This window comes from Entelurus aequoreus, linkage group LG06 (genome assembly GCF_033978785.1).
Source record: "Entelurus aequoreus isolate RoL-2023_Sb linkage group LG06, RoL_Eaeq_v1.1, whole genome shotgun sequence".
NCBI classification, from domain to species: Eukaryota; Metazoa; Chordata; class Actinopteri; order Syngnathiformes; family Syngnathidae; genus Entelurus; species Entelurus aequoreus.
In genome coordinates this window covers 80,054,997-80,127,085 of record NC_084736.1, presented here as the reverse complement: position 1 = coordinate 80,127,085, position 72,089 = coordinate 80,054,997, and positions in this window count along the sequence as shown.

Below are 72,089 nucleotides of genomic sequence, written 5' to 3'. Positions count from 1 at the left end.
TTGAATATTTCATAGTTTTTTGTTCTAATTTGGGACGTGTTTAGTTTGTCTATAGAATGTAGAATGTTCTTTACAAGTGTATGTAAACTTTTGACCACGACTGTAATTACTTGCTCAATGCTATCCAATCACTTTTGCTTAATGTCCATTCAGAATGAGATGATGTCATCCTCTAATTGCAGGGGCATATTTACATGGTTTCTGGGGATTGTTAGGATTTGCTTTGATGTATTTTTGGTTTGATTTATTTGGTATTATTGCTCTCTCAAGACATGTGCTATTGTTGCTAGTCAGACTCTTATTTAATGGACAGCGAAATTAAAAATACATACTGTCAATGAAACAAACCTAAACCAAGCTTGTGTATTAATTCGCATCAAGGTGAAATGGTGTTCCTGGGATTAAAGGCCTCACCTTTTCTCCTCCAAACATATAGCTGGGTATTACGGCCAAACAGCTCAATTTTTGTTTCATCTGACATCACATGGACAAAGATTAGATTAGATTTAGATTTAGATTAATTGGTCCCCGTTGGGGAAATTCATTTTCACTGCTGTACATTTAAACAATAGACATTACACATCACGAACAAAAATAACAAAAAGACATCATACATGACCAACACATTTACAGGCTTGTCAGACAGGTCGGCCGGGCCTGCTGTTAAGGGCGGCTATAACTGCAGGGATAAGGCTTTTCCCGAGGCGGGCCCTCCGGAATTTGATAGTTCTGTACCTGCGCCCGGATGGTAGTGGGATGATGTATTGGTGTAGTGGGTGAGTGATATCCTGGACTATCGTGTTTGCCAGTCCAATGATGGACCTGTGATTTAAATCTGAAATGTTAGGTGTGGGTAGGCCGATGATTTTAGCTGCTATGTTTGTAATGCGTGTGAGTTTGGTCCGGTCGGTTTGAGAAAGCATAGTGAAAAACCATGTAGAACAGTACATAAGGATGGGTTGAACAATGATTTGGTAAAGTAATAACAGGAAGTGAGGTGCAACATATAGTCCAGTGGTTCTTAACCTTGTTGGAGGTACCAAACCCCACCAGTTTCAAATGCGCATTCACCAAACCCTCCTTTTTTTCAAATTCAAGACACAGTTATATGTTTTTGGTAACACTTTATTATGGGGAACATATCTAAGTAACAAACACTTAATTTAGAGTTATTTGGTTAGGGTTAGGGTTAGGGTTAGAGGGTTAGGGTCAGGGTTAGAGGGTTAGGGTTATAATAAGGTCATGTCGAATAAGGCATTAATAAGTACTTAATAATGACTAGTTAAGAGCCAATATGTTACTAATTTGCATGTTAATAAGCAACTAATTAATGGTGAATATGTTCCCCATAATAAAGTGTTACCATGTTTTTTTACTGGTGCATGAACATCACCTTATTCAAAGAACAAGACCAAGACAGTGCATACAATCACAACAAATTACACACCTGCAAATCAGTGTGACTTCTGCTGTTGCCGTATCCGTAATACGCCGATAGGGAGAAGTTTTTATTTACACGATGAGTCGGGTGTGTCTTGTCCTCCGCCGAACCCCTGAGCCCGACTAACCGAACCCCTATGGTTCGATCGAACCCAGGTTAAGAACCACTGATATAGTCCTTTAAGTTTACGGATAGCTGACAGTCTTTGTTGACTTCTTTTTTGAATGTCCGTGGTGTGCTGATCAAAGGTGAGTTTATTGTCTAAGGTTACGCCCAGGTATTTAAAAGTGTCAACTGATAAGACCTTCTGGAGGAAAGTTCTGTGGTGAGATGAAACAAAACTCAAGCTGTTAAGCCACAATACCCAGCAATATGTTTGGAGGAGAAAGGTTAGGCCTAGGAAAGTCCGATAATGGCTTTTTGCCGATATCCGATATGCCGATATTGTCCAACTCTTTAATTACCGATACCGATATCAACCGATACCGATATCAACCGATATATACAGTCGTGGAATTAACACATTATTATGCCTAATTTGGACAACCAGGTATGGTGAAGATAATAAGATAATAAAATAAAATAAGATAAATGAATTAAAAACATTTTCTTGAATAAAAAGGAAAGTAAAACAATATAAAAACAGTTACATAGAAACTAGTAATTAATGAAAATTTGTAAAATTAACTGTTAAAGGTTAGTATTGTTAGTGGACCAGCAGCACGCACAATCATGTGTGCTTACGGACTGTATCCCTTGCAGACTGTATTGATATATATTGATATATAATGTAGGAAGCAGAATATTAATAACAGAAAGAAACAACCCTTTTGTGTGAATGAGTGTAAATGGGGGAGGGAGGTTTTTTGGGTTGGTGCACTAATTGTAAGTGTATCTTGTGTTTTTTATGTGGATTTAATAAAAAAACAAAACAAAAAAAACAAACAAAAAAAAACGATACTGATAATAAAAAAAACGATACCGATAATTTCCGATATTACATTTTAACGCATTTATCGGCCGATAATATCGGCAGACCGATATTATCGGACATCTCTAGTTAGGCCTTTAATCCCAGGGACACTATTCCTACCGTTAAGCATGGTGGTGGTAGTATTACGCTCTGGGCCTGTTTTGCTGCCAATGGAACTGGTGCTTTACAGAGAGTAAATGGGACAATGAAAAAGGAGGATTACCTCCAAATTCTTCAGGACCACGGGGAGGGGGCCAAACAACTCAATTTTTGTTTCATCTGACATCACATGGACAAAGAGTAGATTAGATTTAGATTTAGATTTATTGGTCCCTGTTGGGGAAATTCATTTTCACTGCTGTACATTTAAACAATAGATATCACACATCACGAACAAAAATAACAAAAAGACATCATACTTGACCAACACATTTACAGGCCGGGACTGCTGTTTCGGGCGGCTATAACTGCTGGGATAAGGCTTTTCCCGAAGTCCTGACTTAAACGTGTGGACAATGCTGAAGAATGTCAGAAAAAGCAACAAATTTAGCTGAACGGCACCAATTTTGTTAAGAGGAGTGGTCAATAATTCAATCAGAAGCTTGTGGATGGCTACCAAAAGCGCCTTATTGCAGTGAAACTTGCCAAGGGACATGTAAGCAAATATTAACATTGCTGTATGTGTATACTTTTGACCCTGCAGATTTGGTCAGTAGACCCATAATAAATTCATAAAAGAACCAAACTTCATGAATGTTTTTTGTAACCAACAAGTATGTGCTCCAATTACTATACATCCAATAAGAGTTGTAGATACTATTGGAAACTCAAGACAGCCATGACATGATGTTCTTTACAAGGGTATGTCCACTTTTAACCAGGACTGTATGAGCAAAGAGCTAAGACCACATTATTTTGTAATACATTTCATGTCCTATCACAGCATCCATAATCGGGCTTGCCATATTAAAAAAAGTCCGGGTTCATTGGGGTCAGTGAGACAAAGGCCTTTATAGGGCCAGTGGAAGCTCTGTGTGCCAGGGATGACAGATGCCGAGACACCATTGGCCTGTTCCTGCACGGATGAGATTCGCTGTCAACAGGTCTCAATTAGTCCAATCACAGTGGAAGGAAACGGCACAGAAAGGAGACTTTGTTAGCGCCGCTGTTTTGTGGAGTCGGGAGGCAAAAACAAAACACAATCGGGAGCTCATTCTTCCTGCACGACTCTCCGCGGGGGGGAATTAACCCGGTCTTGTTGTAGCGTCGCGTTGTTGACACATTGTTTCAGACGTGAATGTCGCCCGCTGATGTAAATACTGCCGTCGGCTTTTGCCTTTGTGCGTCTGAATGGCGGTCGACGAGCAGCGCCGCTTCCTGACACAAATGTGTCATCGTGAGCCTTTCAAAATGCGAAACAAACACGACTACGGTCCAAGCGGTTCACATGAAAGTCCACGTGAGAACGCTAAAGTCAGGGCACACACACAGAGAAGAAAACGGACGTTGTGAGGACTGAGATATTTGTTACTGTACACTGCAGAAACTGAAATCTAAGTAAGATGAAATATCTCAAATAAGGGTGATATTTGATTATTTTCTGTCTCTAATTCTTCTCACTAAGCAGATTTTATGTTAGAGTGTTTTACTTGTTTTAAGGCAGTGGTTCTTAACCTGGGTTCGATCGAACCCTAGGGGTTCGGTGAGTCGGGCTCAGGGTTTCGGCGGAGGTCAAGACACACCCGACTCATCGTGTGAATAAAAACTTCTCCCTATCGGCGTATTACGGATACGGCAACAGCAGAAGTCAGACTGATTTGCAGGTGTGTAATTTGTTGTGAGTTTATACACCGTGTTGGTTTTGTTCTTTGAACAAGGTGATGTTCATGCACGGTTCATTTTGTGCACCAGTAATAAAACATGGTAACACTTTAGTATGGGAAACATATTCACCATTAATTAGTTGCTTATTAACATGCAAATTAGTAACATATTGGCTCTTAACTAGTCATTATTAAGTACTTATTAATGCCTTATTATAACCCTAACCCTCCTGGTCCTAACCCTCAACCCTAACCCTAACCCTAACCAAATAACTCTAAATTAAGTCTTTGTTACTTAGAATATGTTCCCCATACTAAAGTGTTACCAAAAACATATAACTTTGTCTTGAATTTGAAAAAAAACAACATTTTATTTTTCACTAAAGAAGGGTTCGGTGAATGCGCATATGAGACTGGTGGGTTCGGTACCTCCAACAAGGTTAAGAACCACTGTTTTAAGGGTTTTGGTCGTAAATGATCTCAGTAAGATATTACAGCTTGTTGCTGAGATTTGATGACCTATATTGAGTAAAACATGCTTGAAACTATTTTTGTCCAAATGTCCAAAACACACCCAGCAATGGTGCACAGGAAGGTGGGGAAGGCAGCCAAAATGGTCAAAAGTCCCAATTTTGTCCAAAATACCTCCCCGGGTTCCAACCCACGAGTCCCGCCACCGGCCGCACAAGTCCAGGGATGCAAAAAATGTCCAAAACGCACCCAGCAAAGTCCCAGGGGAAGTGGGGGAGAAAAGTGAGAAAAGTCGGCAAAAGTCCCCAAAAATGTTAAAAATACCTACCCAGGTTCGAGTCCCACAAGTCCCGGGATGCCTTAAATGTCCATAACACACCCAGCCGAGTCCCACGGGGAGGGGGGATAAAAGTTGGAAAAGTCAGGAAAAGTCACAAAAATTTTCTAAATACCTACCCAGGTTGGAGTCCCACATGGAGTGCCACAAGTCTTAAGACTTGTGGGACTCGAACCCGGGTGTGATTTTTGAAAATTTTACCGAATTTTCTCACTTTTCTCCCCGCCTTCCCGTGGGACTTTGCTGGGCGCATTTTGGACATTTTGGGAATCCCAGCCGGCGGCGGGACTTGTGGGACTCGAACCTGGGTAGGTATTTTGAACATTTTTGGGACTTTGGCCGATTTTTCCAACTTTCATACCCCGTCCCCGTGGGACTCGGCTGGGTGTGTTATGGACATATTGGGCATGTGTGACAATCATTGGTACTTTAACTTTAACTTTAACTTACTTGCGCGGCCATACATAAGATTTTATGTTAGTGTTTTACTTGTTTTAAGTGTTTTGGTCCTAAATGATCTCAGTAAGATATTACAGCTTGTTGCTGAGATTTGATGACCTATATTGAGTAAAACATGCTTGAAACTATTTTTTTCCAAATGTCCAAAACACACCCAGCAATGGTGCACAGGAAGGCGGGGAAGAAGAGGAGAAAAGGCGGCCGAAATGGTCAAAAGTCCCAATTTTGTCCAAAATACCTCCCCGTGTTCCAGTCTCACGAGTCCCTCCGCCGGGATGCAAAAAATGTCCAAATCACACCCAGCAAAGTCCCACAGGAAGTGGGAGAGAAAAGTGAAAAAAGTCGGCAAAAGTCCCCAAAAATGTTCAAAATACCTACCCAGGTTCGAGTCCCACATGGAGTGCCACAAGTCTTAAGACTTGTGGCACTCGAACACGGGTGTGATTTTTGAACATTTTACCGACTCCCTGCCTTCCCGTGGGACTTTTCCGGAAGCGTTTTGGACATTTTGGGCATCCCGGGAGGCGGCGGGACTTGTGGGACTCGAACCTGGGTAGGTATTTTGAACATTTTTGGGACTTTGGCCGACTTTTCCAACTTTTATCCCCCCTCCCCGTGTGACACGGCTGGGTGTGTTATGGACATTTTGGGCATCCCGGGACTTGCGTGGCCATACATAAGATTTTATGTTAGAGTGTTTTACTTGTTTTAATTGTTTTGGTCCTAAATGATCTCAGTAAGATATTACAGCTTGTTGCTGAGATTTGATAACCTGTATTGAGTAAAACATGCTTGAAACTATTTTTGTCCAAATGTCCAAAACACACCCAGCAATGGTGCACAGGAAGGCGGGGAAGAAGAGGGGAAAAGGTGGCCAAAATGGTCAAAAGACCCAATTTTGTCCAAAATACCTCCCGCCGCCGGGATGCAAAAAATGTCCAAAACGCACCCTGCAAAGTCCCAAGGGAAGTGGGGGAGAAAAGTGAGAAAAGTCGGCAAAAGTCCCCAAAAATGTTCAAAATACCTACCCAGGTTTGAGTCCCACAAGTCCCGGCCGGGATGCCCAAAATGTCCATAACACACCCAGCCGAGTCCCACTGGAAGGGGGGATAAAAGTTGGAAAAGTCAGCAAAATTCCCCAAAATTTTCTAAATACCTACCCAGGTTGGAGTCCCACCGACTTTTCTCACTTTTCTCCCCGCCTTCCCGTGGGACTTTGCTGGGTGCGTTTTGGACATTTTGGGCATCCCGGGAGGCGGCGGGACTTGTGGGACTCAAACCTGGGTAGGTATTTTTAACATTTTTGGGACTTTTGCCGAATTTTCCAACTTTTATTCCCCCTCCCTGTGGGACTCGGCTTGGTGTGTTATGGACATTTTGGGCATCCCTGGACTTTCGCGGCCATACATAAGATTTTATGTTACCGTCTTTTACTTGTTTTAAGTGTTTTGGTCCTAAATGATCTCAGTAAGATATTACAGCTTGTTGCTGAGATTTGATTACCTATATTGAGTAAAACATGCTTGAAACTAGAATATCAACTGTTGCAAAGCTGTGTCATCAACACTCACAAGTATAAAACTACTTTTTTAAAGTAATCATTTCTTACTTCAAGCATGAAATAAAAAAATCATGATTTTGACACAATTGTGTCTCATAATTAAAACAGATGACAATAGAAAATACGTACTCATATAGTAGTACAGTTGGCACAGTACAGTAAACTGACAGTTAATATTTAAACATTTAACATTTCAAACAATTTTGAACAGAAATAGTTCATGCACATTCAGATGAATTCTTCAAAATTACAATTAAACATTTTTTGGCCGGGGGCCGGGCTGTATATATGCGGACTAATTGACTGAAAGAGCACGCAATTGACTCGATGATGTCATGTTATCGATGGAAAAATGCATTTTTAGACAATATGATTTGCCTGAGCGGCTAGGAGACCCCGAGAGTAACAAGCGGTTGCCTTGTTGCCTTTCCATTAAGAACAATAAACTAGTTTTTAGTATAAGTTTGCTGGTTTCAAGAAATGATTTTTGTTACTGTAGAAGAATTAGATAAGGCATCTAAATACCCTTTTTTTAAACATTCTTGTCATTTAAATCAACAGGAAATCTTTTATCACATCCGGCAGAGGACTATTGAGTGACCTTGACCGGCCTAAGTCATCAAGCAGGACTCGGTGATTGACGGGACATTGATCTGTGACCCCCGAGGAAATCACATAGGTGGGGGTAGAACTGAAGGCTCGATTCATGCTGAGAATATCAGCAAGAGTCACCATGGCAAAGGTGAGGATGGACAGGTAATTGGCAAGGTGGGGCAGAGATGTCCTTTGTTTCCTCCATTTTCAGTGCATGTTGTCTTTTTGTCGGAATATTTCTACAAATGTTTCCAAAATGAATTACCATTATGTAAAATACTTAGTTCAAGTGGTAGTGTTTACACTGTGTAAACCTTTACGAGCACCTCGATTTAACAACAGAGGCAGTCAAAAACATAATTAATGGCCGTGAACCATAAGAGCAGTAATTTTTAGTTCAGATAAAAATCAATGCATCTGTGGTTGGTATGTAAAGTATAAATAATATTATCAGAATCAGAATCAGAATCAGAATCAGAATAGTTTTATTGCCATTGTTTGAGAACGGGTTCACAAACTAGGAATTTTTCTTGGTGCAATTGTGCAACATAAAACACATATAACACATATTTGGTAATAAAATGAGCTGTAACTGAGCTATCAGATAGACTTAGAAGGAATTCAAGGAATTCAAGGAATTCAAGGAGCTACTGTTAGGAGTTATTGTTCATTTGCCTGATGGCCGAGGGGAAAAAACTGTTCAGGTGGCGGGAGGTGTGGTGAGGTGTTATAAATATTGTATTGTAATTTAAGTTGTACAGTGTATTAGTGTTGTCCCGATACAAGTATTTTGGTACCAGTACCAAAATAATTTCCATACTTTTCGGTACTTTTCTAAAAAAAAGGGGACCACAAAAAAATGGCATTGTTGGCTTTATTTTATCAAAAAATCTGAGGGTACATTAAACATATGTTTATTATTGGAAGTTTGTCCTTAAATAAATTAGTAAACATACAAGACAACTTGTTTTTTAGTAGTAAGTAAGCAATCAAAGGCTCCTAAATTAGCTGCTGACATATGCAGTAACATATTGTGTCATTTATCTGGCTCCTCTCCATGTGGAGAAGCAGTGGCTTTACTTTGAGCTCCTCCCGGATGACAGAGCTTCTCACCCTATCTCTAAGGGAGAGCCCCGCCAGGAAACTCATTTCGGCCGCTTGTACCCGTGATCTTGTCCTTTCGGTCATAACCCAAAGCTCATGACCATAGGTGAGGATGGGAACGTAGATCGACCGGTAAAATGAGAGTTTTGCCTTCCGGCTCAGCTCCTTCTTCACCACAACGGATCGATACAGCGTCCGCATTACTGAAGACGCCGCACCGATCCGCCTGTCGACCTCACGATCCACTCTTCCCTCACTCGTGAACAAGACTCCGAGGTACTTGAACTCCTCGACTTGGGGCAAGATCTCCTCCCCAACCCGGAGATGGCACTCCACCCTTTTCAGAGCGAGAACCATGGACTCGGACTTGGTGGTGCTGATTTCCATCCCAGTTTCTTCACACTCGGCTGCGAACCGATCCAGTGAGAGCTGAAGATCCTGGCCAGATGAAGCCATCAGGACCACATCATCTGCAAAAAGCAGAGACCTAATCTTGCAGCCACCAAACCAGATCCCCTCAACGCCTTGACTGCGCCTAGAAATTCTGTCCATAAAAGTTATGAACAGAATGGGTGACAAAGGGCAGCCTTGGCGGAGTCCAACCCTCCACTGGAAACGGGTCCGACTTACTGCCGGCAGTGCGGACCAAGCTCTGACACTGATCATACAGGGAGCGGACCGCCACAATCAGACAGTCCAATACCCCATACTCTCTGAGCACTCCCCACAGGACTTCCCGCTCCCTGTATGATCAGTGTCAGAGCTTGATCCGCAGTGCCGGCAGTAAGTCGGACCCGTTTCCAGTGAGGGTTGGACTCCGCCAAGGCTGCCCTTTGTCACAGATTCTGTTCACAACTTTTATGGACAGAATTTCTAGGCGCAGTCAAGGCGTTGAGGGGATCTGGTTTGGTGGCTGCAGGATTAGGTCTCTGCTTTTTTGCAGATGATGTGGTCCTGATGGCTTCATCAGGCCAAGATCTTCAGCTCTCACTGGATCGGTTTGCAGCCGAGTGTGAAGCAACTGGGATGAGAATCAGCACCTCCAAGTCCGGTCGAATGCCTTCTCCAAGTACACAAAGCACTCTAGACTTTATTGTCCCTGTGTGTGAGTTTAATCGCCGCCTTCTTGTGTTTGTAGCCGTTGTGTCATGTTAAGTTTTCTGCATTATGGTTATTGTGTTTTTTAAGATTTTTTTGTCACTGTGAATTAAATGGGTTTGTTGAGTAATGACCACCTACCATTTCTAAAAAAAACTGTATATTTGAGTTGCAAATACAATTCTGCAAATGGCCCCAATTGGGTCAGGGTGGCCCTGCTTGCTCCTATGTGGCTTTAGAAATTGTTCTACTAGTGTTACAGGAATCCTAATCGTGCATGTTTTTAATAAGCACCAAGCAAACAAATGCTCCATAGTCTGATTGTGGATCCCTCTGGTGTACTTTTTGGTGCAGTGTCACATGCTAAAAGTAAGGCACAATCTGCTTTGGGAAAGTTACCAGGAAGGCTCTCTACCATGAATTCTATCTCCTGGAAAGGCCTTCAGAAATCAGAGGACAAATTCAGGAAGCTATAATGATGAAGTATAAATAGTGAATTTCCACTCAGGGAGTTGTTGTTGGTGGTAGATGAGTGATAAGCACACAACTCAAACCCAGGAGACCGGGGCGGTAAAGCCTCATGTTACGTTGTTTAATTGTTATTTTTAGATCGCTTGGTCCTCCTAAAAAATAAACATGCCCACCGCACAGAGAACCAAACCAGTCCCATGCAGGAATGCAGACAAGGGGAGATGAGAGAAGTGGTGCATACAAATTATTGCTGGGTTGCAGGATTCAATGCTTTGCTTAAGGCAAAATCTTGACATAAGTCTGCAACTATCACTCCAACAATACATTTGCCATGTTTGGAACCATGACAAAACCCTTACAGACTGAATAAAAGCCATTTTATTCACATGAGGACTATTGACTATGACAGTTTGCATTAAAAGCTATAGTTTCAGTACCTCCACTATGTTGAACATGTTGAAAAGAGAAACTGGAAATTGTGATGTATCATGTCTGAGCGCTATCTGTCCTTTCAACACGGCTCTTCCCCTCGCGCTCTCACAATGTATGAATATGCAATGAGGTTTAATTGATTGATTGATTGAGACTTTTATTAGTAGGTTGCACAGTGAAGTACATATTCCGTACAATTGACCACTAAATGGTAACACCCGAATAAGTTTTTCAACTTGTTTAAGTCGGGGTCCACTTAAATTGATTCATGATACAGATATATACGATCAATATATACTATCATCATAATACAGTCATCACACAAGATAATCACATTGAATTATTTACATTATTTACAATCCGGGGTGTGGAGGGAGGGAGATGGGGGGGGGGGGGTAGGCTTGGTTGTTATCATCAGTCATCACCAATTGAGAACAGAGAAATGAATATTGGAACAGTGTAGGTCATTATTATTATCATTAACAATCCGGGGAGGGTGTTAGTTTAGGGTTGTAGCTGCCTGGAGGTGAACTTTTATTGTGGTTTTGAAGGAGGATAGAGATGCCCTTTCTTTTATACCTGTTGGGAGCGCATTCCACATTGATGTGGCATAGAAAGAGAATGAGTAAAGACCTTTATTAGATTGGAATCTGGGTTTAACGTGGTTAGTGGAGCTCCCCCTGGTGTTGTGGTTATGGCGGTCATTTATGTTAAGGAAGTAGTTTGACATGTACTTCGGTATCAGGGAGGTGTAGCGGATTTTATAGACTAGGCTCAGTGCAAGTTGTTTTACTCTGTCCTCCACCCTGAGCCAGCCCACTTTGGAGAAGTGGGTAGGAGTGAGGTTGGATCTGGGGTGGAGGTCCAGAAGCAACCTGACCAGCTTGTTCTGGGATGTTTGTTTGGAGTTTAGATTTGAGGGTTTTGGAGGTGCTAGGGTACCAGGAGGTGCATGCGTAATCGAAAAAGGGTTGAATGAGAGTTCCCGCCAGAATCCTCATGGTGCTTTTGTTGACCAGAGAGGAGATTCTGTAGAGAAATCTCGTTCGTTGGTTGGCCTTTTTGATTACCTTGGTTGCCATTTTATCACAGGAAAGATTAGGTGTCTGCTTCCAGGCGTGGAATCTTCCTCTGCCTTTTATTTCCTGGACTCCGACTTCATATCTGGTGTTGTCCTTCAGACCTGGGCAAAGAAGCCACGCCAACAGTGGCAAGAATGTTCTTAATCACTTCATCCTTCATTATCTTAATTATATCCCAACAGGAGCAAAGTCACGTGGCTCTCAATCATAGTTTGTCCGGCTACCAGGTCTACAGTAAGAAAACAACAACTAAGAAACAGCTGGGTGTTGTGCTGTTTGCAAACAGACACTTTACTTTGAGACTGGACCCCAAAGTGGCCTATCAGGTGTCTTTGGGCTGGGAGCAGGAGGTCAGGACTACTACGAGTCAAAGATCCGCACAAAAGCATTGAATATTAGGTTATTTCATCATTTAGGGTAAAATAATTTAAAATTAATAAAATGTTACTTAATTAAACACATTTGACTAATTACACACATTTTAAATGACCTAAGGCATTCTTTATTATGGTCCAAGCCCACAGTCTTACATAAGCAGGACAAAAAAGTATTTAAAGGCCCGCTGAGATTTCTCTGCGAGGTGGTATTCTGAGAAGACGTGGTGCTATGTCGTATATCATGTATATGGAGGGTGAGATCGACCTGTTTATTATGCTAGTGGAACACATCTTGGAGAAACCAATGAGCAGCTCACTAATGAATAAGAATTCAGGGTTTGAAATCATGTGCTGCCCAGATTGAATCTTAACCCTTGTGTAACGCTCATATTGTTGTTACTCAGCCAGCGTCTGTGGGTCTGATGGACCCGTCGCATTTTGTGGCTTTTAATGCCTCACAATCAAACAGTTTTATTGGAATAAGGTAAACATCTGTTCAGTATTTTAACATAAAAGTGTTTGATTGTGAGGCATTAAAAGCCACAAAATGCAACGGGTCCATCAGACCCACAAACGCTGGCTGAGTAACAACAATATGAACGTTGCACGGAAAATTTCTCTGTCAGTTTCTGCATCCAACAGGGATTCTTCTTTTGTGTTTCTGCACCTGCGGTTCCCACACAAGGTTGCAACACTGTTTGTCAACAGTCTGCTCTCATTTTCTCGCACATTTGACCCTCTGATGTTCTGTGTACCTACACTCTGTCCTCCTCCTGTCTAGGCCTGCTGTGTGTGTGTTACCTTCATTGAGTACTTTGCTGTCCTTAAAAATAGCCAACTCACAGAACTTATTACTATGTGTGTGTACGGTCAAATCTACCTAGCAACAGCGGTCGGTCCTCACAACTACAGAAGTAAAATCCTTTTTTTTACTTTGTGTGTCTTGCATTCTGAAGTGAGGTTGCAACTCTCTACTCCCCTCTAGTGCTAAATATATTTTTTTCATCATTCTAGCTATAGTGGAAAGGGGGGTCCTCACAACCTACTAACCAAACGTGGGTCCACACAAAGTAGGCAAGACATGTATGTGTGTGTGTGTGTGTGTGTGTGTGTGTGTTGTGTGTGGGTATGTGGGTGCGTGTGGGACACAGAACATCAATTTCCACACTTCTATTAGCACCGGGTCCAGTGGACCCGGACATCTTATATGTAATAGAAATATGTAGGGGGGGTGTATGGTGTGTGTTCATTTAATATGTATAGTGATATATGTTCTTCACAGAAAATGAGCCAAATTCAGTGAGTCTCAGTTTGAAAAATTAATTGTATTATTTTTCTTTGAATAAAAAATGAAAACGGGTCCCACAGACCCGAACACCACACAAGGGTTAAGACTGTTTACAACAAAGCATACATGGTAGTATTTTATTTACTAAGTTATATCTAGATGATTGCGACACTAAAAATTTGTTTTTTTTTGGTTTTTAAACCTCGATTGTGCATAATATTGACGTACTTGGACACTGAGATGCATAATTGAATGCATTTTGGATTTCCTAAACTCCTTTGTGTCATTTTAAGGATTAGTGCATATTTGTTGTGGTATTTGGCATTTGTTTTATATACACAAAAGTGGTGTTGTGCCAGCTTTGGTCACAATGGCAAGTTGTTGTTGATTAGAGTCTATACCGAGAAACCTCAATTTACCAACCCCTGATTGTACAAACCTTTCGATAAAAATAAAAAATAACAACTTTTTTTGTAAGAACCTTGTCTCAGTGTACAAATGCCTCGTCCAATTATACGAGTCCAAAAAAAAGCAATGGATAAGTGATGCTCGGTTCGAAACATTCTGGAAGTATCCGCAGCGTTGTCGACACTGCCTCCTCTTTCTTCTGCTGCACGCCGAGAAGATTAACCAACAAGGTAAAAGTGGATTTTATTTGTTTATTCCTAATCATTGTAGCGACCTGGCTATTAAAGTTCATGTGTTTGGTGATTTCAGACTGTGAGTGCACCACAGTGTTAGTGACAGTGTGTGTGCATGTTGGCAGGGTGCATCTTTTAAATATCGGCAAATCAGTTCATTGTTGTTGTCTTGGCTTCTGTCAGGTTTGCCACTGACAGTTTAGTTATGTTTTGTTTTTTCCTCCGTTAGTTTTTATTTCCTGTCATCGCTCTTGTTTTGGTTCAGTTTCCTGATGGTCTCCCTGAGCGTTGTTTCCCCTCAGCTGCGGCTGATTGGCACCTGGCCACACCTGGTGTCAATCAGCCGGCTGCTATTTAGACCTGCGTTGCCCTCCAGTCAGTGCTGGAGTATTGTCGTTGTAGCTGTAGCTACTACCTGTGTGCTGAATCCGGATAGCTGTTAGCCGTCTTCTAGTTCCTCGTTTCCTGTTTTCCTGGTATCCTGTTTCCTGTCTCCTAGTTCCTGGTTTGTGTTTTACCTTTATTTTGGACATTAAATGATGTTTTCCTGTATCAAACCTGCCATCTCTGCATCTTGGGGTTCGTCACCACCAATACGTGACAGCTTCGTTATTAAACAGTTAACTGACTGATCCATCACCCCCCTTGTTGTGTTTGTTTGATATACAGTACTGTATAGCATATTATATTGTGTTCATTATGTATTTATACATTGTTTCTTAGGGACAAATAAGCTTCAAAACACAAACCTTGAGTTTGTAAAGCAAGGTTACACCTTCTAAACAACAATTTCAAAGACATTAATTGACTAATTATTTTGTAATGCATTAAAAACTGTATTTTTGGTTGGACAACTTTAAAAAATTCTGGTTTATATTCATACATTTTTGTATTTATTATTTTTGTTTATATTTATTTATTTGAGTCTGCAAAACATCCATCCATCCATCCATCCATTTTCTGCCGCTTGTCCCTTTCGGGGTCGCGGGGGGTGCTGGAGCCTATCTCAGCTGCATTCGGGTGGAAGGCGGGGTACACCCTGGACAAGTCACCACCTCATCACAGGGCCAACACAGATAGACAAACAACATTCACCCTCTAGGGCCAATTTAGTGTTGCCAATCAACCTATCCCCAGGTTGCCAATCAACCTATCACCAGGTGCATGCCAATCAACCTATCCCCAGGTTGCCAATCAACCTATCCCCAGGTGCATGCCAATCAACCTATCCCCAGGTGCATGTCTTTGGAGGTGGGAGGAAGCCGGAACCCACGCAGTCCTGGGGAGAACATGCAAACTCCACACAGAATGACCCAGAACTTGGGGATCGAACCCGGGACCTTCCTTTTGTGAGGCACTGGCACTAACACCTGTTCTACCGTGCTGCCCTAATCACTAAATTATCAAAGGAATACTTTTGCAAGGCACTGTAACTGCACTGTGTCATACTGAACAGAGTTGATAAGAACTTTTTAACACAATAGACTAGTGTTGTCCTGATACCAATGTTTTGGTACCGGTACCGGTACTAAGAACCCACGCAGTCACGGGGAAAACATGCAAACTCCACACAGAAAGATCCCAAGCCCGGGATTCAACTCAGGACCTTCGTATTGTGAGGCAGATGCAATAACCCCTGTTCCACCGTGCTGCCCTAACTATAGCACACCATTTGAAATATTCATATTTACTTAAAAATATTGATGTAAAGTGTTGCTTTGATTTTCGTTAGCCAATGTATCATTTTCTTTATTGCCTATTTTTTACTGTTTTTCGTAATACTTGTTGGGACCTAAGTCCAATGTCCGTACCGTATATAAAGCTCCTTGAATCCTTCTAGTGCAGTGGTTCTTAACCTTGTTGGAGGTACCGAACCCCACCAGTTTCATATGAGCATTCACCGAACCCTTCTTTTGTGAAAAATATAATGTTGTTTTTTTTCAAATTCAAGACAAAGTTATATGTTTTTGGTAACACTTTCGTATGGGGAACATATTCTAAGTAACAAAGACTTACTTTACAGTTATTTGGACACTATAGGGGAACATATTCTAAGTAACAAAGACTTAATTTAGAGTTATTTGGACACTAGGGGAACATATTCTAAGTAACAAAGACTTAATTTAGAGTTATTTGGACACTAGGGGAACATATTCTAAGTAACAAAGACTTACTTTAGAGTTATTTGGACACTATAGGGGAACATATTCTAAGTAACAAAGACTTAATTTAGAGTTATTTGGACACTATAGGGGAACATATTCTAAGTAACAAAGACTTAATTTAGAGTTATTTGGACACTAGGGGAACATATTCTAAGTAACAAAGACTTAATTTAGAGTTATTTGGATACTAGGGGAACATATTCTAACTAACAAAGACTTACTTTAGAGTTATTTGGACACTATAGGGGAACATATTCTAAGTAACAAAGACTTAATTTAGAGTTATTTGGATACTAAGGGAACATATTCTAAGTAACAAAGACTTAATTTAGAGTTATTTGGACACTAAAGGAACATATTCTAAGTAACAAAGACTTAATTTAGAGTTATTTGGACACTAGGGGAACATATTCTAAGTAACAAAGACTTAATTTAGAGTTATTTGGACACTAGGGGAACATATTCTAAGTAACAAAGACTTAATTTAGAGTTATTTGGACACTAAGGGAACATATTCTAAGTAACAAAGACTTAATTTAGAGTTATTTGGACACTAAGGGAACATATTCTAAGTAACAAAGACTTAATTTAGAGTTATTTGGACACTAGGGGAACATATTCTAAGTAACAAAGACTTAATTTAGAGTTATTTGGACACTAAGGGAACATATTCTAAGTAACAAAGACTTAATTTAGAGTTATTTGGACACTAAGGGAACATATTCTAAGTAACAAAGACTTAATTTAGAGTTATTTGGACACTAGGGGAACATATTCTAAGTAACAAAGACTTAATTTAGAGTTATTTGGACACTAGGGGAACATATTCTAAGTAACAAAGACTTAATTTAGAGTTATTTGGACACTAGGGGAACATATTCTAAGTAACAAAGACTTAATTTAGAGTTATTTGGACACTAGGGGAACATATTCTAAGTAAAAAAGACTTAATTTAGAGTTATTTGGACACTAGGGGAACATATTCTAAGTAACAAAGACTTAATTTAGAGTTATTTGGACACTAGGGGAACATATTCTAAGTAACAAAGACTTAATTTAGAGTTATTTGGACACTAGGGCAACATATTCTAAGTAACAAAGACTTAATTTAGAGTTATTTGGACACTAGGGGAACATATTCTAAGTAACAAAGACTTAATTTACAGTTATTTGGACACTAGGGTAACATATTCTAAGTAACAAAGACTTAATTTAGAGTTATTTGGACACTAGGGGAACATATTCTAAGTAACAAAGACTTAATTTAGAGTTATTTGGACACTAGGGGAACATATTCTAAGTAACAAAGACTTAATTTAGAGTTATTTGGACACTAGGAGAACATATTCTAAGTAACAAAGACTTAATTTAGAGTTATTTGGACACTAGGGGAACATATTCTAAGTAACAAAGACTTCATTTAGAGTTATTTGGACACTAGGGGAACATATTCTAAGTAACAAAGACTTCATTTAGAGTTATTTGGACACTAGGGGAACATATTCTAAGTAACAAAGACTTAATTTAGAGTTATTTGGACACTAGGGGAACATATTCTAAGTAACAAAGACTTAATTTAGAGTTATTTGGACACTAGGGGAACATATTCTAAGTAACACATACTTAATTTAGAGTTATTTGGACACTAGGGGAACATATTCTAAGTAACAAAGACTTAATTTAGAGTTATTTGGACACTAAGGGAACATATTCTAAGTAACAAAGACTTAATTTAGAGTTATTTGGACACTAAGGGAACATATTCTAAGTAACAAAGACTTAATTTAGAGTTATTTGGACACTAGGGGAACATATTCTAAGTAACAAAGACTTAATTTAGAGTTATTTGGACACTAGGGGAACATATTCTAAGTAACAAAGACTTAATTTAGAGTTATTTGGACACTAGGAGAACATATTCTAAGTAACAAAGACTTAATTTAGAGTTATTTGGACACTAGGGGAACATATTCTAAGTAACAAAGACTTCATTTAGAGTTATTTGGACACTAGGGGAACATATTCTAAGTAACAAAGACTTCATTTAGAGTTATTTGGACACTAGGGGAACATATTCTAAGTAACAAAGCCTTACTTTAGAGTTATTTGGACACTAGGGGAACATATTCTAAGTAACAAAGACTTAATTTAGAGTTATTTGGACACTAGGGGAACATATTCTAAGTAACAAAGACTTAATTTAGAGTTATTTGGACACTAGGGGAACATATTCTAAGTAACAAAGACTTAATTTAGAGTTATTTGGACACTAAGGGAACATATTCTAAGTAACAAAGACTTACTTTAGAGTTATTTGGACACTATAGGGGAACATATTCTAAGTAACAAAGACTTAATTTAGAGTTATTTGGACACTAGGGGAACATATTCTAAGTAACAAAGACTTATTTAGAGTTATTTGGACACTAGGGGAACATATTCTAAGTAACAAAGACTTAATTTTGAGTTATTTGGACACTAAGGGAACATATTCTAAGTAACAACGACTTACTTTAGAGTTATTTGGACACTATAGGGGAACACATTCTAAGTAACAAAGACTTAATTTAGAGTTATTTGGACACTAGGGGAACATATTCTAAGTAACAAAGACTTAATTTAGAGTTATTTGGACACTAGGGGAACATATTCTAAGTAACAAAGACTTACTTTAGAGTTATTTGGACACTATAGGGGAACATATTCTAAGTAACAAAGACTTAATTTAGAGTTATTTGGACACTAGGGGAACAGATTCTAAGTAACAAAGACTTAATTTAGAGTTATTTGGACACTAGGGGAACATATTCTAAGTAACAAAGACTTAATTTAGAGTTATTTGGACACTACGGGAACATATTCTAAGTAACAACGACTTACTTTATAGTTATTTGGACACTATAGGGGAACATATTTTAAGTAACAAAGACATAATTTAGAGTTATTTGGACACTAGGGGAACATATTCTAAGTAACAAAGACTTAATTTAGAGTTATTTGGACACTAGGGGAACATAATCTAAGCAACAAAGACTTACTTTAGAGTTATTTGGACACTATAGGGGAACATATTCTAAGTAAAAAAGACTTAATTTAGAGTTATTTGGACACTAGGGGAACATATTCTAAGTAACAAAGACTTAATTTAGAGTTATTTGGACACTAAGGGAACATATTCTAAGTAACAAAGACTTAATTTAGAGTTATTTGGACACTAGGGGAACATATTCTAAGTAACAAAGACTTAATTTAGAGTTATTTGGACACTAAGGGAACATATTCTAAGTAACAAAGACTTAATTTAGAGTTATTTGGACACTAAGGGAACATATTTTTAGTAATAAAGACTTAATTTAGAGTTATTTGGTTAGGGTTAGAGGGTTAGGGCCAGGGTTAGAGGGTTAGGGTTATAATAAGGCCATGCCGAATAAGGCATTAATAAGTACTTAATAATGACTAGTTAAGAGCCAATATGTTACTAATTTACATGTTAATAAGCAACTAATTAATGGTGAATATGTTCCCCATACTAAAGTGTTACCATGTTTTATTTTACTGGTGCACAAGATGAAGCGTGCATGAACATCACCTTGTTCAAAGAACAAAACCAACACAGTGTATAAACTCACAACAAATTACACACCTGCAAATCAGTCTGACTTCTGCTGTTGCCGTATCCGTAATACGCCGATACGGAGAAGTTTTTATTTACACGATGAGTCGGGTGTGTCTTGACCTCCGCCGAACCCCTGAGCTAGACTCACCGAACCCCTAGGGTTCGATCGAACCCAGGTTAAGAACCACTGTTCTAGTGCATCTGCTTGACTGACTGATCAAATTTTAATAACTTCTTTCTTTTGGACACTGACTCAGGGACCGAACACGATGACCTGCCAGTCAAAGATAATTAAGGGGAGGACCCTCCAGTATCTGCCCTGAAGCTTGGAGGCTGCCAAACTCAGCATACCTGTCCGGCAGTGACGGAAATAAAGTGCTCGTCTGAAGACTCAGACCTTCCGAGGTACACGTTCTGTATACACACTGCATCTTTGTGTAAAACGTGTGTGTGTGTGTGTGCCGGAGAGTTTGATGTGAGCTTTTTTGAGCGTCTGCCACAATGAAATACACACCTTTCCAATTTTAATACGTCCCAGCATGCCTCTAAAGCAGCAACACTTGTGTTATTCTTTCAGCAACATTGGCCTCACACTGACAGGCGCTCTGTTAACTAGCCAGCCGGCCACAGTGCAACCCTGCCAGGTCTGTTGCAACACACCACTAATGCATTCTTACTAAAACATACGCACACGTCTTACTTAGACTTCCTTTATTGGCCATCAAATTGGAACTTTAAGAACGGAATGTCATTGCATTAGTTCGTTTTAGTGTAGGATAAAAGAGCAATAAGGTGCAGATATAAATAGATTTGCTGTACAGATAAATGAATTGCACTTTTGCGTATACATCCACGTTTACGGATGTATGTTATATTGTCTTTATATTCCAGCCGGTTAATCCATTTTGGGGGGGAATTTTGGGGTGGTTTGAGGGGATTATTATGATGCGTTCAATAGTTGTATGGCCTGAGGGTAGAAGTTGTTACAGAATCTGGAGGTTCTTCTACGGAGGCTGCAGAACCTCAGTGAGAACAGTCCTTGGTGGGGGTGGGAGGAGTCTCTACAGATTTTCTGAGCCTTGGTCAGGCGGCGGCTTTTTGCGATTTTACGGATAGGTGAAAAAGGAGTCTTGATGATCTTTTAGACTTTAGACTTCCTTTTTATTGTCATTCAAATTTTAATTTTACAGTACAGATAAGAACGGAATTTTGTTGCATTAGCTAGTTTTAGTGCAGGATAAAACATCAATAAAGTGCAGATACAAATACATTGATTACTGTACAGATAAATTAATTGCGCTTTTACGTATGCATCCACGTTTGCGGATGTATGTTATATTGTCTTTATATTCCAGCCAGTTAATCCATTTTTGGGGGGAATTTGAGGGGATTATTATGATGCGTTCAAGAGTCTTACGGCCTGAGGGAAGAAGTTGTTACAGAACCTGGAGGTTCTGCTAAGGAGACTGCAGAACCTCAGTGAGAACAGTCCTTAGTGGGGGTGCACTGCCAAAAGTCAGTGTTCAAAAACAAGAAAAAAAAAACAACAACTAAAATTAGGGGTATTTTATTTGAATTAAGCAAAATTATCTGCCAATAGAACAAGAAAATTTGGCTTGTCAAGACTTTCCAAAACAAGTGAAATTAGCTAACCTCAATGAACCCAAAAATACCTTAAAATAAGTATATTCTCACTAATAACAAGTGCACTTTTCTTGGTAGAAAAAAAAAGAGACCTTTTTGCTCAATATGTTGAAAAATATTCTTAAATGAAGTAAATGCTAGTACCATTATCTTGACATAATGATATGCGCTCGGAATCATGATTTTTTTTTCATGCTTGAAATAACAAATTATTACTTTAAAAAAGTAATTTTATACTTGTGAGTGTTGATGACACAGCTTTGCAACAGTTGATATTCTAGTTTCAAGCATGTTTTACTCAATATAGCTCATCAAATCTCAGCAACAAGCTGTAATATCTTACTGAGATCATTTAGGACTAAAACACTTAAAACAAGTAAAACACTCTAACATAAAATCTGCTTAGTGAGAATAATTATCTTATCAGACAGAAAATAAGCCAATATCACCCTTATTTGAGATATTTCATCTTACTTAGATTTCAATTTTTGCAGTGTGGGAGGAGTCTCTACAGATTTTCTGAGCCCTGGTCAGGCGGCGGCTTTTTGCGATTTCCCAGATAGGAGGAAGATGAGTCTCGATGATTTTTTTTCCTAATATACACACACCGACTGCAACATCCATCCATCCATTTTCTACCGCTTGTCCCTATCGGGCGGAAGGCGGAGTGCACCCTGGACAAGTCGTCACCTCATCGCAGGGCCAACACAGATAGACAGACTACATACACACTCACAATTGCGAATAATAGGTAGATGTTATCTGGTACTCATCTGCAGCACAACAGGCAGTTTAGATGTGTTCATTCAGGTCTCCGAAAAAACAGAATATACAATGTACAGTGATACCTCAATTTTTGTTAATACACTGGAACCTCAATTCGCCTCTGTTTTCGACCTTTTCGGTTTACAAACCTTTAAATCGTGTCAAATATGTGTGATGCGTTCAAGAGTTGTATGGCCTGAGGGTAGAAGTTGTTACATGACCTGAAGGTTCTGCTACAGAGGCTGTGGAACCTCAGTGAGAACAGTCCTGGGTGGGGGTGGGAGGAGTCTCTACAGATTTTCTGAGCCCTGGTCAGGCGGCGGCTTTTTGCGATCTCCTGGATAGAAGGAAGAGGAGTCCTGATGATCTTTTAGACTTTAGACTTTAGACTTCCTTTTTATTGTCATTCAAATTTGAACTTTACAGTACAGATAAGAACGACATTTTGTTGCATTAGCTAGTTTTAGTGCAGGATAAAAGAGTAATAAGGTGCAGATATAAATAAATAGATTACTGTACAGATAATATATTGCACTTTTGCATATGCATCCACGTTTACGGATGTATGTTATATTGTCTTTATATTCCAGCGAGTTAATCCATTTCTGGGGGGGTTTGAGGGGGTTATTATGATGCGTTCAAGAGTCTTATGACCTGAGGGAAGAAGCTGTTACAGGACCTGGAGGTTCTGCTACGGAGGCTGCGGAACCTCAGTGAGATTGGAGGGGATGGGAGGAGTCTCTACAGATTTTCTGAGCCCTGGTCAGGCGGCGGCTTTTTGCGATTTTCCGGATAGGAGGAAGAGGAGTCTTGATGATCTTTTAGACTTTAGACTTCCTTTTTATTGTCATTCAAATTTTAACTTTACACTACAGATAAGAACAACATTTTGTTGCATTAGCTAGTTTTAGTGCAGGATAAAAGAGCAATAAGGTGCAGATACAAATAAATAGATTACTGTACAGATAAATATATTGCACTTTTGCATATGCATCCACGTTTACGGATGTATGTTATATTGTCTTTATATTCCAGAGAGTTAATCCATTTTTGGGGTGGTTTGAGGGGATTATTATGATGCGTTCAAGAGTTGTATGGCCTGAGGGAAGAAGCTGTTACAGGACCTGGAGGTTCTGCTACGGAGGCTGCGGAACCTCAGTGAGAACAGTCCTTGGTGGGGGTGGGAGGAGTCTCTACAGATTTTCTGAGCCCTGGTCAGGCGGTGGCTTTTTGCGATTTTCCGGATAGGAGGAAGAGGAGTCCTGATGATCTTTTCAAGGTCAAGTTCAAGTTTCAAGTTTATTCACAATATCATATTACAATTACAACAGTAGTGAATATCCATTTAAGGATGGTGGTAAGTGAAAGGGTCCCCCAGATAAGCTAGAAGAAGCTTTTGGCAGGGGGACCAGAGGACAATATATGCATGGGATGCTGAAACATGGTGGCAAGCACAAAAACGCTATATGATCGACACAAAATAGGAGTACTAAAACAAGCATACACATACACACATACATTCATTCAACCACGCACAACCCAACAGTAGTCTACCCCACATGAGACAATCTATGTTGATTGTTGCTCATCAACAGAGCAACAATGTAAATGTGCCACAGTTAGCACAATAGCTAATTTTCATCCGTTGTCCTAAGGCAGGGGTCACCAACCTTTTTGAAAGCAAGAGCTACTTCTTGGGTACTGATTAATGCGAAGGGCTACCAGTTTGATACACACTTAAATAAATTGCCAGAAATAGCCAATTTGCTCAATTTACCTTTAACTCTATGTTATTATTAATAATGAATGATATTTACACTTAATTGAACGGTTTAAAAGAGGAGAAAACACAAAAAAAATGACAATTACATTTTGAAACATAGTTTATCTTCAATTTCGACTCTTTAAAATTCAAAATTCAACCGAAAAAAAGAAGAGAAAAACTAGCTAATTCGAATCTTTTTGAAAAAATTAAAAAAAGAATTTATGGAACATCATTAGTAATTTTTCCTGATTAAGAATAATTTTAGAATTTTGATGACATGTTTTAAATTGGTTAAAATCCAATCTACACTTTGTTAGAATATATAACAAATTGGACCAAGCTATATTTCTAACAAAGACAAATCATTATTTCTTCTAGATTTTCCAGAAACAAAAATTTTAAAAGAAATTCAAAAGACTTTGAAATAAGATTTAAATTTGATTCTACAGATTTTCTGGATTTGCCAGAATAATTTTTTTGAATTTTAATCATAATACGTTTGAAGAAATATTTCACAAATATTCTTTGTCGAAAAAACAGAAGCTAAAATGAAAAATTAAATTAAAATGTATTTATTATTCTTTACAATAAATAAAATTTTTTTTACTTGAACATTGATTTAAATTGTCAGGAAAGAAGAGGAAGGAATATAACAGGTAAAAAGGTATATGTGTTTAAAAATCCTAAAATTATTTTTAAGGTTGTATTTTTTCTCTAAAATTGTCTTTCTGAAAGTTATAAGAAGCAAAGTAAAAAAATGTATGAATTTATTTAAACAAAAGAAGACCAAGTCTTTAAAATATTTTCTTGGATTTTCAAATTCTATTTGAGTTTTGTCTCTCTTAGAATTAAAAATGTCGGGCAAAGCGAGACCAGCTTGCTAGTAAATAAATACAATTTAAAAAATAGAGGCAGCTCACTGGTAAGTGCTGCTATTTGAGCTATTTTTAGAACAGGCCAGCGGGCGACTCATCTGGTCCTTACGGGCTACCTGGTGCCCGCGGGCACCGCGTTGGTGACCCCTGTACTAAGGTACATAGTTTTCATATTTCAACAAGTCTTGGTATGCATCACTAAGTCTCAAATATCATTTTATCCACTGTCTCATTGTTATGCATGTCTTAAACAGCAGCAGTCTGGAGTCAAGCTTTTGTTTTTACTGGTTAATCCGACATTTGATAGGTTTTTGTGGTATTAATCTTCACACATATGTCATGTCACTCTCTCTCATACACACACAATATATGGTTATTTTTTCCCCCTTTCAAATTCACACACTGCTAAGGCTGACAGGGTGATCCTTTTTTTTACGGGGCAGCTAACACAAACAGTTCATAGGCCATAAGTCCTTGTCTCAACTTTTTTTTTTTTGTTTGACCATAAATTAGAGACTGGAGCCCCCGAGGTACGTTATTCATTTAGTCTGAGACCCAACCACGGTGCTGTTTGTGTGAGGGTTGTATTATTGGAATACCACTTGTTTTCACATGCTTTTGTGTGAAAGTAATACTTTTCAAACTGCATATTCGGCTGTTCCGATTCGTATATGTGCACCAAGGCCCCTCCGTAGAGTACATATTATATTCCTGAACTCCAAATAAAATACTTTTACAGTACAGGAGTACCTGGATTTTTGTACACACCACTTTGTGTGTGATTTTTTTTTTCTTAGACAGTTCTGCCAAAAGTTTGATCCGATTTTTTTTAAACTTCCACAATTTCCACATTTTTCAACCAATTCAAACCATTCCACCTTCAGCGTATTCCACTCACCCTGGAAATTCAAACTATCATTTTTCCAAGTTCAAAAAAGTTCAATGAATTCCCAGAATTCCCGTTTTTTGAAACCCTTTTTTCACCCTTTTTTCTGTGGACTACCGGTAATCCTTTCTTACTGGAAATTCCTGGTTTTCCCGAAAACATTTCTCAATTAAAAATGTTATTACTTCAACATTTCTCAACTGATTTGAAAAATTCCAACACCAACCATTTCAACTCATTCAGAGCATTCAAGTCTTAACATTTTCCAAATCCTTTCTTTTCCTGAAATTCCCACATTTCCATGAAATTCCCATTGAAATGAATAGGACATTTTTCAAAGCTCCACAATTCCCACATTTTTCATCCGATTCAAACCGTTCCAACTCCAAAATATTCAGCCTGTTCAAAATGTTGTGCTCTACTTCAACAATTCCAAAAAAAATCCCGGCTTTCCGAGAATTACCAGTTTTAAGGGACATTTTCCCCATTCAAAATGAATTGTCAATTTTTTTAACTTCCACCATTTGCACATTTTTCAACCTATTCAAACCATTCCACCTTCAACATATTCCACTCATCCTGGAAATTCAAACTATCATTTTTCCAAGTTCAAAAAAGTTCAAGGAATTCCCAGAATTCCCGTTTTTTGAAACCCTTTTTTCACCCTTTTTTCTGTTGACTACCGGTACTCCTTTCTTACTGGAAATTCCTGTTTTTCCCGAATACATTTCTCAATTAAAAATGTTATTACTTCAACATTTCTCAACTGATTTGAAAAATTCCAACACCAACCATTTCAACTCATTCAGAGCATTCAAGTCTTAACATTTTCCAAATCCTTTCTTTTCCTGAAATTCCCACATTTCCATGAAATTCCTATTGAAATGAATGGGACATTTTTCAAAGCTCCACAATTCCCACATTTTTCATCCGATTCAAACCGTTCCAACTCCAAAATATTCAGCCTGTTCAAAATGTTGTGCTCTACTTCAACAATTCCAAAAAAAATCCCGGCTTTCCGAGAATTACCAGTTTTAAGGGACATTTTCCCCATTCAAAATGAATTGTCAATTTTTTTAACTTCCACCATTTGCACATTTTTCAACCTATTCAAACCATTCCACCTTCAACATATTCCACTCATCCTGGAAATTCAAACTATCATTTTCCAAGTTAAAAAAAGTTCAATGAATTCCCAGAATTCCCGTTTTTTGAAACCCTTTTTTCACCCTTTTTTCTGTCGACTACCGGTACTCCTTTCTTACTGGAAATTCCTGGTTTTCCCGAATACATTTCTCAATTAAAAATGTTATTACTTCAACATTTCTCAACTGATTTGAAAAATTCCAACACCAACCATTTCAACTCATTCAGAGCATTCAAGTCTTAACATTTTCCAAATCCTTTCTTTTCCTGAAATTCCCACATTTCCATGAAATTCCCATTGAAATGAATGGGACATTTTTCAAAGCTCCACAATTCCCACATTTTTCATCCGATTCAAACCGTTCCAACTCCAAAATATTCAGCCTGTTCAAAATGTTGTGCTGTACTTTAACAATTCCCAAAAAAATCCCGGCTTTCCGAGAATTACCAGTTTTAAGGGAAATTTTCCCCATTCAAAATGAATTGTCAATTTTTTTAACTTCCACCATTTGCACATTTTTCAACCTATTCAAACCATTCCACCTTCAACATATTCCACTCATCCTGGAAATTCAAACTATAATTTTTCCAAGTTAAAAAAAGTTCAATGAATTCCCAGAATTCCCGTTTTTTGAAACCCTTTTTTCACCCTTTTTTCTGTCGACTACCGGTACTCCTTTCTTACTGGAAATTCCTGTTTTTCCCGAATACATTTCTCAATTAAAAATGTTATTACTTCAACATTTCTCAACTGATTTGAAAAATTCCAACACCAACCATTTCAACTCATTCAGAGCATTCAAGTCTTAACATTTTCCAAATCCTTTCTTTTCCTGAAATTCCCACATTTCCATGAAATTCCTATTGAAATGAATGGGACATTTTTCAAAGCTCCACAATTCCCACATTTTTCATCCGATTCAAACCGTTCCGGTGACTCAGTCCCTGTGTTTTCTTTTTAAGTGCATACGACTGCAAAATACCCCAACATGGGGCCAAAAAAAGTTGTGAGTTGCATCATCAACCAAACAATTACACAAGGCGACTCGGTAAAGAATCTGGGTATTATTTTCGAACTCAACTCTCTCGTTTGAGTCACACATTAAGAGTGTTACTAAAACGGCCTTCTTTCATCTCCGTAATATCACTAAAATTTGTTCCATTTTGTCCACCAGCGACGCTGAGATCATTATTCATGCGTTCGTTACGTCTCGTCTCGATTACTGTAACATATTATTTTCGGGTCTCCCTATGTCTAGCATTAAACTTACAGTTGGTACAAAATGCGACTGCTAGACTTTTGACAAGAACAAGAAAGTTTGATCATATTACGCCTATACTGTATATACCTTTATATACTGTTGGAACCATATCAGAACCATATCCATATTTAAGTGTTACTTCTTTCTAAACTCCTATAGTCATATTTTCATCAGCAAATGTCTCGTCTGGTACAAAGTTCTTGCATTCGAGTGTCCTTGATGAGAGAGTCAGAGCGTTGAGTGTTTTCTCTGTTGAGACTGCCGTAGCATTCCTGAGATAAGGAAACGGAGCGGGGCTGGGCTGAGGGACAGCAGGTGGGGAGGAGGAAGGAGAGGATCACAGGACTTCCGTGGGTTTGGGGGGGGACCGAGCTAGACTGGGCGAGGGAACGCTGGTGTACTAGATTGGTCTCACGTTTGTCCTCAAAGCGTTGACAATAAACCACAAAATACCAACTACTGCCTGGTGTTCAATATAACCTCCAGCTTATGTGTCATTCAAAGAATCTGGGAGAGACTAGCAATTTGAATTCCCCATTGGAGGAAGAGCTGGTCAACGCAACAATTTGGGGGCTCGTCCGGGATTTGAACCCGGGACCTCTACTTATAAACATACCTATACTGTATATACTACCGTTCAAAAGTTTGGGGTCACATTGAAATGTCCTTATTTTTCAATGAAGATAACTTTAAACTAGTCTTAACTTTAAAGAAATACACTCTATACATTGCTAATGTGGTAAATGACTATTCTAGCTGCAAATGTCTGGTTTTTGGTACAATATCTACATAGGTGTATAGAGGCCCATTTCCAGCAACTATGACTCCAGTGTTTTAATGGTACAATGTGTTTGCTCATTGGCTCAGAAGGCTAATTGATGATTAGAAAACCCTTTTGCAATCATGTTCACACATCTGAAAACAGTTTAGCTCGTTACAGAAGCTACAAAACTGACCTTCCTTTGAGCAGATTGAGTTTCTGGAGCATCACATTTGTGGGGTCAATTAAACGCTCAAAATGGCCAGAAAAAGAGAACTTTCATCTGAAATGCGATAGTCTATTCTTGTTCTTAGAAATGAAGGCTATTCCACAAAATTGTTTAGGTGACCCCAAACTTTTGAACGGTAGTGTATATCTTTATATACTTATAAACATACATCTACTGTATATACCTTTATATACTTATAAACATACCTCTACTGTATATACCTTTATATACTTATAAACATACTTATACTGTATATACCTTTATATACTTATAAACATGCCTATGCTGTATATACCTTTATATACTTATAAACATGCCTATACTGTATATACCTTTATATACTTATAAACATACCTATACTGTATATACCTTTATATACTTATAAACATACCTATACTGGCTCACCTGCACTGGCTTCCTGTGCACTTAAGATGTGACTTTAAGGTCACATCTGGCCCCATTACACTAGCAGTGTTTTTCAACCTTTTTTGAGCCAAGGCACATTTTTTTGCGTTGAAAAAATCCAGAGGCACACCACCAGCAGAAATCATTAAAAAAACGAAACTCAGTTGACAGTAAAAAGTCGTTGTCGCAATTGTTGGATATGACTTTCAACCATAACCAAGCATGCATCACTATAGCTCTTGTCTCAAAGTAGGTGTACTGTCACCACCTGTCACATCACACCCTGACTTATTTTGAGTTGTTTGCTGTTTTCCTGTGTGTAGTGTTTTACTTCTTGTCTTGCGTTCCTATTTTGGTGGCTTTTTCTCTTTTTTTGGTATTTTCCTGTAGCAGTTTCATGCATCTACTTTGTTTTAGCAATCAATAATATTTCAGTTTTTTTTATCCTTGTTTGTGGGGACATTGTTGATTGTCATGTCATGTTCGGATGTACATTGTGGACGCCGTCTTTGCTCCACAGTAAGTCTTTGCTGTCGTCCAGCATTCTGTTTTTTGTTTACTTTGTAGCCAGTTCAGTTTTAGTTTCGTTCTGCATAGCCTTCCCTAAGCTTCAATTACTTTTCTAAGGGGCACTCACCTTTTGTTTATTTTTGGTTTAAGCATTAGACACCTTTTTACCTGCACAATGCCTCCCGCTGTTTCCGACATCGACAAAGGAATTAGCTACCGACTGCCACCTACTGATATGGAAGAGTATTACACGGTTACTCTGCCGAGCTCTAGACAGCATCAACACCCAACAACAACACATCATTTGCAGACTATAATTACTGGTTTGCAAAAAATATTTTTAACCCAAATAGATGAAATTAGATAACCTCCCACGGCACACCAGACTGTATCTCACGGCACACTAGTGGTTGAAAAACACTGCTCTAGCAAACACTATCGTAATCAGTCATTCCCACAGGTATGTATCAATTATCATTATTGATTATTATTACTTTTGCTGGAGTTGTGATAATCTAGTGTAAAATTGTCATTCCCTGTGTTGTGTATTTTTGCTAGTTTTGCCAAGATAATTATGACAGTTTGTTCAAGGATATATTTGTCATCCCTGGTGCTGTAATGGTAGAGGCTTCGGTCCTTAATGGCGGAGGGCATTGATTCTATTCTAGGATAGGATAGGACTTTATTGTCATTGCACAAGTACAACGAAACTATGTTTTCAGCACAAACCCGTTCAAGATGAGACAAACAAACAGTGTACAGGGTTACAGAACAGGAACGCTGATGGGTCGCCACGAGGCGCCCCGTAAAAGATAAGAAAAAGGTAAAACGCTGGGGAAGAAGATGAGTAAAAAAGTACAATCTAGATTCGGCCCCTAAGGGGGCCTAGTCTGGAGTGGGAAAAAACCTCCATGCAATGCACGAATAAACACGTTACATTTAATCACGACAACTCGCAACAGAGGGGCGGGTAGTTGGGGCCCTGGAGGTCGACTGCTGCTGCGCTGCCAGCCGACCATCACTCCAAAGACCGCCCTCACCAGAGGCAAGACAGAAATACATTCTAGCCAGAGTTATATCAGAAAGAGCATCCGGCGTAAAAGCTCAACCAAATCCATTTAAAATATGTCCATGTTGCCTGTTGCTGCCCATGGTCACCCACAATGCACGATATCATGGGGAGATGTTGCAGTCTAAGGAGCTTGAGTTCAAACAATCTGAGTACAGTGACAGATGCTGTGTGCAAAAACGTGCATGCCACATTTGCTTGATGAGCTGTCATTGTCATTCTTACAATGGCCAATTTGTGGATTTACCGCAACATCTGTAGTCCTCACTAACGGAGGAAATTCAATGCCTCCCATGAAAAATGAACAATGTCTCAAGTGCGACTCTAAAGTATGTTTCAGCTTGTTTCCCAGGCTGTTTTTAGACGTGTTATATCCATGGGCATCAGTCATAATGCCAAGGCCGTGGCTTCTAGATGGCTTTTCCACTATTAGAACTCATTAAAGCTCATTAGGCGTCAGCTGCTTGTCTTGTTCCCCCATACACACTCTCCCAAAGTCACAAATGGACTGTTGCACATTCCAACACAAACACACGCATACGATGCGCAAACACAAACACAGCCGCCACCGCGACTCCTGTGATACACACTCTCAGCGTGGCAAATGGTGGTGCTGGAGAGTTCTTAGAACCTGGTGTTTGGTAAAAGGAGAAGGCTGGGAGTCAGGGAGTGGAATGGGCCAGAGCAGCAGGTGTTTTATTTTCAGGTCCCACCGGGTGCATTCCTCCTTTCTAAACCGCAGGCCAAGGTAGCCCGGCTGTCTGGAAACAAGTTCATCAACAGCTTGTGACGTGCCGCAACCAAGCTGGGTGGTTTAAGCCATGCAAAGTGTCGGGAGCCCAGATCCTAGATCCCAGATCCCAGCTCTTCCCTGAATGCTGATCTGGCATGTCACAAAGTATTTCAACTAAGGCTTCCAATCTATTAACATTTTTAATCACAATTTTTTCAATCGCATTTTGTCATTTTGAGTTAACTCATGATTAATCCGAACTAATCACAGATAGATACAAGTTTTTGTCATTAGTAAGTGTACTTTCAAAGAATAATTTCTAGTTTTTACACTACACACCGCAGCACATTGGAGTATCATAATTGATGTGTTAAATATGATCTATAGTCGGCAAAGTCAAGTCAAGATGCAAAGGTGGATGCGCGCAATTTTTCAGGATTTACGAAGATCCTAAATTCTAATAATAATAATAATAATAATGGATTTTATTTGTAAAAGCACTTTACATTGAGCAAACAACCTCAAAGTGCTACAGTGTATTAAAAAATAAAATGATAATAAAAATTAAAATACAAATAAAAAACTAGAACAGCCTAATAGCTAGAACTAGTACGCATACATCTAAAAAATGTTTTTTTTTTTTTTAAAAAGAAGGGTTTTTAAGCCTTTTTTAAAAGCATCCACAGTCTGTGGTGCCCTCAGGTGGTCAGGGAGATCGTTCCACAGACTGGGAGCGGCGGAGCAGAAAGCTCGGTCTCCCATTGTCCGTAGCTTTGTCCTCGGAGATTGGAGGTTAAATACAGATCAGCAGGTACCAGAAGGTAAGAAAAGTTGTTTTTTCATAATATTGCGAAACAAAACGCCAGATAATATGTCTTACCTTATACACACACCATAATAATACTCCTATGTTTAATGCGCCAACAATCCATCAAACGGTGTGGCTTCATAGCTTACCAAAGTCGTACTAAAACATTTTGATATATTTATGAGTGCCTTGTGTAATGTTCTACAGTATATTTTCAATGGAACGTATAACATGTTGGTGTTGCCATCATACCTCTTACCACGTATCTCTTATGTGTGACTGCCATCTACTGGTCACACTTATCATTACAACATGTACCAAATAAAATTGCTTCGAGGTCGGTGAGCAAAACCAGAATTACTCCGTACATTAGGCGCGCCGGGTTATAAGGTGCACTGTCAAGTTTTGAGAGGAAAAAAAACCCCGGCCGAGTCATACCAAAGACTATAAAAATGGGACCCATTACCTCCCTGCTTGGCACTTAGCATCAAGGGTTGGAATTGGGGGTTAAATCACAAAAAATGATTCCCGGGCGCGGCCACCGCTGCTGCCCACTGCTCCCCTCACCTCCCAGGGGGTGATCAAGGGTGATGGGTCAAATGCAGAGAATAATTTCGCCACACCTAGTGTGTGTGTGACAATCAGTGGTACTTTAACTTTAACTTAACAGTAGCAATCTAAATGTTATGTTATCACTGCACCTTAAAGGCCTACTGAAAGCCACTACTACCGACTAGCAGTCTGATAGTTTATATATCAATGATGAAATCTTAACATTGCAACACATGCCAATACGGCCGGGTTAAATTATAAAGTGACATTTTAAATTTCCCGCCACACTTCCGGTTAAAAACGTTTTATTATGCTGATGTATGCGTGTGACGTCACGAGGGCAAGGGAAGTATTCGGAGCCCGGAGAATCCTTTACAACAAGCTCTGTTTTCATTTCATAATTCCACAGTATTCTGGACATCTGTGTTGGTGAATCTTTTGCAATTTGTTTAATGAACAATGGAGGCTGCAAAGAAGAACGTTGTAGGTGGGATCGATCGGTGTATTAGCGGCTGGCTGTAGCAACACAACAAGGACTACTTACTTAGAAGACGCCTAGCCGATGCTACCCGCCAAACCCACGGATGAAGTCCTTCGTCGCGCCGTCGATCGCTGGAACGCAGGTGAGCACGGCTGTTGATGGGAAGATGAGGGCTGATGAATGGGAAGATGAGGGCTGGCTGGCATAGGTGGAGCGTTAATGTTTTTATCATAGCTCTGTGAGGTCCGGTTGCTAAGTTGCTAAATTAGCCTTAGCGTCGTTAGCAACAGCATTGTTAAGCTTTACCAGGCTGAGAATTATTAACCGTGTAGTTACATGTACATGGTTTAATAGTATTGTTGATCTTTTGTCTATCCTTCCAGTCAGGGATTTATGTATTTTGTTTCTATCTGCATTTGAGAACGATGCTATCCTGTTAGCTCAGTAGCTAAGTGTGTCACCGATGTATTGTCGTGGAGATAAAAGTCACTTTGAATGTCCATTTCGCGTTCTCGACTCTCATTTTCAAGAGGATATAGTATCCGAGGTGGTTTAAAATACAAATCTGTGCTCCACAATAGAAAAAGGAGAGAGTGTGGAATCCAATGAGCCAGCTTGTACCTAAGTTACGGTCAGAGCGAAAAAAGATACGTCCCGCACTGCCTCTAGTTCTTCACTTTAACGTTCCTCATCCACAAATCTTTCATCCTCGCTCAAATTAATGGGGTAATCGTCGCTATGTCCCTCCAAATCTCTCTCGCTCCATTGTAAACAAAGGAAAATTGTGAGGAATATTACCTCCTGTGACGTCATGCTACTTCCGGTACAGGCAAGGCTTTTTTTTATCAGCGAGCAAAAGTTGCGAACTTTATCGTCGATTTTCTCTACTAAATCCTTTCAGCAAAAATATGGCAATATCGCGAAATGATCAAGTATGACACATAGAATGGATCTGCTATTCCCGTTTAAATAAAACAAATTCATTTCAGTAGGCCTTTAACCGTAATCTAAACACGGAAGTGAAGCACCACCCACCTCTAAAACGACACGCGCAGCAGGCGTTTGCTGCAGGGATGTCGCCTCTTCTCACAGCCAAAAATAGTCCTTTCTTGTCGGGAGAACAACTTGCCATGGCTTTAAACCTGATATTTCCATTTATTCATTTGATTCTAGTTATTAATTGAACTAATCATTCAAAATGTCAAACATAAGAATTGAAAAAAAATATCAGTCGTTTCGTTGAATTGTGCTCGTGTGAACATGTTGATATCAATCAATGTGATGTGGTAATCATGTTCAAAATAAACCATTAGACAATATTACCATTGCTGTTATTTTGTTCCCAATGCACTGAGATGTTCAAACGGGCCAGTTCATTCGCACGATTTGGGGTGTGTGATTGAGATATTCCCCTTATTTTTGAAGCAGTGGTAATAAAAACACATACTCCACATCTCACCTTAACATCTTGCTCCAAGTTACCACTGAGGGACTAACGGGAGAATGATTATGACAGGGAGAGCCTGTTGATGTGACAGGTTCATGGGTCAACGGCATGGTTGAACGTCCCTGCTGGCTGCCATGTACTGAAGTGCATCAGCCAGGAACGGGATGCTGAGCAGTGGAGAGCAGAAGCAGCGGGAGGTGGACTTTTCGCAGAAAAAAAGGGCTGTTTCAGGCCATTAATTCGCAGGATAATAATAGTGGGAGGTAACATAACGGTAGCAGCAGGGGCTGCGCTCCTAAAGAGGAAAGAATGTTTAAAATAGCAAGAACTTATGTTGACATATCCCTATGCAATCATTAAAAGGCTAATAAACAGGACCAATTTGATTGACTCTGCATTCAGTCTATATTCCAAAGTCAAAAAGATGGTTTTCACAAAAACTTTACATCTCTTGGGGGACTACTGTTCATACTCAAAAAAATCAGTGATGTGTGGTGAGGTTCACGGCTGGTGAGGCACCGACTTTGCCCAACACAACAAAAAAAAAACCTTTGTGGGAAGTCCACATATATCCTTCTCCAGGAAAGACATGTTGTACAAGTACTTAATTATTTCTTTAAGTCTCGGGCAGGCCTGGGCAATTATTTTGTGTCTGGGGACCGGTATACCGTAATTTCCGGACTATAAGCCGCTACTTTTTCCCCTCGTTCTGGTCCCTGCGGCTTATACAAGGGTGCGGCTTATTTACGGCCTGTTCTTCTCCGACACCGACGAAGAGGATTTCGGTGGTTTTAGTACGCAGGAGGAAGACGATGACACAATGATTAAAGACTGACTTTTCATATACCGGTAGGCTGGTTATTTTGATAACGTACAGGCGAGCACTTTGTATTACTTTGCACCGTTATATTATTTGTACTCTGCACGAATGCTGTTCGCCATGTCAAAGATGTGAAAGTTTGATTGAATGATTGAAAGATTTATTGTTAATAAATGGGACGCTTTGCTTTCCCAAACAGTCATCTCTGTCCCGACAATCCCCTCCGTGGTAGCAGGAACCCCTATATACTACGCTAATTACACATCAAAACCCTGCGGCTTATAGTCGGGTGCGGCTTATATATGGAGCAATCTGTATTTTCCCCTAAATTTAGCTGGTGCGGCTTATAGTCCGGAAATCACGGTATATATTTTTAGGAACACTAATACAAAACCTCACAATAATGTCTGAATGCTCAAAACACTATGACGGGCCAGCTTAAAAAACGGAATGGAATTTTAAATTTGTTTTACTGAATGAGACACCCAGAACTAACATGAAAATAAAGAATGTGGGATTTACAATATTAACTATGAACGATAAAACACTGAATATTGACAACATATGAACGTCACACCCCCTCTCGATCGACATATTTTACAATCAAGCGAAACGCAAGAAAGATGCAACAAACACAGCGACATATGAACGCGAAGGGTAACAAATAGCCCACCTACAATCTGATATATGTGATACATCACTAAGCTTTAGAACTTTGTTGTAAAAATCTCCTTCCGCGTCTGTCCCTGACACCCGCATTTCAGGCTGACACTCTGTGGAAACGCACCCTACACACAGGGGCGCCGCTAGGGATTTTGGGCCCCATGAAAATAATCTTTACAGGGCCCCCTGTGTTATAATTTCATCATCATTAGGGGCCTCTCTGGGGCCCCCTCCATCATGGGCCCCTAGATTTCCGTCTCCTTTACCCCCCCCTTTTCGGCGCCCCTGCCTACACACACTGCTTGGTGCCTCATCTGAGCTGCTGTGACTTAGATTACCATAGTAACTAATTACATTACCATAGTAACTAATTAATAGGTAATATGAACATTACATCATCGCACCCAAGACAATGGGCACATACAACCCGCTCCCCCAACCCACGCCTTCACCCCCGCTTGTTTCCCCTCGGGGTGATGGACGGATGGCAACGCTTCATAGCAGCAGTCGACCTCCAGGGTCCCAACTCCCCGCCCCTCTGTTGCGAGTTGTCGTGATTAAACGTAACGTGTTTATGTGTGCATAGCATAGAGGTTTTTTTTCCCCACTCCAGACTAGGCCCCCTTAGGAGCCCAGTATAGATTATATTTTTTTACTCATCTTCTTCCCCAGCGTTTTACCTTTTTCTTATCTTTTACGGGGGCGCCTTTGGCGACCCATCAGCGTTCCTGTTCTGTAACCCTGTACACTGTTTGTTTGTCTAATCTTGAACGGGTTCGTTCTGAAAACATAGTTTCGTTGTACTTGTGCAATGACAATAAAGTCCCATTCTATCCTAAGAACATGTGCGTAGAAACAAAACCTCCCATCTTAGGCTCGTCCAAATTAACCTCTTCTGTTCTACAATGTTGTAATCTGCACTGAAACGATTTGTTGTGTAAGAGAGCTGGAAGGATATTACCTTTTTGTGCGCTTACATGATTGTTCAGATAAATATCACCTGTGCACAACCTCAGTGTTGTACATGTCTGTTCTATCTCTCCACCCCTCACTGTGGAGTATCAGATATGGTCCTGGGCTATTTATAAGGTTACAATGGCCCTGTCATGGTGGTTGAGATTAATGAAGACTGTTTATGTAGCTGGGGGGGCTTGGAGGATTCCGCTTTCCTTCTGCACATGTTCTTGAAGTGTAATGCTTCAGCCAAATCACAAGGATGCTTAACACACAGCAAAACTTTCATTACATGATGAACATACCAAGTAAATGAATCATCAGCCGGCCTTTGCTACGGTGACTATCGGGATGTGAATATTCTCTTGGGTTTTACCGCCGTGTCATTGGAGTCTGATCGTAGTGACCTGCTACATGATCGGATCATTGTATCTTAACATTAGTCATAGGCGTTGTATCCAGGGGACAATTGTACAATGCCAGACATGTTGTGAACTCTCCAGTCCAGTGTGAACTTTCCGCCCCCCCCCGAGCGGCCGTATCAGATGTTGTTGGCCCCCATGTGCAGCTGTCAGCGTATTAGCTCATCAGATGAAGGGAGGCAACTTTAAGAAAAAGAACACATCACCTGCAAGTTCACACAATAGTCTGCTGGCCTTGCCCTCACTCTGGGGATGTGTAAAGTGTTACAGAGGGAGGAAGCCTTCCATACTGCAATGAACTCAATTCTATGCACTGCAAAAACTGAAATCTAAGTAAGATTAAATATCTCAAATAAGGGTGATATTTGCGTATTTTCTGTATGATAAGATAATTCTTCTCACTAAGCAGATTTTATGTTAGAGTGTTTTACTTGTTTTAAGGGTTTTGGTCCTAAATGATCTCAGTAAGATATTACAGCTTGTTGCTGAGATTTGATGAGCTATATTGAGTAAAACATGCTTGAAACTAGAATATCAACTGTTGCAAAGCTGTGTCATCAACACTCACAAGTATAAAACTACTTGCCTTAAAAGCCTTGCCCCTACCGGAAGTAGCGTGACGTAGTCAGTTGAATATTTCCGCAAAGTTCCCTATTGTTTACAGTGATGGCGGCCAGAAGTGAGAGCGATTCGGACCGAGAAAGCGACGATTTCCCCATTAATTTGAGCGAGGATGAAAGATTTGTGGATGAGTAAAGTGCAAGTGAAGGACTAGTGGGCAGTGGAAGCGATTCAGATAGGGAAGATGCTGTGAGAGCCGGGGGTGACCTGATATTCAGCTGGGAATGACTACAACAGTAATTAAACACAATACATATATATACTCTATTAGCCACAACACAACCAGGCTTTTATTTAATATGCCACAAATTAATCCCGCATAAAAACACCTAGGTGTTTGTTATGCTAGCTCCTAGCTCCTAGCTACTAGCTCCCGTCCATATAACCCGCCAATACAATTCAAACACCTGCACAACACACACACTCACTCAGCCCAAATGACCGTTCACCTAACCCAAGGTTCATAAAGCTTATATATTTACCCAAAGTTGCGTACGTGACACGCACGTACGTGCAAGCGATCAAATGTTTGGAAGCGCAGCTGCGTACTCACGGTACCACGTCTGTGTATCCAAATCAAAGTAATCCTGGTAAGAGTCTGTGTTGTCCCAGTTCTCTACAGGCGTCTGTGCATCGAAGTCAAAGTCCTCCTGGTAAGAGTCTCTGTTGTCCGAGTTCTTCGATCTTGACTGCATCTTTCGGGAATGTAAACAATGAAACGCCGGCTGTGTTGTGTTGCTGACTTCCCTCGCAAAATACTCCGCTTCGCACCGACAACTTTCTTCTTTACTTGCTCAGCTTCTTTCTCCATAATGCAATGAACATAATTGCAACAGATTCACCAACACAGATGTCCAGAATACTGTGGAATAATGAGATGAAAACAGAGCTATTTTGTATTGGCTTCAATGGGGGAGCCATACCTCTGTTTCACTGGCTACGTCACGCACATACGTCATCATACCGAGACGTTTTCAAGCGGAAGTGTGGCGGGAAATTTAAAATGGCACTTTATAAGTTAACCCGGCCGTATTGGCATGTGTTGCAATGTTAAGATGTCATCATTGATATATAAACTATCAGACTGCGTGGTCGCTAGTAGTGGCTTTCAGTAGGCTTTTAAGAACAATAAATTAGTTTTTAGTATAAGTTTGCTGGTTTCAAGAAATGTAATGCAAAGTGCATATCATTATGTCAAGATAATGGCACTAGCATTTACTTAATTTAAGAATATGTTGAGCAAATATGTCTCTTTTTTATTTTATTTGTTTTCCTACCAAGAAAAGTGCACTTGTTATTAGTGAGAATATACTTATTTTAAGGTATTTTGGGGTTCATTGAGGTTAGCTAATTTTACTTGTTTTGGAAAGTCTTGACAAGCCAAATTTTCTTGTTCTATTGGCAGATAATTTTGCTTAGTTCAAGTAAAATACCCCTCATTTTTGTATTTTTTTCCCTTGTTTTTTAAAAACACTGACTTTTTGCAGTGGCATGATAAAAGTAATTTGCCATCTCTCTGATTTTACTTGTGTGCACATTCGAGGCATGAGTTAAGACAAGTGTGTGTGCGCTTGTGTGTGTGTGTGTGTGTGTGTGTGTGTGTGTGTGTGTGTGTGTGTGTGCAGCAGCCTGGTGGGTGTGAGATGGCTATCTGGGGCCATACATCAGGGCCAGTGTGGCAGTAGGCCCGTGTAATTATTGGGTCTCAATGGGACACTGTGTTATTTTTTGCCCAGGGTGAGATGCTTATCTTCGCCCTGTCAGCAGTCACCTGGATGGATGAGCCTCACTCTTCATAGAGGAGCTGATGCTCACCTTCCGAATGTTCAGCACCGAAAGACAACTGATATTTTCTCTCCCAGGTGACTCCTTGAGCCGCTCAGCATGCCCAAGTAGCTGCCCTTGGACGCACAGTATCATTCTCTTGTTGATCTCTACAAAATTACACAATGAAAGTTCATTAATGTGTTCATTTTTAATGCTTATTCAGGTCAGGGGTCACAGGTGAGAGGCAGGAACCCTGGACTGGTCAGTAATCAATCACAGGGCAGATATAGACAAACGACCACTCAAATTCACACCCATGTCGAAGTCAGGTAAATCGGTGTGATTGTGGAGTTTTTTCAGTTCAGTTTCGCATATGATACAATGTCATGCATCACGCATTTCCAGTTGTTTCGTTACAGCACGTCCGAAAAGGAGTAGGCAGAAACAGAGCTGAGTTAATCCTACCCCTTTTCATGCCATAGCAATTTCATCCAATTTCCTTGTTCTCTGTAACAGAACAGTGAACAAATAAATAATGAATAACTAATATACCATATCAATCAATCAATCAATCAATGTTTATTTATATAGCCCTAAATCACAAGTGTCTCAAAGGGCTGCACAAGCCACAACGACATCCTCAGTACAGAGCCCACATACGGGCAAGGAAAAACTCACCCCAGTGGGACGTCGGTGAATGACTATGAGAAACCTTGGAGAGGACCGCATATGTGGGTAACCCCCCCCTCTAGAGAGACCGAAAGCTGGATGTCGAGTGGGTCTGACATAATATTGTGAAAGTCCAGTCCACAGTGGATCCAACACATCAGCGAGAGTCCAGTCCATAGTGGGGCCAGCAGGAAATCGTCCCGAGCGGAGACGGGTCAGCAGCGCAGAGATGTCCCCAACCGATGCACAGGCTAGTGGTCCACCCGGGGTCCCGACTCTGGACAGCCAGCACTTCATCCATGGCCACCGGACCTGTGCAACTCCCCCTCCCAAGGGACAGGGGAGAAGAGGAGAGAAGAAAAGAAACGGCAGATCAACTGGTCTAAAAAGGGGGGTCTATTTAAAGGCTAGATTATACAAATGAGTTTTAAGATGGGATTTAAATGCTTCTACTGAGGTAGCATCTCTAACTGTTACCGGGAGGGCATTCCAGAGTACTGGAGCCCGAATAGAAAACGCTCTATAGCCCGCAGACTTTTTTTTGGCTCTGGGAATCACTAATAAGCCGGAGTTCTTTGAACGCAGATTTCTTGTCGGGACATATGGTACAATACAATCGTCGAGATAGGCTGGAGCTAAACCGTGTAGTATTTTATACGTAAGTAGTAAAACCTTAAAGTCGCATCTTAAGTGCACAGGAAGCCAGTGCAGGTGAGCCAGTATAGGTATGTTTATAAGTATATAAAGGTATATACAGTATAGGCGTAATATGATCAAACTTTCTGGTTTTTGTCAAAGGTCTTGCAGCCGCATTTTGTACCAACTGTAATCTTTTAATGCTAGACATAGGGAGACCCGAAAATAATACGTTACAGTAATCGAGACGAGACGTAACGAACGCATGAATAATGATCTCAGCATCGTTTGTGGACAAAATGGAACGCATTTTAGCGATATTACGGAGATGAAAGAAGGTCGTTTTAGTAACACTCTTAATGTGTGACTCAAAAAAAAAAACTGTTCCCATAGTAAGCAAACAAATATTAAATACATAATCTTTGTCTCAATACAAAAAAAAAATGTTACGGTGGAGTCGCAGCTTACTGCGAGGTTTGTTCTCCCAGGATGCAAACGGACGACTCCGGACAGGACTTGCAGGTAGGAACAGGGTTTAATCGTAAATTAACACTCAAACAGGAAACAAACCGACGGAACAAGGTGCCGGTCGCACCTGAAGCTAAGGCTACTACTTAGCACAGACTAGAGATCACTAGCAGGGGCTAGGAGACACGCAAAACTTACGTAACAGTAGCGTGACGCAAACAATGAAGCCAGACCGACCGACTGGCAAAGGCAGGCTTAAATAATGTCTCTGATCACAAACAGGTGCCCGTCCCGAGCATGAGAGGCAGGTGAAACTAATACGTAGCCATGGTAACAAACTCAGAGGTGCATAAACAGGAACTAAAGGAGTCCAAAACTAACAGAAAACACAAGAGACTCGAAAAACTTAAAAAGACTACGATCAGGGCAGCGGATCATAACAACAAAAGAAACTAAACAAAGGGTTTAAGATGTTCATCATAATTCTTGTTATTTGTACTTTGTGAACACTTGTAGTTTGAACAGTCTCTTAAACTGATCATATTGGTGCTTTGTTGGATTTCTTTGCTTAATCCATTTCATAATTTAATTCCAAAGGTTTTAAGTGTTGTACGTGCGTACAAATGTTTTAAATTAGATTTTCCTCTAAGGTCATATTACTCCTCATTTGTTGCGAAGAACTGTTGTACATTTTTGGCTACACTGCAAAAAGTCAGTGTTCAAAAACAAGACAAAAAAATACAAAAATGAGGGGTATTTTATTTGAACTGAGCAAAATTATCTGCCAATAGAACAAGAAAATTCGGCTTGTCAAGACTTTCCAAAACAAGTGAAATTAGCTAACCTCAATGAACTCAAAAATATCTTAAAATAAGTATATTCTCATTTATAACAAGTGTACTACTATATGAGTACGAATTTTCTATTGTTTCGTTGAAAATAAAACAGCAAAGTCCATTTGGCTGTCGTCTGTTTTAATTATGAGACACAATTGTGTCAAAGTCATGATTTTTTTTTACATGCTTGAAATAAGAAATGATTACTTTAAAAAAGTAGTTTTCTACTTGTGAGTGTTGATGACACAGCTTTGCAACAGTTGATATTCTAGTTTCAAGCATGTTTTACTCAATATAGCTCATCAAATCTCAGCAACAAGCTGTAATATCTTACTGAGATAATTTAGGACCAAAACCCTTAAAACAAGTAAAACACTCTAACATAAAATCTGCTTAGTGTGAAGAATTATCTTATCAGACAGAAAATAAGCAAATATCACCCTTATTTGAGATATTTCATCTTACTTAGATATCAGTTTTTGCAGTGTATCAGGCTATAGTTTGTTTTGTACATCATTTTAGCTGTTTGCAAATGCACCAAATCGTTGCATTTCAACAATTGTGATTAAAATAAATAAAGGGTTTGTATGTTCTCTATATCCAACATTATGTATTATTCTAATTGATCCTTTTTTGTAACACAGTTAGTGAATGAAGTGCACATTTGTAGTTGTTTTCCCATAATTCTACTCAGTTAGACGTTGGCTTATGCATTCATTTGTTTTTTTAAGAACCCTGTGACCTCGAAAGGGACAAGCGGTAGAAAATGGATGGATGGATGGAGTTAGCAACATAATTCTGAAAGCAATGGACACATTTGGATTAAGCTTTAGGACATATCCAGAAGGGAATAAGATAGAAGTACTTCATTTCTACTATGTTACGGGCCTAAGCTTGTGTGTGTCTGATACTACTATAATTACATCGATATTTTTTGGCATCACAACATACTTCTTTCAGTTTTTTTTAAAATGTATATTATGTTTATAAACTCAGGAAATATGTCCCTGGACACATGAGGACTTTGAATATGACCAATGTATGATCCTGTAACGACTTAGTATCGGATTGATACCCACATTTGTGATATCATCCAAAACTAATGTAAAGTATCAAACAACAGAAGAATAAGTGACTATTACATTTTAACAGAAGTGTAGATAGAACATGCTAAAAGAGAAAGTAAGCAGATATTAACAGTAAATGAACAAGTAGATTAATAATCCATTTTCTACCATTTGTCCTTAATAATGTTGACAAAATAATAGAATGATAAATGACACAATATGTTACTGCATTTGTCAGCAGACTAATTAGGAGTCATGCCTTCATGATGGTTTGTATGTTGTATGTATTTTATGTATTTGTACCTTGTTTTACTGTTGTACCTTGTTTTTACTGTTGTACCTCATTTTTACTGTTGTACCTTGTTTTTACTGTTGTACCTTGTTTTTTACTGTTGTACCTCGTTTTTACTGTTGTACCTCGTTTTTTACTGTTGTACCTTGTTTTTTACTGTTGTACCTCGTTTTTACTGTTGTACCTCGTTTTTTACTGTTGTACCTCGTTTTTACTGTTGTACCTTGTTTTTACTGTTGTACCTTGTTTTTTACTGTTGTACCTCGTTTTTACTGTCGTACCTTGTTTTTACTGTTGTACCTTGTTTTTTACTGTTGTACCTCGTTTTTACTGTTGTACCTTGTTTTTTACTGTTGTACCTCGTTTTTACTGTTGTACCTTGTTTTTACTGTTGTACCTCGTTTTTACTGTTGTACCTCGTTTTTACTGTTGTACTTCGTTTTTACTGTTGTACCTTGTTTTTACTGTTGTACCTTGTTTTTTACTGTTGTACCTCATTTTTCTGTTGTACCTTGTTTTTTACTGTTGTACCTCGTTTTTACTGTTGTACCTTGTTTTTTACTGTTGTACCTCGTTTTTACTGTTGTACCTTGTTTTTTACTGTTGTACCTCATTTTACTGTTGTACCTTGTTTTTTTTACTGTTGTACCTCATTTTACTGTTGTACCTTGTTTTTTACTGTTGTACCTCATTTTACTGTTGTACCTTGTTTTTTACTGTTGTACCTCGTTTTTACTGTTGTACCTTGTTTTTTACTGTTGTACCTCGTTTTTATTGTTGTACCTTGTTTTTTACTGTTGTACCTCATTTTACTGTTGCACCTTGTTTTTTACTGTTGTACCTCATTTTACTGTTGTACCTTGTTTTTTACTCTTGTACCTCGTTTTTACTGTTGTACCTTGTTTTTTACTGTTGTACCTCGTTTTTACTGTTTTACCTTGTTTTTTTACTGTTGTACCTCGTTTTTACTGTTGTACCTTGTTTTTTACTGTTGTACCTCACTTTACTGTTGAACCTTGTTTTTAACGACTACTGCTACAACCCAAATTGTCCTTCGGGGACAATACAGATTTTCTATGTCTAAGTCTAAGTCTAAGTCTAAGTTTGTTTGTTTACTCACTAATAAAAGACAAGTTATCTTGTAGGTTCACTATTTTATTTAAGGACAAACTTGCAATAATAAACATATGTTTAATGTACCCTACGATTTGTTGTTAAAATAAAGCCTATAATGCTATTTTTTGTGGTCCCCTTTATTTAGAAAAGTACCGAAAAGTACTGAAATAATTTTGGTACTTGTACCAAAATATTGGTATTGGGACGGCACTACCACAAACTGTGCTACAAGCTTTCTTAAAAAATACCACTTTCTGTAGAGACTGCTATTACCTTCATTCCCTGCAACGCGGTGCATTATTTACCACCTTCACCGACATGGTATTCACCAGGTATTTGCTGTTTGAAAATGGATGCAGGCACATCACAGCCTACTATCAGACGACATTCTTGTCTCAGTTCAAAAGCGAGAATTCAAGGCACTTGTCTTGGAGGATCACTTTACACGGTGCAGTTTGTTTGTGATGGCTTGTGTAGTTCCACACTGATCCATCAGCACTTTCCTTTATCCTCTTCCAACGGTGCAATAGTAAACATACTGCAGATACAATAACGTTTTTTGTTTTTTTAATACAAGTTATTAAGGTTGTGTTATAGCTTTTTGGATATCTGTTGAAGCACGTATCTGCTGCAGAGAATTACCTTGTGGAGTTGAAAAAAAATCAATTAAATTAAATGATAATGAAATGATAAATGTATGGTGTTTAGGGATGCAAGGACAAATTGTGAAGCAAAATTAAATCAAGTAGGAATTGATAGAGTATATGAAACTAAGTTCTTGGAAATAATAATTGATCGTGAATTATGTTGGAAACCGCGGATTGGGAACAATATCCAAATCCATTGCTATTCTTTATAAAGTAAGAAACATGCTTATTAATAAGACATGTCTGCATATGTTATATTATTCTTTTATTTTTCCATATCTAACATTTGTGTTGAAGTTTGGGGAAATGTTTATAAAACAAATTTAGACCCAATAATTAAACTTCAAAAAGGGGTACTTAAAATAATGTGAATCTTATTTATATAGCGCTTTTCTCTAGTGACTCAAAGCGCTTTTTACACAGTGAAACCCAAAATCTAAGTTACATTCAAACCATTGTGGGTGGCACCGGGAGAAGGTGGGTAAAGTGTCTTGCCCAAGGACACAACGGCACTGACTGAGATGGTGGAAGCGAGGATCGAACCTGGAACCCTCAAGTTGCTGACACGGCACCCCCATAATATACAAAGCGTGCTCCTATGAACATACCAATCCATTATTCATAAGTTCTAATGTGTTAAAATTTCCAGATATTGTGTTTTTAAAAACAATGGAAATTAACTTGTATTCTTAGGTTATTTAAACTAATAGGAGAAAACTATAATTTAGGGTGGATATTGATGTTTTGAAATATGTAAAGTAAGAACGAATATAAAATATAAATGTATTTCAGTTTTAAGGGTTGCAACATTGTTTGTCAACACTGTCTGCTCTCATTTTCTCGCACATTTGACCCTCTGATGTTTTGTGTACCTACACTCTGCCCTCCTCCTGTCTAGGCCTGCTGTGTAGAGGGGGTGTATGGTGTGTGGTCATTAAATATGTATTCTGATATATGTTCTTCACAGAAAATGAGCCAAAGTCAGTGAGTCTCAGTTTGAAAAATTAATTAATTGTACCATTTTTTTTTAAATAAAAAATGACAACGGGTCCCACAGACCCGGACACCACACAAGGGTTAGGTTATTTAAATTAATAGGAGAAAACTATAATTTATGGTGGATATTGATTTTTGATATGTAAAGTGAGAACGAATATAAAATACAAAATGTATTTCAGTTTTAGGAGTTAACACTGTTTGTCAACACTGTCTGCTCTCATTTTCTTGCACATTTGACCCTCTGATGTTCTGTGTACCTACACTCTGTCCTCCTCCTATCTAGGCCTGCTGTGTGTGCGTTTGTGTGTGTGTGTGTGTGGGTGGGTGCGTGTGGTACACAGAACATCAATTTCCCCACTTCTATTAGCCCCGGGTCCAGTGGACCCGGATATCTTATATGTAATATAAATGTGTAGGGGGGGTGTATGGTGTGTGGTCATTAAATATGTATTCTGATATATGTTCTTCTCAGAAAATGAGCCAAAGTCAGTGAGTCTCAGTTTGAAAAATTAATTAATTGTATTATTTTTCTTTTAATAAAAAATTAAAACGGGTTCTACAGACCCGAACACCACACAAGAGTTAGGTTATTTAAATTAATAGGAGAATACTATAATTTATGGTGGATATTGATTTTTGATACATGTAAAGTAAGAACGAATATAAAATACAAAATGTATTTCAGTTTTAGGAGGTAACACTGTTTTTCAACACTGTCTGCTCTCATTTTCTTGCACATTTGACCCTCTGATGTTCTGTGTACCTACACTCTGTCTTCCTCCTGTCTAGGCCTGCTGTGTATGTGTTTGTGTGTGTGTGTGGGTGTGTGTGTGTGGTACACAGAACATCAATTTCCCCACTTCTATTAGCCCCGGGTCCAGTGGACCCGGATATCTTATATGTAATATAAATGTGTAGGGGGGGTGTATGGTGTGTGTGGTCATTAAATATGTATTCTGATATATGTTCTTCACAGAAAATGAGCCAAAGTCAGTGAGTCTCAGTTTGAAAAATTAATTAATTGTATCATTTTTCTTTTAATAAAAAATGAAAACGGGTCCCACAGACCCGAACACCACACAAGGGTTAGGTTATTTAAATTAATAGGAGAATACTATAATTTACGGTGGATATTGATTTTTGAAATATGTAAAGTAAGAACGAATATAAAATACACAGTTTTAGGAGTTAAATGGTGGACTAAGGGCAGTGATGAGTTCAAGACGTGTAGTTTTTTGTTAAGGTTTAAGAAAGCCTTAAAAGGTGAAATAATGGAACATTATAAAATATAGCATCGATTACTTTCATCCCATTGATTTTTTTGAACGTTGATGTTCCAGACAGTCTAATTTTCAATGAACGTATAGGATAGGCAAATATAAGCTTTGGCTTCAGCTTATTCCTTTTTCGGTCATTCTTTATATTTTTCTGTGTGTATGTGTACGATTGTTAAATATGTACAATCTGTGTTGTTAAATTGATCACACAAAATGGTTGATTAAATGACCGAAAAATAAACATTCATTCATTGAAATAGACATGGCACAATTAAAAGCAATTAGATGCTCTCCTATTTAGATCATTTTGCTCTTTACCAGCTAAACGAGAACGTCTGAACGCAACACTGGCATCCAGCTTTTGTTGCGCGTATTTGCTTTTAACCAGTCCATTAGGTTCAGATAACCTCTGTCTGGTGGACCTTAGCAGCTTTAAAACCATGCAACCCCACCCTTGACCTTTGCCCCCCCAGCCGTCCACTTCAGCAGTCACCCGGTTGAGAAGAAAAGTGGGTGCTCGCCCGGCTCGGATTGGAGATAATATTACAACACATGGGTTCATTAACAAATAGTCATCTGTTTGCTGCAGTAATGACAATTTTGAAGTCAAACAGCCGTTTTGGGGGGCCAGGCTGCTGGTGTCAATCAAAGAGCAAAAGTTCACATGTAGGACATCCTTGTAAGGATGCTAACACAAACACAATGCTTGTGTAGTCATGGGTAAATGGGTTGTATCTAATCCACAGATTTAGGGGGGTTGGTATACATCCACATATAAATGACAGGCCAGGAGAAAGTCAATAACACGTAGAGTTCTTCCACCACCATCTGGCCGAGGGGAGGAACAGCAGGATTGTATTAAACAACAACAAGACGTTTTACATTCAAAGATACAAAACAAGCAAATGCATTTATAATGTTTGTTTTTTTTTATAAATAAGATGTCGTCATCCAGTGGATTTGAGGTGGTGGTACAAAACTTTAATGGTAAGTACACTGCAAAAAGTCAGAGTTCAAAAACAAGAAAAAAAAAAATACAAAAATGAGGGGTATTTTATTTGAACTAAGCAAAATTATCTGCCAATAGAACAAGAAAATTTGACTTAAGACTTTCCAAAACAAGTCAAATTAGCTAACCTCAATGAACCCAAAAATACCTTAAAATAAGTATATTCTCACTAATAACAAGTGCACTTTTCTTGGTAGAAAAGAAAAAAAAAGAGACATTTTTGCTCAATATGTTGAAAAATATTCTTAAATGAAATAAATGCTAGTGCCATTATCTTGACATTTCTTGAAACCAGCAAACTTATACTAAAAACGAATTTATTGTTCTTAATCAGGGGTGTCCAAACTTTTTCCACTGAGGGCCGCACACGGACAAATTAAAGCATGTGGGGGCCATTTTGATATTTTTCATTTTCACACCATAACCAAATATATGGATTTTTTAAAATTTATTTTACCTTTAGGGGTCCCGGGAACCATAAAGGGTCTCAGTCATTAAAATGTTAAAAATAAGTCTGATTATTATTATTTTTTATTTATTTTTTTTATTTTTTATTTTTTATAATGTCCTGCCCAGCTTCTCAGGCAAATCATATAGCAGATGTAGATGCCCATATCGGCTGTTCAGATTTACTTTACAAAAGAGAAGTGTAGGATACTTCTCTTGTTGACTTATTTGTATTTTGACTTTATTAAATGTATTTATATTATCATTTGGTGCAGCCGGGCCGGAGCAGGAGGGGATAGAAAGAGAGAAAAAGGAAGACAGAGGGGGGAATTGTGGGGACAAGAGGGGGATTAGACAGAGAGACAAAAACAACAACAGCAAACACAACAACAACAACAACAACAACAGAGCAACATCAGCAAATACGACATGTACAAATATGATGGTAAAAGTAATAGCAAATAAGCAGTTAGCGAAAATAAAAAATAATACAGAAATGACAATGAGCATTATTACACTAAAAATGGAGCAATATGAATACCAATAGAAATAGTGCTATTGATAATAAACAATACCAACACTTTACCTTTATTATCAACAATACAATTGTTCAAATGCAACAATACATATACGTAATGATTTTTTAAAGTTATTTAACGCTTACAGTAAATCTCTATATCAACTTCAAGTTGATATAAAGTAATACAAATTTAAAAAAAAATGTTTTATGGTTTTTCTGTCAAAAACAACTTCGTTTTTTTTATAGTAAAACTGAAATATGCAGTATTTAGTAATTAGAGCCCTAAAAGATCAATAATGCAGGACACCATTGATTTTAATTATTTCATATTTTTGACTAATCACAGTGAAAAGATAAATAAAAAATCACTAAATATATTTGGGATCCAAAAGGTGCCCCACTCATAAAGTGATACATTTTTATCAGGTTTTTCTTTTACTTTCAACACTTAAGTTGCGAGATCAACTTCAGATATATCTGTCCATTTTATGCTGGAACGATTATTTTGTTTGTTTTATTCGCTTTTGTCAAATAAAACTTTGATGTTTGTATATGGCTACTACACAATATATGCAATATTTACCACATAAAACATTTTAAAGTGAACTATTTGAAGTCGTTGGAGCCCTTGAAAATAATTCATTATAACATGGATTTTTATTTTTATTTTATTTTTATTTTTTGAGCAATGGCAAAAAAAGAAAAATGAAGGAAGACAAAAGAAGAAAAAAACAGCCTGAGATATTTAATCCTACTTAGATTTCACTTTTTGCAGTGTAAGATAGATAGATGGTAAATGAGTTATACTTGTATAGCGCTTTTCTATACCATCAAGGTACTCAAAGCGCTTTGACACTATTTCCACACTGACGGCGGGAGCTGCCATGCAAGACGCTAACCACCACCCATCAGGAGCAAGGGTGAAGTGTCTTGCTCAAGGACACAACTGACATGACGAGGTTGGTAGAAGGTGGGAATCGAAACCAGGAACCCTCAGGTTTGCTGGCACGGCCACTCTCCCAACCGCGCCACGCCATTCCCTTGAGATCAGAGGTGTCCAAAGTGCGGCCCGGGGGGCCATTTGTGGCCCGCAGCTACTCGTTTATCGGCCCCCCACACATTCTGCAAAAATTGCAAAATTGATAGTATTGCAAAAATTAAAAAAAATATATTTAAAAAAAAGTGGAATGAGGTGAAATCTAACGAGAAAAAGTTGCAATGTTGACACAAAGCTGCCATGCAGGCTGTTTTTTTTTAAATAAATACAATTTTATTTTATTTATTTTTTTGCCATTGTGCAAAAAAAAAAAAAAAAAAGACAAAACATCTCTGTTACAATGAATTATTACTTAAAAAAATTCACTTTAAAATGTTTTATGTGGAAAAAATATTGCATATATTGGGTGGTTGCCATAAAAAAAAACATCAATGTTTTATTTGACAAAAGAGCATAATACAAACAAAATAATAGTTCAAACGTAAAATTGTTGATCTCGTAATTTAAGTGTTAAAAGTAAAAAAATAATAATAAAAATGTATCACTTTATGAGTGGGGGGACCTTTTGGATCCCAAATATATTTAGTAGGATTTTATTTAACATTTCACTGTGATTACTCAAAAATATGAAATAATTAAAATCAATGTTGTCCTGCATTATTGATCTTTTAGGGCTCTAATTACTAAATACTGCATATTTCAGTTTTACTATAAAAAGGCATAAAACCTTTTTTTTTTATTTTTTTACTTTATATCAACCTGAAGTTGATATAAAGATTTACTGTGAGCGTTGAATAAAAAATAATAATAATTTGACTTATTTTTTACATTTTAATGACTGAGACCCTTTATGGTCCCCGGGAGCCCTAAAGGTTAAAAAAAAAAAAAATCCATATATTTTGTTAAGGTTTGAAAATGAAAAGTATCAAAATGGCCGCCGCATGCTTAAATTTTTCCGTGTGCGGCCCTCAGTGGAAAAAGTTTGGACACCCCTGCTTTAGATAGATAGATAGATAGATAGATAGATAGATAGATAGATAGATATATAGATAGATAGACAGATAGATAGATAGATAGATAGATAGATAGATAGATAGATAGATAGATAGATAGATAGATAGATAGATAGATAGATAGATAGTTGGATATATATATATATATATATATATATATATATATATATATATATATATATATATAGATAGATAGATAGATAGATATATAGATAGATAGATAGATAGATAGATAGATAGATAGATAGATAGATAGATAGATAGATAGATAGATAGATAGTTGGATAGACAGATAGATAGATAGATAGATAGATAGATAGATAGATAGATAGATAGATAGATAGATAGATAGATAGATAGATAGATAGATAGATAGATAGATAGATAGATAGATAGATAGATAGATAGATAGATAGATAGATAGATAGATATATAGATAGATAGATAGATAGATAGATAGATAGATAGATAGATAGATAGATATATAGATAGACAGATAGACAGATAGATAGATAGATAGATAGATAGATAGATAGATAGATAGATAGATAGATAGATAGATAGATAGATAGATAGATAGATAGATAGATAGATAGATAGATAGATAGATAGATAGATAGATAGATAGATAGATAGATAGATAGATAGATAGATAGATAGATAGTTGGATAGACAGACAGATAGATAGATAGATAGATAGATAGATAGATAGATAGATAGATAGATAGATAGATAGATAGATAGATAGATAGATAGATAGATAGATAGATAGATAGATAGATAGATAGATAGATAGATAGATAGATAGATAGATAGATAGATAGATAGATAGATAGATAGATAGATAGATAGATAGACAGATAGATAGATAGATGGATAGATGGATAGATAGATAGATAGATAGATAGATAGATAGATAGATAGATAGATAGATAGATAGATAGATAGATAGACAGACAGATAGATAGATAGATGGATAGATGGATAGATAGATAGATAGATAGATAGATAGATAGATAGATAGATAGATAGATAGATAGATAGATAGATAGATAGATAGATAGATAGATAGATAGATAGATAGATAGATAGATAGATAGATAGATAGATAGATAGATAGTATTTCATTGAATCCTTCAGGAGGGTTCCCTCAGGAACATTAAAATTCCAGCAGCAGTGTACAGAATTGAGATAGAATTTAAAAATAAAATAATGGAGGTTTTAATGGCAATAAAACAGAAAATATAACAATAAGAATCAAAACAAAAAGTAACAATAGGAATTAAAATATAACTGTAAAAATAAGAATATAACAAGAGAAAGTAGGCAGTAGTGACCATGTTATGAAAATAAATCAATCATTGAAGGAGCATAACAGTTGAATATCATCTGCATAGAAATGATAATAAACATTTTTAAAACCAAATGAACCACTACACGAACAAGCCCTGCTTTACTAGTCCAACGATACATGCTGGTACTTTGTTTACATCTTTATATATATATATATAAACATATTTCACCCAATATTAGCATTGTGTGAGTGCATATTTTTCACTCTTATGTATACTTTCAACTGTGCTATACATACTTATCTATTGTTCCGGCTACAAGTTTACAAACAGTCACTATGGTAATGAATGTGCTATACTGTAGGGCTGTAGCTATTGATTATTTTCGTAATCGAGTATTCTATCGATTAGTTTGTTCGATTTATCGAGTAATCGGATAAAACACACTTTACAGTGTCAATAATAATATAATAATAGTTTTAATAAAAAACAATTTTTTTTTTTGCTTGCCATTACCTTCATCAGCAATTGAAAATGCACTTTTAACATGTGTGCTATAAAATTCTAAATAAAAACAATGTTTGCCGCGACACAAATCATGGCACCCACACACCACCGCTCTCATGTACTCTCTATTGCAGCGACTGTTTGGAAACTATGGCCGCGTATTTAAAGTTGTGGGCGCTCCAGACGGTCCGGATTTAATTTTTTTCAATTAATTACACTTATTAAACGATTAGCAACAGAAAAAAAATATAATAATTTTTCTAATCCAATTAATCGATTAACCATTGCAGACCCAATGTGCGTTCCTTACTAACTTATTGAAACTTGTATTTTTTGAGCTCGGAATGGTTATCCAATTTAATGTTTTTTAGCCAGTCATCGTTCTTCATAATTTTAGTACAGGGTTAGGGTTAGGGGTTAGGGGTTGGGGTTAGGGTTAGGGCTAGATTTCCAAACAGCCCCACAGTATGTTGCTACCAGTCTTACTATTATTATAGTATTATAGTTAGTAACTATTTTCCCCAACATTTTGTGAAATAATCCTCAAAGGTTTCTCATAGTCATTCACATTGACATCCCACTGGATTGTGAGTTTTTCCTTGCCCTTATGTGGGATCTGAACCGAGGATGTCGTTGTGGCTTGTGCAGCCCTTTGAGACACTTGTGATTTAGGGCTATATAAATAAACATTGATTGATTGATTGATTGATTGATTGATTGATTGATTGATTGATTACTGTGTTCACTGCATGTTGTTACTGCTACTTAATAAAACAATCAAATTACATTTTAAAATTTAGTTCGGTCTTCTTGCCCTTTCCAAAATATATTTTTACCGTTAAAATAACATTGTGTCGGCCAACCCCATCGCAGGTTTTTTTTACTAGGTAATTACCTCTTTGTTAGAATAATTTGGGAAATGACAATAATACACAATTAAACCAAACATTTTAATTTAGGAATGACAAACAATGTAAATGTGTCAACAAACCAATTCTTCCCTAATTCTGACCCCTTTTGAAATCCATTGTTAGCACAAATCTTGTCTAAAAAAAGTAATGTAGAGTACATTGTATTGTTATTCCATTCTGATAAAAATAAAACAACTATTCAAGTCCATGATGATTATGTCAATTTCTGATAAAATACCCATGTGGTGCTGGAAGGAAGATGGGATGTAGCGAAATATGAAGCCAATAATTTAAGTTAGACAATTAGAATAATTTCGCCACATCTCGAGTGTGTGTGTGACAGTCATTGGTTCTCTAATTTTTTAACTTATTATACTGTAGTATGCAATATAGTTGTCTTAATAGTACATAGAGTGTAATGCCGGGGTCACCAACCTTTTTGAAAGCAAGAGCTACTTCTAGGGTACTGATTAATGCGAAGGGCTACCAGTTTGATACACACTTAAATAAATTGCCAGAAATAGCCAATTTGCTCAATTTACCTTTAACTCTATGTTATTATTAATAATTAATGATATTTACACTTAATTGAACGGTTTAAAAGAGGAGAAAACAAGAAAAAAAATGTCAATTAAATTTTGAAACATAGTTTATCTTCAATTCCGACTCTTTAAAATTCAAAATTCAACCGAAAAAGAGAAGAGAAAAACTAGCTAATTCGAATCTTTTTGAAAAAATAAAAAAAATAATTTATGGAACATCATTAGTAATTTTTCCTGATTAAGATTAATTTTAGAATTTTGATGACATGTTTTAAATAGGTTAAAATCCAATCTACACTTTGTTAGAATATATAACAAATTGGACCAAGCTATATTTCTAACAAAGACAAATCATTATTTCTTCTAGATTTTCCAGAACAAAATTTTTAAAAGAAATTCAAAAGACTTTGAAATACGATTTACATTTGATTCTACAGATTTTCTAGATTTGCCAGAATAATTTTTTTGAATTTGAATCATAATAAGTTTGAAGAAATATTTCACAAATATTCTTCGTCGAAAAAACAGAAGCTAAAATGAAGAATTAAATTAAAATGTATTTATTATTCTTTACAATAATAAAATACATTTAGTTGAACGTTGATTTAAATTGTCAGGAAAGAAGAGGAAGGAATTTAAAAGGTAAAAAGGTATATGTGTTTAAAAATCCTAAAATCATTTTTAAGGTTGTATTTTTTTCTCAAAAATTGTCTTTCTGAAAGTTATAAGAAGCAAAGTAAAAAAAAATAATGAATTTACTTAAACAAGTGAAGACCAAGTCTTTAAAATATTTTCTTGGATTTTCAAATTCTATTTGAGTTTTGTCTCTCTTAGAATTAAAAATGTCGGGCAAAGCGAGACCAGCTTGCTAGTAAATAAATAACATTTAAAAAATAGAGGCAGCTCACTGGTAAGTGCTGCTATTTGAGCTATTTTTAGAACAGGCCAGCGGGCTACTCATCTGGTCCTTACGGGCTACCTGGTGCCCGCGGGCACCGCGTTGGTGACCCCTGGTGTAATGTAATGTTGTCATGTGTAGTAATTATACATAAATGTAACTATCTCAAATAATATACCGGAGAGTTTTTGTCTCCATCGCCTTCAAGATCAGCCACGTACCTTTCTCGTCCGCCTCCTCGATGTCCGTTGCGGGGCAACTAAATGCTGGCGTCATTCTGTCACGACGGGGGGGTTGTTCCCCCGGGATGCAAACGGATCACTCCGGACAGAACTTGCAGGTAGGAACATATTTTAATCTAGGAACTCAAAAGGGTACAAAACGGAAAACAAGGCAAAGGCACAACGCGCTGATCGCACTTGGAAAAAAAAAAGCTAACACTTAGCATAGACTAAGGACATAGAGAACTTACGTGACAGGTGCATGTAGCAAATACTTAGCATGAAACCAGACATGAAGCGAACAATGACGCCAGGCCAAATGACAAAAGCAGGCTTAAATAGTGCCTCTGATTAGACACAGGTGAGCGTCCCGAACACCAGAGGCAGGTGAAAACAATAAGCTGCCATGGCAACCAACAGGAACTAAAATAGTCCAAAAGTAACAGAAAATAACAAAAACATGATCCGGACCACGGATCACGACAACACTTGGGTCGCATTTTACTGCGCGGATTGTTCTCCCAAGAGGCAGCAGGAACTCTGTAGGCATTGTTCAGGTAAGGAAAATTATGTATTCCTCATAAATCCTTCAAAATACCAAAAGACAAGATACAAACTAAAAGAGACGTGTGCTGATCGCACGGGGAGCTTAGGCCAAACTTACTGTAGCACAGGAATCGTGAGCAAAGAAATAAGAAATCTCCTGAGTAAATGTTGCTGATCAATTCAAATTAATTGTATTCATTGCGTTTATTAAATTGTATTTTTCAGTATCAAATGGTTTAAAGGCCTACTGAAAGCCACTACTAGCGACCACGCAGTCTGATAGTTTATATATCAATGATGAAATCTTAACATTGCAACACATGCCAATACGGCCGGGTTAACTTATAAAGTGACATTTTAAATTTCCCGCTAAACTTCCGGTTGAAAACGTCTATGTATGATGACGTATGCGCGTGACGTCACTAGATAAACGGAAGTATTGGTACACCTTTGAATCCAATACAAAAAAGCTCTGTTTTCATCTCAAAATTCCACAGTATTCTGGACATCTGTGTTGGTGAATCTTTTGCAATTTGTTTAATGAACAATGGAGACTGCAAAGAAGAATGTTGTAGGTGGGATCGGTGTATTAGCGGCTGGCTGTAGCAACACAAGAAGGAGGACTTTGTTGGATAGCAGACGCGCTAGCGGCGAACTCACCTTGACTTCCTACGTCTCCGGGCCGCCGACCGCATCGTCGATCGCTGGAACGCAGGTGAGCACGGGTGTTGATGAGCGGAGGAGGGCTGGCTGGCGTAGGTGGAGCGCTAATGTTTTTATCATAGCTCTGACAAGGTCCCGTTGTTAAGTTAGCGTCGTTAGCAACAGCATTGCTAGGCTTCGACAGGCGTCGAATACACATTAACCGTGTATTTACATGTCCAGTGTTTGGTTCGGTGTCTCCTGATAGTAGTATTGTTGATCTTCTGTCTATCCTTCCAGTCAGGGATTTATTTCTTTTGTTTCTATCTGCGTTTGAGACAGATGCTATCACGTTAGCTCATGCTAAAGAGCTCCGTCGATGTATTGTCGTGGAGATAAAAGTCACTGTGAATTACCATTTCGCCTTCTTGACTCTCATTTTCAAGAGGATATAGTATCCGAGGTGGTTTGAAATACAAATCCGTGAGCCACAATAGAAAAAGGAGAGAGTGTGGATTCCAATGAGCCAGCTTGTACCTAAGTTACGGTCAGAGCGAAAAAAAAAGATATCTCTCGAACTGCATTCTAGTCCGTCACTCTAACGTTCCTCATCCACGAATCTGTCATCCTCGCTCAAATTAATGGGGTAATCGTCACTTTCTCGCTCCGAATATATCTCGCTCCATTGTAAACAACTGGGAAATGTGAGCAGCACTACCGCTTGTGACGTCACGCTACTTCCGGTAGGGGCAAGGTTTTTTTTTATCAGCGAGGAAAAGTTGCGAACTTTATCGTCGATTTTCTCTACTGAATCCTTTCAGCAAAAATATGGCAATATCGCGAAATGATCAAGTATGACACATAGAATGGATCTGCTATTCCCGTTTAAATAAATAAAAAATCATTTCAGTAGGCCTTTAAATATAGAAAGGAGTCAGATTACTTAAACTTTTAACGGCCCCACAGCACATTTTAAAAATATGATTGAAAACAATTTTAAACATAAAAAGTGGTATAAAGGAGCAAACAGGTGAAATGTAACAAGAAAATGTTGCAATGTTTACTCTAATAACACAAAGCTGCCATGCTTTACAAAATAATAATGAATCAAAATCAATGTCATTTTGAATTATTACCTATTCAAGGCTCTAATTACGTCACATTAAATATTCCACTTTGAGATATTTTTTGGGGGGAAAATGTTGCATATTTTTGTGTTTGCCATATAAAAAACTGAGCTGTTTTTTTTTTGTTTTATTTTAAAAAAGGGCCTAAAACGAACAAACGAAAAACACATAAACAACAATAAAACGTATAATTGACGGATAGATCTGAAGTTGATCTCGAGACTATTGTGTTAAAAGTAAACAGTAAAAAAAAATGTATTATTAGTTTTTTACATTTTAATGAGGAGGACCCTTTTGGATCCCCAATAATTTTAGTGTGATTTGTTTTTAAGTGTCATTGCTCAAAAAATAATAATGAATTAAAATCAATGGTGTTATGAGTTATTGACCTTTGTAAGGCTCTAATTGTTATATAATCTCAAATATTCCACTTAAAAATTGTATTGGGTGAAAATAATGCATATTTTGTGTTTTTTTCCATTAAAAAAAAGGGTATTCTTTGACAAAAAGAGCATACAATTTAAATCTTTAAAAAAATGTTATATTGACAGATAGACCTAATGTTGATCTAGAGATTTAAAACTTGAATAATAACACAAATAATAATACTGAATAATGACACATTTTTAATATTTTTTGGACCAAAACCCTTTGGGGTCCCCGGGATCAAACCTGAGTGGAGGCCTAAATGTATATTTTTTTATACATATATTGTATTGGTTTTTAAAATAAAAAATATCAAAATGGCCCCCGCTTGCTTTGATTTTTCAATGTGCGGCCCTCAGTGGAAAAAGTTTGGACACCCCTGACTTAAACGATACAAACACTATATTGCCAAAAGTATTTGGCCACTAGAGATGTCCGATAATGGCTTTTTTGCCGATATCCGATATTCCAATATTGTCCAACTCTTAATTACAGATTCCGATATTAACCGATACCGATATTTACAGTTGTGGAATTGACACATTATTATGCCTAATGTTGTTGTGATGCCCCGCTGGATGCATTAAACATCCAAACATTTATTTTTGGTTGGATGTTTATCCTTTCAATTAGCCTTTCTCCATCTCCCTTTCAGTAGATAAAAGTAAGGAGTTGGGCGTCCTTGAGTTGAGTTTATCGCACAGAAAAGTGTGTAAGTGTGTGTGTGGTCTTGTTTGCCAGAGAACAGAGGAAATGGTCTGTGATGTTGTGGCACACACACACAGGTGTGTCGGAGTTAAAAGCATCAGGGCCACTGTGTCCGCGGTGTGGGGCCCCTTGTGATGGTGCTGAAATGGGGCCCCTGTTTTGGCAGCCAAGGCTGTGAAATTAAAGAGGGTGGTGACAGTGAGCGTTAGGAAGGCCATCAAGACCTCAGCGCAAACAAGACACAGTGACAGGCAGAGATGAATCACTGCAGGTAACACTAATGTCATTTATGTCTGCTTGTCTACTCTTATGGTTGATATGACCAAATATTTACATCGTCAACAAGACAATCACTATCATCTTCAAGTTGGTACTTGATACACTGTACAATACTTTATTAAGCCATACTATGTTATATTAAAATACACTATATATGTGATACCAGTGGTACGTGGTATATATATATATATATATATATATATATATATATATATATATATATATATATATATATATATATATATATATATATATATACACTACCGTTCAAAAGTTTGGGGTCACATTGAAATGTCCTTATTTTTGAAGGAAAAACTCTGTACTTTTCAATGAAGATAACTTTAAACTAGTCTTAACTTTTAAAGAAATACACTCTATACCAGGGGTCAGCAACCTTTTTTGAAACCAAGTGCTACTTCTTGGGTACTGATCGATGCGAAGGGCTACCAGTTTGATACACACTTAAATAAATTGCCAGAAATAGCCAATTTGCTCATTTTACCTTTAACTCTATGTTATTATTAATAATGAATGATATTTACGCTTAATTGAACGGTTTAAAAGAGGAGAAAACACGAAAAAAAAATGACAATTACATTTTGAAACATAGTTTATCTTCAATTTCGACTCTTTAAAATTCAAAATTCAACCGAAAAAAAGAAGAGGAAAAACTAGCTAATTCGAATCTTTTTGAAAAAATTAAAAAAATAATTTATGGAACATCATTAGTAATTTTTCCTGATTAAGATTAATTTTAGAATTTTGATGACATGTTTTAAATAGGTTAAAATCCAATCTACACTTTGTTAGAATATATAACAAATTGGGCCAAGCTATATTTCTAACAAAGACAAATCATTATTTCTTCTAGATTTCCCAGAACAAAATTTTTAAAAGAAATTCAAAAGACTTTGAAATAAGATTCAAATTTGATTCTACAGATTTTCTAGATTTGCCAGAATAATTTTTTTGAATTTTAATCATAATAAGTTTGAAGAAATATTTCACGTCGAAAAAACAGAAGCTAAAATGAAGAATCAAATTAAAATGTATTTATTATTCATTACAATAAAAAAAAAAAAATACTTGAACATTGATTTAAATTGTCAGGAAAGAAGAGGAAGGTATTTAAAAGGTAAAAAGGTATATGTGTTTAAAAATCCTAAAATCATTTTTAAGGTTGTATTTTTTCTCTAAAATTGTCTTTCTGAAATTTATGAAAAGCAAAGTAAAAAAATTAATGGATTTATTTAAACAAGTGAAGACCAAGTCTTTAAAATGTTTTCTTGGATTTTCAAATTGTATTTGAGTTTTGTCTCTCTTAGAATTAAAAATGTCGAGCAAAGCGAGACCAGCTTGCTAGTAAATAAATACAATTTAAAAAATAGAGGCAGCTCACTTGTAAGTGCTGCTATTTGAGCTATTTTTAGAACAGGACAGCGGGCTACTCATCTGGTCCTTACGGGCTACCTGATGCCCGCGGGCACCGCGTTGGTGACCCCTGCTCTATACATTGCTAATGTGGTAAATGACTATTCTTGCTGCAAATGTCTGGTTTTTGGTGCAACATCTACATAGGTGTATAGAGGCCCATTTCCAGCAACTATCACTCCAGTGTTCTAATGGTACAATGTGTTTGCTCATTGGCTCAGAAGGCTAATTGATTATTAGAAAACCCTTGTGCAATCATGTTCACACATCTGAAAACAGTTTAGCTCGTTACAGAAGCTACAAAACTGACCTTCCTTTGATTGAGTTTCTGGAGCATCACATTTGTGGGGTCAATTAAACGCTCAAAATGGCCAAAAAAAGGGAGAACTTTCATCTGAAACTCGACAGTCTATTCTTGTTCTTAGAAATGAAGGCTATTCCACAAAATTGTTTGGGTGACCCCAAACTTTTGAACGGTAGTGTATACCGGTACTAAATTGCATTTGCACCCAAATATTGGGATATTTTCCTCAGCAAGTTTTATTTATGCAATAACAACCTGATTGATCATGATTGATCACATGTTTGGAGTGTGATTGATCTGATATATATATATATATATACATACATATACAGACATATATACAGTATCGAAGGGACAAACATGGCCAAATTCCTGGGTGGATCTCGTGTGAGAGGAAGAGTCATTTTGCAATACAGACTGCTGAAAATTAGCACTATGTTGTGTAAACTGTTGCTGTGGTCAAAGTTGGAATTGCAACAAAACACATTTTAAGATATTAAAACACCCTACTGCCATTTGGCGCCTCAATTGGATAGTGCAACATATATATATATTTATATATATATATATATATATATATATATATATATATATATATATATATATATATATATATATATATATATATATATATATATATATATATATATATATATATATATAAAGTAGGGATGTCCGATAATGGCTTTTTGCCGATATCCGATATGCCGATATTGTCCAACTCTTTAATTACCGATACCGATATCAACCGATACCGATATCAACCGATACCGATGTCAACCGATATATACAGTCGTGGAATTAACACATTATTATGCCTAATTTGGACAACCCGGTATGGTGAAGATAAGGTACTTTTTAAAAAAATGAATAAAATAAAATAAGATAAATGAATTAAAAACATTTTCTTGAATAAAAAAGAAAGTAAAACAATATAAAAACAGTTACATAGAAACTAGTAATTAATGAACATTTGTAAAATTAACTGTTAAAGGTTAGTACTATTAGTGGACCAGCAGCACGCACAATCATGTGTGCTTACGGACTGTATCCCTTGCAGACTGTATTGATATATATTGATATATAATGTAGGAAGCAGAATATTAATAACAGAAAGAAACAACCCTTTTGTGTGAATGAGTGTAAATGGGGGAGGGAGGTTTTTTGGGTTGGTGCACTAATTGTAAGTGTATCTTGTGTATTTTATGTGGATTTAATAAAAAACAAATAAAACAAAAAAAAAACAATACTAATAATAAAAAAAACGATACCGATAATTTCCGATATTACATTTTAACGCATTTATCGGCCGATAATATTGGCAGACCGATATTATCGGACATCTCTAATACAAAGTATCGAAAAGTACCGAAAAGTATCGAAATAATGGTATCGGGACAACACTTCAAACAATAGAGAAAAGGAGCATTGGGAACATAACAGAACACTAAACTATGGAGAATAATACTGTGGAGGTTTCTCTCCTCAGGGTTCCTCGGGCCACCAAGCACCGACATGACAGTTCCGTTGCAGGGTTAGAACACTGTTTTATTTTTTAATATTTCAGTCTCTTCGGTGCTTTTCAGCAAATGTCTTTTTCCGTCTGTCTCTGTCTCTGTTTCTTGCTCTTGCTCTTGCTCTTGCTCTTGCTCTTGCTCTTGCTCTTGCTCTTGCTCTTGCTCTTGCTCTTGCTCTTGCTCTTGCTCTTGCTCTTGCTCTTGCTCTCGCTCTTGCTCTTGCTCTCGCTCCAGCTCCACCACCTCTATCCTCCCCGGTTGCTGCCTTTTAACAGAGCGACAGGTGACTAGATAATCAGGCCCAAGTGGGCCATCTACGCTGATCTCGAAGCCGGTCCTGGCACACCCCGCTTCGCTGCAGGTCCACAGGCCACGCCCCCCTCCACATATACTAAACACAAAAACACCACATGACAGGTTATTCTCTATTAAAACGTTTGTTTTTTTTTGGTTTGTAAAAGATTCTTTGGATTATTGCTCAAAGTATTTTGTTTCATTTTTTTTTACTGCTTAATAATGAGTTGTACGATGTGTGCTTAGTTATTCACTTCAACCAGTAATACTTGAGTAATGCAGTCATAGTGCTCACATCACACAATTATAGTTGCTACAGCAGGGGTCACCAACGCGGTGCCCGCGGGCACCAGGTAGCCTGTAAGGACCAGATTAGTAGCCCGCCGGCCTGTTCTAAAAATAGCTCAAATAGCAGCACTTACCAGTGAGCTGCCTCTATTTTTTTAATTGTATTTATTTACTAGCAAGCTGGTCTCGCTTTGCCCGACATTTTTTATTCTAAGAGAGACAAAACTCAAACACAATTTGAAAATCCAAGAAAATATTTTAAAGACTTGGTCTTCACTTGTTTAAATAAATTCATTAATTTTTTTACTTTGCTTCTTATAACTTTCAGAAAGACAATTTTAGAGAAAAAATACAACCTTAAAAATTATTTTAGGATTTTTAAACACATATACCTTTTTACCTTTTAAATTCCTTCCTTTTCTTTCCTGACAGTTTAAATCAATGTTCAAGTAAAAAAAAAAAATATATTGTAAAGAATAATATATACATTTTAATTTAATTCTTCATTTTAGCTTCTGTTTTTTCGACGAAGAATATTTGTGAAATATTTCTTCAAACGTATTATGATTAAAATTCAAAAAAATTATTCCGGCAAATCTAGAAAATCTGTAGAATCAAATTTAAATCTTATTTCAAAGTCTTTTGAATTTATTTTAAAATGTTTGTTCTGGAAAATCTAGAAGAAATAACGATTTGTCTTTGTTAGAAATATAGCTTGGTCCAATTTTTTATATATTCTAACAAAGTGTAGAATGGATTTTAACCTATTTAAAACATGTCATCAAAATTCTAAAATTAATCTTAATTAGGAAAAATTACTAATGATGTTCCATAAATTCTTTTTTTAAGTTTTTCTCTTCTTTTTTTCGGTTGAATTTTGAATTTTAAAGAGTCGAAATTGACGATAAACTATGTTTCAAAATTTAATTGTCATTTTTTTTCGTGTTTTCTCCTCTTTTAAACCGTTCAATTAAGTGTAAATATCATTAATTATTAATAATAACATAGAGTTAAAGGTAAATTGAGCAAATTGGCTATTTCTGGCAATTTATTTAAGTGTGTATCAAACTGCTAGCCCTTCGCATTAATCAGTACCCAAGAAGTAGCTCTTGCTTTCAAAAAGGTTGGTGACCCCTGATGCTATACAAAAGAGGCTCTGAAAATCTCATCAGATTTTTCTTTTTTTTTCTGTTTTAACACACAATATATTCTGTGTCAAACTTACCATATGGATGCTTAAAGCTGCAGGACTTGTTGGTGGATTCTCTTAACAGTCACTGGAGACCTCAGGGTTGGCAAGGTCATCCGTACTACTTGGTTGGCCGCGCACACACATGCACACACACACACACACACACACACACACACACACACACACACACACACACACACACACACACACACACACACACACACGCACTCTTTGTCCAGTCAGGCCGCCATCAACCTTCACACCCCAGGCTATGAATCAATTGAAAGGAAAAACGAGAGACAGAAAGTCAGAGAGCGCTATTTAAAGTAAACAGAGGTGAGCAGTTTTATTGGACTGGCAGGCGACCCCGACTGTCCCATGCATGGACGGCCAAGGTTGAAAGGTCACTAGCACTAGTGTCTTATAAAAATGGTAATTGCCTGGCAATAGTCCAAAACAGGTCAACTGGAGGACAGTGAGGGAGCAGTTTAATATTTTAGTGTCTTTCTGCAAGGTTATAAAATACGTAAATACAGTATATTGCCAAAAGTGCAGCTTCAACTCTTCTGGGTTGGCTGTCCACAAGGTTGCAGAGTGTGTTTTATAGGAATTTTCCACCATTCTTCCAAAAGCGCATTGGTGAGGTCACACACTGATGTTGGTCGAGAAGGCCTGGCTCTCAGTCTCCGTTCTAATTCATCCCGAAGGTGTTCAGGTCAGGACTCTGCGCAGGCCGGTCAAGTTCATCCACACCAGACTCTGTCATCCACGTCTTTATGGACCTTGCTTTGTGCACTGGTGCACAGTCATGTGGGGCCCGCTCCAAACTGTTCCCACAAAGTTGGGAATGCCCAACTCCTGAAAAAAAACCCCACACCATAATTCCTCCTCCACCAAATGTCATACTCGGCACAATGTAGCGTTCTGCTGGCAACCTCCAAACCCAGACTGGTCCATCAGATTGCCAGTGTGATTAGGACACTTGATTCTCATCATTTGGATGGGTGGCCAATAGAGATGTCCGATAATATCGGACTGCCGATATTATCGGCCGATAAATGCTTTAAAATGTGATATCGGAAAATATCGGTTTCAAAAAGTATAATTTATGACTTTTTGTACACGGAGCGCCAATAAACCTTAAAGGCACTGCCTTTGCGTGCCGGCCCAATCATATAATACCTACGGCTTTTCATACACACAAGTGAATGCAAGGCATACTTGGTCAACAGCCATACAGGTTACACTGAGGGTGGCTGTATAAACAACTTTAACACTGTTAGAAATATGCGCCACACTGTGAACCCACACCAAACAAGAATGACAAACACATTTCGGGAGAACATCCGCACCGTAACACAACATAAACACAACAGAACAAATACCCAGAACCTCTTGCAGCACTAACTCTTCCGTGACGCTACATTTGTTAGAATAATCATTTATATATATATAGGGATGATGTTCGAAACCAGTTCTCCCGGTTGTTCGATAAGAAAATAATCGTTCGATAAGAAAAGAAAAGAACCGATTCCATGGACTCGAATCCCTTTTTGAGAACCGGTTCCCGTTATCGAGGCCACTATAGTAAAGAAAAATAGTTGGTTCTTTATTCGAATCCCTGGGAACGAATCCCGTCCCACAAGAAATGCCCTGTGGGACATCACAGGAAATGACGTAGCTCAGTCATTAGACTGAGCTACGTCATTTCCTGTGATGCCACACAAGCAGCAAAAATAATGGACCGGAAAAAAGGCCTCAAGGCATGGCTATTCACCTATAGTGATCACAGAGACAGGTTGTTTTTGTGTTACTGTATATATTTGTTTTTCTGAAAAATCCCACTTAATATACTTAGGGTAACAACAGTCAATATTTATTTATTTTATTTTTTTAGGAGGGTAACAGTCAATATTTATTTATTTATTTATTTTATTTATTTATTTTTGTTATATAATAAAACTGAGCTTTTGTTAAACCAAATATTGTGTTTTTTTCCATATACAACAACCTATCTGGATTCGATAAGAGAATCGATAAGGAATCGGTTCGATAAGAGGATTCGATAATGGGCTCAAACTCGATAATTTCTTATCAAATATCATCCCTATATATATATTATCACATAACTTTAGTATGCTTAAAGTCCGTTGCTATAGCTAATAGCTATTGTGCTCAAGCTGCATTTTTTTCTATCTGTGCAAGGAAAAAACTTCTTGTCTGAGGGGTGACCTCAGCCGCAGATGATATCTTTGTTTTAGCCCGCTAACAGCCAAGGACTTCAAGGACCTCAACGAAGATAAGATGACAGCATGCAGACGAAGCAGAAACAAGGAAATCACAAGGCCCCCAGCACATTCCGTCACATATTGTGCGTACTGGACCTGCTTTGCATAATATATGTGACCATTCCTTTTAGAGGCGGCCTCAGTGATGTTGACTATAGAACTCCTGAATAAATAGAGGGACGCGGGAGCTGAACCTTAGAGCGTAGGGCGAGACTGTGACTAAGTGCGCAGCTCCATGCGCTCTCCTCATGAGCTAAATTGAACTCTGGCTCTGCATGATTCCTTGCTTTTTGTCTGTTTAATAGATGTCATCAGTGTTTGAACCTGACAACAATATACACCCGCCGCTACTCCCTACCTCCCCAACCCCGCCCACCTCAACCTCCTCACGCTCTCTCAGGGAGAGCATGTCCCAAATTCCAAGCTGCTGTTTTGAGGCATGTTAAAAAAAATAATGCACTTTGTGACTTCAATAATAAAATATGGCAGTGCCATGTTGGCATTTTTTTTCCATAACTTGAGTTGATTTATTTCAGAAAACCTTGTTACATTGTTTAATGCATCCAGCGGGGCATCACAACAAAATTAGGCATAATAATGTGTCAATTCCACAACTGTATATATCGGTATCGCTTGATATCGGAATCTGTAATTAAGAGTTGGACAATATCGGAATATCGGATATCGACAAAAAAGCCATTATCGGACATCTCTAGTGGCCAAATACTTTTGGCAATATAGTGTTTGTATCGTTTAAGTCAGGGGTGTCCAAACTTTTTCCACTGAGGGCCGCACATTGAAAAATCAAAGCAAGCGGGGGCCATTTTGATATTTTTTATTTTAAAAACCAATACAATATATGTATAAAAATATACATTTAGGCCTCCACTCAGGCTTGATCCCAGGGACCCCAAAGGGTTTTGGTCCAAAAAATATAAAAAATGTGTCATTATTCAGTATTATTATTTGTATTATTATTCAAGTTTTGAATCTCTAAATCAACATTAGGTCTATCTGTCAATATAACATTTTTTAAAGATTTAAATTGTATGCTCTTTTTGTCAAAGAAAACCCTTTTTTTTAATGGAAAAAAACACAAAATATGCAACATTTTCACCCAATACAATTTTTAAGTGGAATATTTGAGATGATATAACAATTGGAGCCTTAAAAAGGTCAATAACTCATAACACCATTGATTTTAATTCATTATTATTTTTTGAGCAATGACACTTAAAAACAAATCACACTAAAATTATTGGGGATCCAAAAGGGTCCTCCTCATTAAAATGTAAAAAAATGAATAATACATTTTTTTACTGTTTACTTTTAACACAATAGTCTCGAGATCAACTTCAGATCTATCTGTCAATTATACGTTTTATTGTTGTTTATGTGTTTTTTGTTTGTTCGTTTTAGGCCCTTTTAAAAAAAAAAACAAAAAAAAAACAGCTCAGTTTTTTATATGGCAAACACAAAAATATGCAACATTTTCCCCCAAAAAATATCTCAAAGTGGAATATTTAATGTGACGTAATTAGAGCCTTGAATAGGTAATAATTCAAAATGACATTGATTTTGATTCATTATTATTTTGTAAAGCATGGCAGCTTTGTGTTATTAGAGTAAACATTGCAACATTTTATTGTTACATTTCACCTGTTTGCTCCTTTATACCACTTTTTATGTTTAAAATTGTTTTCAATCGTATTTTTAAAATGTGCCGTGGGGCCGTTAAAAGTTTAAGTAATCTGACTTCCTTCTATATTTAAAGGCCTACTGAAATGAATTTTTTGTATTTAAACGGGAATAGCAGATCCATTCTATGTGTCATACTTGATCATTTCGCGATATTGCCATATTTTTGCTGAAAGGATTTAGTAGAGAAAATCAACGATAAAGTTCGCAACTTTTGCTTGCTGATAAAAAAAAACCTTGCCCGTACCGGAAGTAGCGTGACGTCACAGGAGCTAGTATTCCTCACAATCCCCCGTTGTTTACAATGGAGCGAGAGATATTCGGAGCGAGAAAGCGACGATTACCCCATTAATTTGAGTGAGGATGAAAGATTTGTGGATGAGGAACGTTAGAGTGACGGACTAGAATGCAGTTCAAGATATATCTTTTTTCGCTCTGACCATAACTTAGGTACAAGCTGGCTCATTGGATTCCACACTCTCTCCTTTTTCTATTGTGGATCACGGATTTGTATTTTAAACCACCTCGGATACTATATCCTCTTGAAAATGAGAGTCGAGCACGCGAAATGGACATTCAGTGCCTTTTATCTCCACGACAATACATCGGCGAAATGTTTTAGCTACGAGCTAATGTGATAGCATCGTGCTTTAACTGCATATAGAAACAAAAAAATAAACCCCTGACTGGAAGGATAGATAGAAAATCAACAATACTATTAAACCGTGGACATGTAAATACACGGTTAATGCTTTCCAGGCTGGCGAAGGTTAACAATGCTGTGCTAACGACGCCATTGAAGCTAATTTAGCAACTTAGCAACGGGACCTCACAGAGCTATGCTAAAAACATTAGCTCTCCACCTACGCCAGCCAGCCCTCATCTACTCATCAACACCCGTGCTCACCTGCGTTCCAGCGATCGGCAGAAGGACGAAGGACTTCACCTGATGCGTTTGGCGGCCCGGAGACGTAGGAAGTCAAGGTGAGGTCGGCAGCTAGCGCGGCTAGCGCGGCTAGCGCGGCTAGCGCTCCAACAAAGTCCTCCTGGTTGTGTTGCTGTAGTCCGCTGCTAATACACCGATCCCACCTACAACTGTCTTCTTTGCAGCCTTCATTGTTCATTAAACAAATTGCAAAAGATGTCCAGAATACTGTGGAATTATGAAATGAAAACAGAGCTTTTTGTATAGGATTCTACGGGGTACCATAACTTCCGTTACTCTGACTTCGTCACGCGCATACGTCATCATACCGCGACGTTTCAGCCGGATATTTCCCGGGAAGTTTTAAATGTCACTTTATAAGTTAACCCGGCCGTATTGGCATGTGTTGCAATGTTAAGATTTCATCAATGATATATAAACTATCAGACTGCGTGGTCGGTAGTAGTGGCTTTCAGTAGGCCTTTAATGACACTGACATAACGATAAATCATAATAAAATATGCACTGTGGAGCAAAAAAAACGCTGGAACATTTTCCAAATTGTCAGTGCCGAACAAGAACATTGGCGAGGATAATAAGGTCGCCCCCCCCCCCCCCTCCCAGCTCAAAAGCACAGTTCTGAGAATAAGGAGAGACAAAACACAAGGGTGGTCATTGTGAATCTGTTCCCAACACTGCAATGGCTCATTTCCTTCGGGTGACTTGATGAGACATGACAGAAACACTCTCATAACGACGTTGCCTGAAATGTTCAGATATGGTTTCTCCGTTCGAGCATAAGTTAATTCCACTCAGAAGCATCAAAAAGCTTCTCTGTATGCTGAAAACGTGTGTTTCGATGACTGAATGAGGGCCGGGCGTGCACAGGCAGCAAGTGCAGTGATTGAGACTTTGAGAGTAAGCTGGGAAAAAAACATGTCCGTGTAGATTCCTATCAGTTAATAAGATGGCGAATCTGTCATTCTTCAACTCCTCCTTGGCAGAACCACTTGTCTCCCCCGTGTCTTTTTGATTGCAGCGTCAAGACAAGCTTAATGGAAATGACCTGATAATCACAATATTTAATTTCTCTGGGGATTGGAAATCTAACACAGAAGTGCAAACATCAGCATCTCGGAATGCGTACCCACATAAAAAGGTACCGTGTTTTCCGGACTCTAAGGCGCACTTAAAATATTTTTTAAAAATTTCAGAACTTGACAGTGCACCTTATAGCCCGGTGCGCCTAATGTAAGGAACACGTTTGGTTGACTTTACCCACCTCGAAGCTATTTTATTTGGTACATGGTGAAAGGATGATTGTGACCAGTAGATGGCAGTCACACATAAGAGATAAGTGTAGGCTGCAATATAAAGGCAGTCATACACAAGAGATAAGTGTAGACTGCACTATGATGGCAATATGACTCAAATAAACAACACCAACATTTTATATGTTCCATTGAAAATATATATTTGTTGATTGATTGAAACTTGTATTAGTAGATTGCACAGTGGAGTACATATTCCGTACAATTGACCA